Below are 71,763 nucleotides of genomic sequence, written 5' to 3'. Positions count from 1 at the left end.
TGATGAAACCTCCAGGAATACGTCCAACCGGAGTTGGCAACCCCTACCTTTCTTCTGTACTAAATTATCAATAGGAAAGCTCAGAGGGTGGGACAAAATGGTCATCCATCCCTGCCCTCACTCATTCACTGATGTAGACGTCAGGATAAAAGGAGCATGCTCAGAGCACACTGTGAAGGGCCTCAATATACCAAATTACATTTATATGTGACGCATATCACGGGGGATTTAATCAGGGCAGCTGTGGACTCTGATCAGGAAGTAGGAGAGAAGTTAGGGGAAGTGTTCACAAGTCACAGAGACGCCTTTGTCACCTGAAAGCTCAATTTCGCCATCACTGTCCTCGTCAGCCTCCCCAATCCCACGTAAACTCCAACTCATCCCGAACTCCATGGCCTGTATTCTATTCCAAACAAAGTCCCTCCTCACTCCTGTGGAATTCTCTACCACAGAAGGCTGTGGAGGCCAAGTCACTGAATATATTTAAGAAGGAGCTAGATAGATTTCTGGACATAAAAGGCATCAAGGGGTATGGAGGGAGAGCGGGAATATGGTATTGAGATGGAGGATCAGCCATGATCATATTGAATGGCGGAGCAGGCTCGAAGGGCCGAATGGCCTACTCCTGCTCCTATTTTCTATGTTTCTATGTTTCTCACCTATCATGGCTGTCCTTGCCACTATCCAGCGACTCCCCGTTCCCCTGTTTATCAACTTCCAAATCCTTGTAGAATCATAGAAAGGTTACAGCAGAGAAGGAGGCCGTTCGGCCCATCGAGTTCGTGCCGGCTCTCTGCAAGAGTAATCCAGCTAGTCCCACTCCCCCGCCTTATCCCCGTAGCCCTGCAAATTTTTCCTTTCAACTACTTACCCAGTTCCCTTTTGAAGGACATTGTCCGTGTCTTCAGATCCCACCACGCTCTCGGTCCACCTTACCTCTACAATCTTCTGCAATCCTGTGTCCCAGTTCCCACCCTCTGCTCTTCTGCCCATCCCTTCACTCTGCTCCACCATCAATGGCCGAGTCTTCAGCCATCGCATTCCTGCGTTCTGGAATTCTCTTTCTGAGCCCCTTTGCCTCGCTACCTCGCTATCTCCACCTTCAAAAGCTACCTCAAAACATATTAAGTGCCCTTTGTTACAATGGGGCAGTCTCTGTACACCCCAATCTGTTAGAACATTAAGGTACTTCTCAATAGGGTTGCCAACTCTGGTTGGACATATTCCAGGAGGTGTCATCACATGACCTCCTGCCTCCAACCGTCCCGGCCCCACACTCTCGCCATTGGTCACCGAAATGTCCAACCTCGCAGCATCCCACCTTCCCACGGCCAATTGGGAAGCGAATAGATTCATCATTACCTGATTGGATGATTCTTGACTGTCAGTCGAACAGCTTTTTTCTCCCATGTCCAATATTTTTATAACTAGTAAACAAAAGCGTTCAGAGGAAATTTTAAAAGAGCACCATTTTTTATTGCCCCTATGATTTCTCTCCCGGGTTTTTGCCTGTAGCAGTGTCCTGGAGATTAGTCTTTAGTTCCTGGAGACTCCAGGCCAGTCCTGGAGGGTTGGCAATCCAACTTCTCAATCTCGTGGGACAACTTGAAACAGAAGGGTAAGCTCAGCATTCCCAGTGCAGAGGTGCGCCTGAAGGGAGTGCGGGGCGGAGACTGAGTTACAATACCTTAGCGCTAATTCTTGGACTTATATTCCTTTTGAGCATGGCTCCCTAATGAATTTATCCTTTAACCAATGCTTTATTGTAAGACAGTCACTCTTAGAGTTACTGTGCACAGTTCTGTTCTCCATATTACAAAAAGGATATAGAGGCACTGGAGAAGGTGCAAAAAATATTTGCAAGGATGAGACCAGAACTGAGAGGTTATAACTATCAGGAAAGACTGTAAAAGAGAAGGCTGAGAGGTGACCTGATAGAGGTCTTTAAAATTATAGCTGGGTTTGATAACGGTAGCCATGGAGAAGATGTTTCCACTTGTGGGGGAGACCAAAACTAGGAGCCCTAAATGTAAGATAGTCACCAATAAATCCAATAAGGAATTCAGGAGAAAATTCTTTACCCAGAGAGTGACTAGAATGTGGAACTCACTACCACATGGAATAGCATAGATGCATTTAAGGGGAAACTAGATAAGTACATGAGGGGGAAAGGAATAGAAGGATATGCTGATAGGGTGAGATGAAGTAGGGTTGGAGGAGGCTTGTGTGGAGCATAAACACTGGCATAGACCAGTTGGGCCGAATGGCCTGTTTTTGTGCTGTAAATTCTATGTAATTCTATGTAGTCAGCATACACTCCAGTATTAAGGGAATAATAAGGGTACTTTACACTAGCATGATGCAGGATGAAGGGTGTTCAGTTCCTATGCGACAATAACTTGCAAGGTCCTGGTAGCTTTTAATGCCTAACCTCTTCAGACAGCCCTCACTGTCTGCAGAACCAACAATGAAGCACACTGATATAACATTACAGTCTGCGCCAACAACACAAGGCTGTGGAATTAACCCACTGAGTGCTGAGTGCCCCGAGAGGAACAGAGAAATGTCCAAGCTTCTCGCGGGCCATCCAACAAACACTGGGAGAGCTAGTTGGTCAATAGGTTTGAAGGAAGCCTTAAGCGTTTTCTGACACAAACCACGAGTGCTCAGCAGAATAATCCTTCTTAAAAATCTCCCTCCCCTCCCTCCCCTATCTCTCTTCCCTCCTCTCCTGAAGGCACTGACTCTTGCATGGGTAGAGTTTCATGGGTAGACGTTACCTCCAGTCATATAGATCTCGAGGATGAGTTCTCGGAAAGGACATAAAGAGAAGCTGTCAAATGGATAATGAGATAATGAGAGGGTCACCAGGGAAATAGTGAAATGGGGTTTTATCAAAGAGATAGTGAAGGGATAGTTATCGTGGTTTCCGACATAACAAAATAATTCATTGGCTGTGAAGCGCTTTGGGACACCCTGGGGATGTGAAAGGTGCTATATAAATGCAAGTTCTTTAATTATTTTGTATCTATTTTCTGTTTTTGTTTCAGATTTCCAACATTTGCAGTTCTTTTAATCCATCCGACACACAGTGGATACAATATTTATACTGTGCCAGTCTATTGAGATTACTTATGCTGGAAATGTGGAAAAACGCAGTCTCTAAGCGGCTAATGTGACAAAGCAAATAAACTGAAAACAATCTTTTTGGAATATAACCCCTCCATGCCGAAAAATCCTCCCCAATAAACCCCCTAAAAACACCTCCACTCTAAATATGATCCCCACCTCAAAAATACCCCCAACCAAATATGTCCCCACACTGAATATAACTACCAGCCTGCAAATAACCCTCACCTGCAATGTAATCTCCCTGATGTAACCTCCACCCTGTATATAACCCCCACCCTCAATATAACCCCCACCCTGAATGTAATTTCCACCCTGAATATACCCCCCTCCCCAATATGACCCTCACACCGAACATAACTCCGGCTCCCCATGTTCCCAATGCAACCCCCACCTTCAATGTAATCACACCCCACCATAACTCTCACCCCACTATAGCTGCCCCCTTTGACTATAACCCCTAGCTCAGTTGGTAGCACTCTCACCTCTGAGTTAGAAGGGCATGGGTTCATAGCCCCACTGCAGAGACATGAGCACATAGTCCAGGCTGACACTGAGGGAGTGCTACACTGTCGGAGGTGCTGTCTTTTGGGTGAGAGGAGGCTCCTGGCTGCCCTCTCAGGTGGGTCTTACAGATCTGATGGCTGTATTGACAGGAGAGTAGGGGGGGTTTTCCCTAGTGTCCTATCCAACAAACCTCCCTCAACCAATACCACTAAAAAACAGATTAACTGGTCTCTCCATCTCATCACTGTTTATGGGAGCTTGCTGTGCACAAAATGCTACTGCGTTTACCTATGTAACAACAGCCCCAGCGGGGAAAGATGAGGAGAATTTCTTTTTGCACAGCGAGTTGCTATGATCTGGAACGCACTGCCTGAAAGGGTGGTGGAAGCAGATTCAATAATAACTTTCAATAGGGAATGGGATAAATGCTTGAAAAGGGAAATACTTGCAGGGCAATGGGGAAAGAGCAAGGGTGTGGGACTAATTGGATAGCTCTTTCAAAGGGCCAGCACAGGCATGAAGGGCCGAATTGCCTCCTTCTGTGCTGTATGATCCCGTGAATGTATTTCATACTGTGAGATGTGGTGTAGAAACATGAGCCTTTTCTTTGTAAAGGTTCGAAGGCGGTGAAATCTCTGCAGTGACATTCTGAAAGAAATTGCCAGAAACTCTGAGAAATCGAAGTTACCTTAAAGGGGTGCTTCCCACTGAAAGGAGAGGCCTGGAGGTTCTCAATGAAGCTGAGGGCATCACGCCTTCCCATTATCGAGCAGCTTTGGTGTAACCAGGCACTGACCAAGGAAAGCTCCACGCTGCAGCAGAGTCCCAAAATGACACAGAGTTAATAACTGCAGCAACGTTATCAAGCTCTGTTGGGAGGACTTTGCTCTGCTGAGGTTGCCAGTTACTCTGGGCCTGTGTGTGTGTGAGGGAGGGGCTGGGCGAGGGCAGAGTTGACTGCAGTACAGTTGCCATCAGCAAACGGTCAAATCAGTACACTACTTACATAGAATTACAGCACAGAAACAGGCCATTCGGCCCAACTGGTCTATGCTGGTGTTTATGCTCCTCGCGAGCCTCCTCCCTCCCTACTTCATCTCACCCTATCAGCATTACCTTTTATTCCTTTCTCCCTCAGGTTCTAATCTAGCTTCCCTTACATGCATCGATGCTATTCACTATGGGAGCAAGTTCCACATTCTCATCACTCTCTGGGTAAAGAAGTTTCTCCTGAATTCCCAATTGGATTTATTAGTGACTATCTTATATTTATGGTCCCTAGTTTTGGATTCCCCCACATTTTCTCTACGTCTACTCTATCGAACCCCTTCATAATTTAAAGACCTCTATCAGGTTACCCCCTCAGCCTTCTCTTTGCTTCTGTTTGCAGTTTGCTCCCCTCCTAGGCTGAAGTGGCAGCTTCTTGCTGGGGAGCAGTTCCATGGTCGCGGGCTGTCCTCTGCTGGCTGGACTGGGCCATTCATCCGGGGTGTGTGTGTGAGTGTGTGTCTGTGTGAGTGTGTGTGTCTGTGTTTGTGCGTGTGTGTGATGTGTATGTGTGTCTATATCTGTGTGTGTGTCTGTGTGTGTGTGATGGTGTGTGTTGTCTGTGTGTGTGTGTGTTGTGTGTGTGTGATGGTGTGTGTTGTGTGTGTGTCTGTGTGTGTGTGTGTGTGATGGTGTGTATGTCTGTGTTGTGTGTGTGTGATGCTGTGTGTGTGTGTCTGTGTGTGTGTGTCTGTGTGTGTGTGTGTCTGTGTGTGTGTTGTGTGTGTGTGTGTTGTGTCTGTGTGTGTGTATCTGTGTGTGTGTGTGTCTGTGTGTGTGTTGTGTGTGTGTGTGTGTGTTGTGTCTGTGTGTGTGTATCTGTGTGTGTGTGTGTCTGTGTGTGTGTTGTGTGTGTGTGTGTGTATCTGTGTCTGTGTCTGTGTGTGTGTGTGTCTGTGTGTGTGTCTGTGTGTGTTGTGTCTGTGTGTGTGTGTGTGTGTGTGTCTGTGTGTGTGTCTGTGTGTGTGTCTGTGTGTGTGTATCTGTGTGTGTGTCTGTGTGTGTGTCTGTGTCTGTGTGTGTGTGTATCTGTGTGTGTGTGTGTGTGTGTTGTGTCTGTGTGTGTTGTGTCTGTCTGTGTGTGTGTGTGTGTGTGTGTGAGACGGTGTCAGCAGCTTGTTCAACCACAGGAGGCACCGTGTAGCTGTTCAGGAGTGGGGACCCTGGCTGAGTTTCTTTCTTCCTCTGAATGCTAGCGACACTCAGGCCAATAGTCGGCCCCCTGTCTGAAATCAGCTAACTCAACGCCGACCACGTTTTGAACCTGGGATATTCCAGGTTTGTGGTTTGTGAAGATATTCCCATCCTTGTTTTCAAATCCCTCCATGGCCCTCGCCCCCTCCCTATCTCTGTAACCTCCTCCAGCCCTACAACCCTCCGAGATCTCTGCACTCCCCCAGTTCTTGTCTCTTGCGCATCCTCGATTTTCATCGCTCCACCATTGGCGGCCGTGCCTTCAGCTGCCTGGGCCCTAAGCTCTGGAATTCCCTCCCTAAACCTCTCCACCTCTCTCTCCTCCTTTAAGACGTTCCTTAAAACCTAACTCTTTGACCAAGCTTTTGGTCACCTGTCCTAATGTCTCCTTATGTGGCTCGGTGTGAAATTTTGTTTGATAATTGCTCCTGTGAAGCACCTTGGGACGTTTTACTATATTAATGGCGCTATATAAATGCAATTCTTGTTGTTGTTGTAGTAGTAGTATATGCCCAGTGCACTGGCCCAGTGAGCTGTGTATTTACACATTTCGATCTGCAGTGACAGCCATTTATTCAGTGACCTTGCTCCACAAATCAACCTTTAACTCTCTAATTTGTTTAACTTGTGGAATTCTGATCACTTTAAAATCCGTTCATTAGTTAAATCCCAAAAATATCCAACCAGTTGGTGTCTTGTAATTATGCAAAAAGTTCTTTAACAGTGTTAGTAGGGGTCATAGAAACTCTTACAGTGCAGGGTGTGTTATAGAGAGTATCACACTACGGGGTACGTTAAGACAGTGTTATAGAGTGGGCTGTGTTATAGAGAGTGTTATAATGTGGGGTGTGTTATAGCGAGTTATAATGTGGGGTGTGTTATAGAGAGTTATAATGTGAGGTGTGTTATAGGGAGTTATAATGTGGGGTGTGTTATAGCGAGTTATAATGTGAGGTGTGTTATAGAGAGTTATAATGTGAGGTGTGTTATAGAGAGTTATAATGTGAGGTGTGTTATAGAGAGTTATAATGTGAGGTGTGTTATAGCGAGTTATAATGTGAGGTGTGTTATAGAGAGTTATAATGTGGGGTGTGTTATAGAGAGTTATAATGTGGGGTGTGTTATAGAGAGTTATAATGTGGGGTGTGTTATAGAGAGTTATAATGTGAGGTGTGTTATAGCGAGTTATAATGTGGGGTGTGTTATAGCGAGTTATAATGTGGTGTGTGTTATAGCGAGTTATAATGTGGGGTGTGTTATAGCGAGTTATAATGTGGGGTGTGTTATAGAGAGTTATAATGTGGGGTGTGTTATAGAGAGTTATAATGTGGGGTGTGTTATAGGGAGTTATAATGTGAGGTGTGTTATAGAGAGTTATAATGTGGGGTGTGTTATAGAGAGTTATAATGTGGGGTGTGTTATAGAGAGTTATAATGTGAGGTGTGCTATAGCGAGTTATAATGTGAGGTGTGTTATAGAGAGTTATAATGTGAGGTGTGTTATAGAGAGTTATAATGTGAGGTGTGTTGTGTTATGAGGAGTTATAATGTGGGGTGTGTTACAGGGAGTTATAATGTGGGGTGTGTTACAGGGAGTTATAATGTGGGGTGTGTTACAGGGAGTTATAATGTGGGGTGTGTTACAGGGAGTTATAATGTGGGGTGTCTTGTGTTATGAGGAGTTATAATGTGGGGTGTGTTATGAGGAGTTATAATGTGGGGTGTGTTACAGGGAGTTATAATGTGGGGTGTCTTGTGTTATGAGGGTGCCTACAGCGCCTTTCACGAACCTCAAGACATCCCAAAGCGCTTCACAGCCAACAAAGTACTTTTGAAGTGTAGTCGTTATTGTAATGTAGGAAACGCGGCAGTCAATTTGAGCATAGCAAGATCCCACAAACAGCAATGAAATAAATGATCAGATAAACTATTTTAGTGCTGTTGGTTGAGGGATAAATATTGGCCAGGACACTGGGGAGAACCCCCTTGCTCTTCTTCGAAATAGTGCCATGGGATCTTTTACGTCCACCTGAGAGGGCAGACGGGGCCTCGGTTTAACGTCTACATCTGAAAGACGGCACCTCAGCACTCCCTCAGCACTGGTATTAGGAGCGTCTGCCTAGATTTTGTGTTCAAGTCCCAGGAGTGGAGCTTGAACCCATGACCGAGAGGCGAGTGTGCTACCCACAGAGCCACGGTTGATGCAAGTAAATCATTTTACAGTCTTAAAGGTTTCCTTGTGGGCCAGGAGGAGTAGGATGGGAACAAATTGGAATGTCGTCAATGGGGCAGCTGCCTCTGGGGGGCACCGTCAGCTCCTTAAATTATTGATGTGGGGCCTGAGGCCCAATCTTGGGCGAGCCGCAGGCCTTTCTCTTGGGGCTGTTATGCGCCCCGAAAGCAGGCCGTAACCAATTTTTACCCCAGTACATCCTCCAACATACAATGAGCAACGTCAAGGTCAGAAATTGTTAGTTTGTTATTAATCACTGAAAGGCCAGGCACAGCTCTGTAGGATGCGTTATACAGTTTTATTTTTGTAATTGGGGTACAAGTTCTACACAGGCATGCTGCAGCATCAGTTGCAGTAGAGCTCTAGGTCACTGAGGGAGCACGAACGGTCACAACACTGCTCCACAATTCCCCTCTTCACCTTCATCTCCTTCATCTCCTCCACACTCCTGGCGAAGGGGATCTGCAGGCCATTGCTGAACTCTACTGGTTCATTGCTGAAGAAGCCTGTAAAATAGAGACACGTGTTAGAGGGTGATCGTTGACCTTTGATAACAACAACAAGAAGTTGCATTTATATACCATCTTTACAGTAATGAAACATCCCGAGGCGCTTCACAGGAGCGATTATCAAACAAAATTTGACACCGAGCCACATAAGGAGATATTAGGACAGGTGACCAAAAGCTTGGTCAAAGAGGTAGGTTTTAAAGAGCGTCTTAAAGGCAGAGAGAGAGGTAGTGAGGCGGAGAGGTTCAGGGAGGGAATTCCAGATTTTAGGGCAGCTGAAGGCACGGCCGCCAATGGTGGGGCGAAGGAAATCGGGGATGTGCAGGAGGCCAGAATTGGAGGAGCGCAGAGATCTCGGAGGGTTGTAGGGCTGGAGGAGGGTTACAGAGATAGGGAGGGGGCGAGGCCATGGAGGGATTTGAAAACAAGGATGAGAATTTTAAATTCGAGGCGTTGCCAGACCGGGAGCCAATGTAGGTCAGCGAGCACAGGGGGTGATGGGTGAACGGGACTTGGTGCGAGTTAGGATACGGGGCAGCTGAGTTTTGGATGAGCTCAAGCTTACAGAGGGTGGAAGAAGGGAGGACCGGCCAGGAGAACATTGGAATAGTTGAGTCTAGAGGCATGGCTGAGGTTAGACTCACGGAGTGCCTGCTGGAGATTTTGCCCTCTTTTCCCTGGCTTGAAGTAGAATCCTCTGTCCTCGCACACAAAGCGGAGAGATTCTAATAACTCAGTTCCACACAGGCGCCATGTGGTGTCCCCTTCCGTCCCCATTGCTTGGACCCATACGGCCAGAAGGAGAAGAGGCAAGACTTTGCTCCAGGGAGCCATTGCTAGGAGAAACTGTCAGTACCTGTTCAAACAGGAAAAGAAACTCTTTGTCAGTTGAGAACTAATCCTTTGCAAACAATAAATACAGTCGGTAAAATCTTTAAAGTAAAATGTTCATGCGCCAAATTCGTTGGAGTTTTACAAAACTTGTCTCAATTATATTTAAGCGTACACTGTTGATCTTTCACCTCTGAACCTGGGGTCAAATCCAACCCAGAATGAGGGTGGAAGATCTCTCTCTGGTGGAGGCTAGATTCATGCAAGTGAGTTAAAATCTACCCATTCTCCTCAGGGGACCAATTACACCCCAGAGAGTCAGGGATAACTAGGCCATCCCTCTGGTGCAGAACAGGCAGTGTTGTACGGTTCGACATCACCTGGGAGACCTGGGTTCCAATTCAGCCCATACTGACTGGATGAAGATCTCCTCTCTCTGAAAGCAGCGTGTTGGGTCCCCAAGTGAGATGTGTTGAGACGTCCCCTGTGTAGATGCCAGCGGACGCAAGCCCATAGCAACAAATAAACGGCAAACAGATTTAGCACGAGTTACACGGCAGACGGAAACCCTACCTGATCAGCGCACGGGCTGGCGGTGCCAAAATCTGTAACCCAGCACAGTGGAGTCTCCAGCCGGATTGACCGCGTGCGCAACTGTAGAGAGATGAAGGTACTTAGTGGATGCTTTTATACAGAGGACAAGGAGCACTGCCATTTGTCTAGAGGGAGGAAAAGCACAGTCACTGCCCTTATTAATTGAACAAGACACATTAACCATTTCATAGTTGACTGTTGCGATTTGAAAGGAAAAGCACGAAGCTGGAAAATTGTTTCACTTTTTAAGCACTGCTGTACGTTGGGTTTTCTGTGTTGTAGTTTCTGTGCCAGCCAATGTGATCTTCAGCTATAAAAAGAAGATCTTTTTTAGCTTTTAAAGACAAAGGTTTTGTTATTGTAATATTTGTAACATCTCATGCTCTAGTGGGAGGTCGAAAGTGATCCTTCCATTAGATCTATCATCAGAGGTTGAAATTTGTTTGAAATGTTATTGGGTGCAAACATATAAACATACAGTGGATCAGACTGCACACAGATGTTCAAATATGAAAGAAAAATAAAGAACTTGCATTTATATAGCGCCTTTCACAACCTCAAGACATCACAAAATGCTTTATAGCCAATGAAGTATTGTCACTGTTGTAATGTAGGAAACACAGAAGCCAATTTGCACACAGCAAGATCCCACAAACAGCAACGTGATGATGACCAGATAATCTGTTGTAGTGATGTTGGTTGAGGGATAAATATTGGTTAGGATACCAGTGAGATATGAGATCTTTTACGTCCACCTGAGAGGGCAGACGGGGCATTGGTTTAACCTCTCATCTGAAAGACAGCACCTCTGGCAGTGCAGCGCTCCCTCAGTATTGCACTGGGAGAGTCAGCCTGGATTATGTGCTCAAGTCTCTGGGGTGGGACTTGAAACCACAATTTTCTGACTCAGAGACAAGAGTGCTCCTCACTGAGCCACGGCTGAATATATATATTATGCAAGAGACAGGCGAGCAGGATTCATATGATCCAATCAGCAGGGGAGTAACATTTGAGTCTGAGAAGATCCTTAACAATTTCCCAACACACAAACATTCAAATAAACCCACTTTGAACTTTGGATCAACAAACACTGCCGGCTTCTTTGATTTAAAACGGAGCAAAGCAATTTAAAGATGGGAGATGTGTCCCAGCACAGTGAGTTAACCAAAACCTCAGTACAATTTCTCCAATGCATCAAAATATCACTTTAATCTCCAACAACTGTAAACCAACTCTAATTGGTGCACAATTATGGGCAGTTCTGTGTTGTGGATTGACATCCAATGGAAACCAGGTTCAGAATCATTATGATTAGGATCCATATTGGCATCAGAGAGAGGAGATCTTTATCTCTTGTGTCTCAGCATATTTCAATCCATACCGCAGAGGTGGAAAGATAGTGTCGAAGCAAGATTCCACTAAATAGTGAGGCACGTTATTCCCTCCGTCTGGGATGGACAAGAGCCCAAATCACTTGCATAAAACAGAGCCAGCCTTTGGAGCATTCCCACCTCTGAGTCAGAAAGTGCAGTGTTCAAACCCTCGCTCCAGACGGTCCCGGCAAGTGGAGACCGGAGCTCCAGACGGTCCAGGCGAGTGGAGATCGGAGCTCCAGACGGTCCTGGTGAGTGGAGACCGGAGCTCCAGACGGTCCTGGTGAGTGGAGACCGGAGCTCCAGACGGTCCTGGTGAGTGGAGACCGGAGCTCCAGACGGTCCTGGTGAGTGGAGACCGGAGCTCCAGACGGTCCTGGCGAGTGGAGACCGGAGCTCCAGACGGTCCTGGTGAGTGGAGACCGGAGCTCCAGACGGTCCTGGTGAGTGGGGACCGGAGCTCCAGACGGTCCTGGTGAGTGGAGACCGGAGCTCCGACTCTGAATTCTGGGTTGATGTCCAGTGGGATTCTTTCCTCTGGTGGGTGTGGGGGCCCATAAAACCCTCCCCCCGCCCCCCCCCCCCAGCCCCGGTATAGGACTAACCCCCCGCTATCAGCTGGTACAGAGATGGTTACAGCCATGGAAGGAGTGTTGTCAGACTGTTGATCAGCCTGCGAATCCTCCCACTACTTCACACTATTCTCCAAAATGGAAGAGTGTGAAGATATGAGTGTGGATAAAAGAACACATCAAGAAAGGCCTGCATTCATATAGTGTGACCTCAGGACGTCCCAAAGCACCTTACAGCCAATTTAGTCACTGTAGTGTTGTTGTAATGTAAGAAACACAGCAGCCAATTTGTGCACAGCAAGATCCCACAAACAGCAATGTGATAATGACCAGATCATCTGTTTTTAGTGATGTTGGTTGAGGGATAAATATTGGCCCAGGACACTGGGGAGAACTCCCCTGCTCTTCTTCAAAATAGTGCCATGGGATCTTTTACGTTCACCCGAGAGGGCAGACAGGGCTTCGGTTTAATGTCTCATCTGAAAGACGGCACCTCCAACAGTGCAGCACTCCCTCAGTACTGCACTGGGACTATGTGCTCAAGCCCCTGGAGTGGGATTCGAACCCACGACCTTTCGACTCAGAGGCGAGAAAGTTCGACCCACTGAGGCACAGCTGACACCTGAAGCGAAAGGGAGAGCAAGCACGTCGAGGGTTAACAGCAAGCCTGTGGCTGGAGGGAGGATTTTGCTGACTAATTGAGTTGTGACTGACAGGGCGAATGCTGAGGGCTGAATGGGACGGGCAGGTCCCGACTGGCCGAGAGAGGGTGCAGATCTCGTTGTCAAAATCAGGCTCTCATTCCAGGAAGATCTCAGCTGCGACCTGGCTGCGTGGCAGTAACGCGCAGTTAGAATCTCACTCGGGAATCCTGACTCTCTGCAAAGTTGGGGGGCGCATGGAACTCCCGGACATGACCCTGGCGTTGGTGGTGGCAGAGGGGGAGCCTGGCGCTGGTGGGCATGGGGACGCCCAGAGCGGCAGGAAGGGGAGGGAGAGATCGACCGCCCTCCCGCAGTATCGTCAGGGCCGAGGCGCCGGCGGGTCCCCGTCCCGGCCGGCCGGCTGCGGCAGCAACTTCCCCAACTCCACCGCCCGGCGCAACGAGAGGGAGCGCAACCGCGTCAAGCTGGTCAACCTGGGCTTCGCCAACCTGAAGCGGCACGTGCCCCAGCGCGGCCCCAGCAAGAGAATGAGCAAAGTGGACACCCTGCGGTCGGCGGTCGAGTACATCCGAGGGCTGGAGGTCCTGCTCCGGGAACAGGGCTCAGGGGGCTCCGACCGGTTCCCCAGCTCCGCCGCAGACCGAGGCTCCCTCTCCGACTCTCCCCCCTCCTCCTACTCCTCCGAGGACACTTCCTGCGATTCACTCTACTCCGAGCAGGAATTCACGGCGTACAAAGACTGGCTGGGGATAGAATGACAAGGTGAGGTCCCTCTCGATTAAAACTCCCTCCCACTACTAAAAAAAAGCAAAGGATTATTGAGATGCAGGTTTGAGACCCACCGATCTAGACGCCCCCCCCCCAAGGTTGAATAGGGTTGGGGAGAAGACAAGTTTAATCAGGAAGTTGTGGTTAGGTTTTAAAAGAAAGAACTTGCATTTATGCAGCACCTTTCACGACCTCAGGATGTCCTAAAGTGCTTCACAGCCGATGATGTACTTTTTGAAGTGTAGTCACTGTTGTAATGTAGGAAACGCGGCAGCCAATTTGCGCACAGCAAGATCCCACAAACAGCAATAAAGCAATCTGTTTTAGTGCTGTTGGTTGAGGGATAAATAGTGGCCAGGACACCGGGGAGAACTCCCCTGCTCTTCTTCAAAATAGCACCATGGGATCTTTTACGTCCACCTGAGAGGGCAGACGGGGCCTCGGTTTAAATCCCCATCCCAGAGGACAGCACCTCCGACAGTGCAGCACTCCCTCAGTACTGCACTGGGAGTATCAGCCTGGATTATGTGCTCAAGTCTCTGTAGTGGGACTTTGAACTCACGACCTTCATCAATCAGAGGCAAGCAGGCTACCAACAGCTGACACCTAAAACTACCTGTAAATTGTAGGAGGGAGGGAGGACTGAGAGAGGTGATGAGTCCCACAGCTCTGAGTTCCTATGAAAGTATGCGTTAGAGTCGGAGACACTCGGTGGGATTCATTTTTTAATTTTGACGCAGTAAGAATACAGATTGATGCTTAACATGGTGAATCAGATTTAAACGTAAGAGGCTGACTGCACCATCCCAGCGGGGAGCTGCTCTCGCAGGGGTCGTGGGTCGGAGAATCAGGGTTAGTGTGTTGTGACCCCTGGCACCAATCTCGACTTCTGTGCTGGAAGCGAATGATTGCATATCACACCCAAGGATAAAAGGCTCAGTAGAATAGGGTCGATAGAGAGAAACTAGCTCCTCCGGTGGGAGAGACCAGAACAAGGGGGCATAACCTTAGAATTAGAGCCTGGCTGTTCAGGGGTGATGTCAGGAAACACTTCTTCACACAAAGGGGAGTGGAAATCTGGAACTCTCTCCCCCCAAAAAGCTGTTGAGGCTGGGGGGTCAATTGAAAATTTCAAAACTGAGTTTGATATATTTTTGTTGGGTAAGGGTATTAAGGGTTACAGAACCAAGGCAGGTAAATGGAGTTAAGATACAGGTCAGCTGCGATCTAATTGAATGGCGGAACAGGCTCGAGGGGCTGAATGGCCTCCTCCTGTCTCTACGTTCCTAAAACACCACAGGACAGGTACACATTGTCAGCCCACTACAGATCGCACAAATGTGGGAATTGCTGCTCAATGTGTTCGCCTCTAATTCCTCTCTCTGCTATTTAAACAGAGGCACTCACTGGTTTATTCTAAGCATCTGTACCATAAATATCCTTCACAGTAACTCCCAAATTCGGGTCTGGTGTCAGGCAGTGGGTTGATGCATTTCTCAGAGCCTTGGATTTAAATTGAGCCCGATGTATTTCAAAGCAGTCTGATTTAGGCACCGTCGGTGATATTATCCACCTGTATGAACACTTAACCCACTTATACTCAGTTCCCCCCGTGTACTGTACTGTGGGTTAACGGCTGTGTTACAAAACACATGGAGGAACTTCTAATACCCAAATGTTAAGTATTTGCACAGATCAGAACCTGTATTTATATATGTGTGCTGTATCTCCTAGAGAGTGCAGGGAGATGAGTCATAAATACTGTGTAATTGGATAGAACTTAGTGAAGCTTTGACGAGGAAATCAACAGTTAGTGTGGGAAGGAAGTCCAAGATACAGTAAACTTTCATGGACTCTGGTTGGAATGGGACTGATGGGCTCCAGAACTTGTATTATGTTCTGTGACGCTGTCTGACTTTCTCATCTTTAGAGTTGCCTTCATAGGAACAAAGGAACAGGAGGCCATTCAGCCCCTCGAGCCTGTTCCGCCATTCGATTAAATCACGGCTGTCGATCTCAGTCTTGAAATTTTCAATTGACCCCCCATCTCAACAGCTTTTTGGGGGAGAGAGTTCCAGATTCCCACTCCCCTTTGTGTGAAGAAGTGTTCCATGAGATCACCCCTGAACGGCCTAGCTCTAATTTTAAGGTTCTGCCCCCTTGTTCTAGACTCTCCCACCAGAGGAAATAGTTTCTCTCTATCCACCCTATCAAATCCTTTAATCATCTTAAACACCTCAATTAGATCACCCCTATATCTTGTATTCTCGAGGGAATACAAGCCTTATCTCTGCAACCTGTCTTCATAATTTAACCCTTTTAGCCCCGGCATCATTCTGGTGAATCTGTGCTGCACCCCCTCTTGGGATGCGGTGCCCAGAAGTGAACGCAATATCTCCAGATGGGGTCTAACCAGAGTTTTATGCAACTGTAGCACAACTTCCACCGTTTGTATTCTAGTCAGGACAGGGTAGGGCTCGTGATTGTCCGCCAAGGTCGAATATCTGTTTACGCTACCTGGCCTCTCACGTCCTCTCAGGTGAGATACCAGAAAGTTGAGCACCCAAGAGAAAATTGAACAAAAGAACACGGAGACTATGCAATGAACATAAATGGCCAGCAAATTCGTGCACCGATGTGTTCAGGATATGGGTTTATTTTGATAATTCTCCACAACCCTTGACTCTTAACCTATCATCAGGTTTGAGCTCTGCTCTTTGTGAAGGAATTTGAATATAGTGACAGCACTATTCTGGAACCCATTCAAATCAGTAGTTTGGGATTCCAGGAACTGGTGTGTGGGTTTGAATTGGTGCCAATCTTGTACAAAAGATTCCATTCTGTGATTTCAAGGAACCTCCTGCACACTTCTGAAAACTATTTGTTCGCATGTAAACACTCTCAATTTTCACACTTGCACAACTATTCTTACAGCTGTTATAGTAACACAAGAAGGATATCGGAGAGGACGTAAATCCTGAAGTTGTTGAGAGCGAGATTAAATACCAACAACTTGCATTTATACTGCACCTTTAGCAGTAAAACGTCCCAAGGCGCTTCACAGGAGCGTTACCATAGAATCATAGAAAGTTATGGCACAGAAGGAGGCCATTCGGCCCATCATGTCCGTGCCTGCTGAAAAAGAGCTATCCTGCTTAATCCCACTTTCCAGCACTTGGTCCGTAGCCCTGTAGGTTACAGCACTTCAAGTGCACATCCAAGTACTTTTTAAATGAGTTGAGGGTTTCTGCCTCTACCACCCTTTCAGGCAGAGAGTTCCAGACCCCCACCACACTGGGTGAAAACATTTCTCTTCAGCTTCCACCTAATCCTTCTACCAATTACTTTAAATCTATGCCTCCTTGTCACTGACCCCTCTGCTAAGGGAAATAGGTCCTTCCTATCCTCTCTATCTAGTTCCGTCATAATTTTATATACCTCAATTAAATCTCCCCTCAGCCTCCTCTGTTCCAAAGAAAACAACCCCAGCATATGCCCAATCTTTTCTCATAACTAAAATTCTCCAGCCCTGGCAACATCCTCGTAAATCTCTTCTGTACCCTCTCTAGTACAATCACATCTTTCCTGTAATGTGGTGACCAGAACTGTACGCAGTACTCAAGCTGTGGCCTAACTAGTGTTTTATACAGTTCTAGCATAACCTCCCTGCTCTTTCTTCTATGCCTCGGCTAATAAAGGAAAGTATCCCATCAGAGCCTCTGCTATTTCCTCCCTGGCTTCTCTTAACAGCCTGGGATACATTTCATCCGGGCCTGGCGATTTATCTACTTTCAAAGATGCTAAACCCCTTAATACTTCCTCTCTCACTATGTTTATCCCATCCACTATTTCACACTCCTCCTCCTTAACTACAATCTCTACATCGTCCCTCTCTTTTGTGAAGACAGACACAAAGTATTCATTAAGAACCACACCCACATCTTCCACCTCCACACACAGGTTACCTTTTTGGTCTCTAATAGGCCCGACTCTTTCCTTAGTTATCCTCTTGCTCTTTATGTATTTATAAAACATTTTTGGGTTTTCCTTAATTTTACTTCCCAGTATTTTTTCATGCCCTCTCTTTGCTTTCCTAATTTCCTTTTTAATTTCACCCCTGCATTTTCTAGACTCCTCGAGGCTTTCTGCAGTATTGAGCTCTTGGTGTCTGACATAAGCTTCCCTTTTTTGCCTTATCTTACCCTGTATGCTCCATGTCACCCGGGAGCTCTAGATTTGGCAGTCCCACCCTTTTTCTTTGTGGGAACATGTTTACTCTGAACCCCTTGAATCTCCCCCTTGAACGCCTCCCACTGCTCTGACACTGATTTACCTTCAAGTAGCTGTTTCCAGTCCACTTTTGCTGAATCACTTCTCAGCTTAGTAAAATTGGCCTTTCCCCAATTGAGAACTTTTACTCCTGTTCTACCTGTGTCCTTTTCCATAACTATGCTAAATCTAACTGAATTATGATCACTGCCACCAAAATGCTCTCCCACCGATACTCCTTCCACCTGCCCAGCTTCATCCCCTAAAACTAAATCCAGAACTGCCCCCTCTCTTGTTGGGCTTGCTACGTACTGGCTAAAAAAGTTCTCTTGAATGCAATTTAAAAATTCTGCACAAATTCTACCTTTTGCACTGATTGTATCCCAGTTAATATTAGGGTAGTTGAAATCCCCTACTATTACTTCCCTATTGTTTTTGCACTTCTCAGAAATTTGCCTACATATTTTCTATTCTATCCCCCTCTGACTGTTTGGGAGTCTATAGTCCAAGGGTATTCAATATTTAGGAAGGACAGGCAAAAAGGAAAAGGAGGTGGGGTGGTGTTGTTAGTAAAGGATGAAATCAGAGCAATAGTGAGAAAGGATATTCACTCAGAAAATCAAAATGTAGAATCAGTCTGGGTGGAGTTAAGAAGCACCAAGGGGCAGAAAACACTGGTGGGAGTTGTCTATAGGCCTCCAAACAGTAGTGGTGATGTAGGGGATGGGATCAAACAGGAAATTAGAGATGCATGTAACAAGGGTGCGACAGTAATCATGGGTGATTTTAATCTGCATATAGACTGGCCAAACCAAATTAGCAATAATACTGCGGAGGATGAATTCCTGGAGCCTGTACGAGATGTTTTTTTTTAGACCAGTACATTGAGGAGCCAACCAGGGAACAGGCTATCCTAGATTGGGCATTGTACAATGAGAAGGGGTTAATTAATAATCTTGTTGTGCAGGGTCCTTTAGGGAAGAATGACCATAACATGATGGAATTCTTCATTATGATGGAAAGTGAAGTAGTCCAATCTGAAACTAGGGTCCTAAATCTAAACAAAGGAAACTAAGAAGGTATGAGGAGTGAGTTGGCTATGATAGATTGGGAAGCTTCATTAAAAGACATGACGGTGGATAGGCAATGGCTAACATTTAAGGAACGAATGCATGAATTGCAACAATTATACATTCCTTTCTGGCGCAAAAACACAAAAGGAAAAACGGCCCAACCATGGCTAACAAAAGAAATTAAGGGTAGTATTAGATCCAAAGATGAGTCATATAAAGTTGCCAGAAAAAGTAGCAAGCCTGAGGATTGGGAACAGTTTAGAATTCAGCAAAAAAGGACCAAGAGATTGATTAAGAGGGGAATAGAGTATGAAAGTAAACTTGCAAGGAACATAAAAGTGGACTGTAAAAGCTTCTACAAGTATATAAAAAGAAAAAGATTAGTGAAGACAAATGTAGGTCCCTTACAGTCAGAAACAGGAGAATTTATAATGGGGAACAAGGAAATGGCAGAGCAATTAAACAAATACTTTGGTTCTGTCTTCATGGAAGAGGACACAAATAACTTCCCAGAAAGGCTAGGGAACCAAGGGACTAGTGAGAAGGAGGAATTAAAGGAAATTAGTATTAGTAAAACAATAGTGCTGGAGAAATTAATGGGACTGAAAGCTGATAAATCCCCAGGGCCTGATAATCTGCATCCCAGAGTACTAAAGAGGTGGCCATGGAAATAGTGAATGCATTAGTTGTCATCTTCCAAAATTCTATAGATTATGGAACAGTTCCTGCTGATTGGAGGGTGGCAAATGTAACCCCACTATTTAAAAAAGGAGGGAGAGAGAAAACCGGGAACTACAGACCGGTTAGCCTAACATCAGTAGTAGGGAAAATGCTAGAGTCTATTATAAAGGATGTGATAACAGGACATTTAGAAAATATCAACGGGATTAGACAAAGTCAACATGGATTTATGAAAGGGAAATCATGTTTGACAAACCTACTGGAGTTTTTTGAGGATGTAACTGGTAGAATAGATAAGGGAGAACCAGTGGATGTGGTTTATTTGGATTTTCAGAAGGCCTTTGATAAAGTCCCACATAAGAGGAGTGTGCAAATTAAAGCCCATGGGGTTGGTGGTAATATACTGGCATGGATTGAAAATTGGTTAACAGACAGGAAACAGAGAGTAGGAAAAAAGGGTCTTTTTTGGGGTGGCAGGCAGTGACTAGTGGGGTACCGCAGGGATCAGTGTCTGGGCCCCAGCTATTCACAATATATATCAATGATTTGGATGAGGGAACCAAATGTAATATTTCCAAGTTTGCTGACGACACAAAACTAGATGGGATCGTGAGTTGTGAGGAGGATGCAAAGAGGCTTCAAGGTGATTTAGACAAGTTGAGTGAGTGGGCAAATACATGGCAGTTGCAGTATAATGTGGATAAATGTGAAGTTATCCACTTTGGAAGGAAAAACAGAAAGGCAGAGTATTATTTAAGTGGTGATAGATTGGGAAATGTTGATGTACAAAGGGACCTGGGTGTCCTTGTACACCAGTCACTGAAAGCAAACATGCAGGTGCAGCAAGCAGTTAGGAAGGCAAATGGTATGTTGGCCTTCATTGCAAGAGGATTTGAATACCTGAGCAAGGATGTCTTACTGCAGTTATACAGGGCCTTGGTAAGACCACACCTGGAATGTGCAGTTTTGGTCTCCTAACCTAAGAAAGGATATACTTGCCATAGAGGGAGTGCAGCGAAGGTTCACCAGACTGATTCCTGGGATGGCAGGACTGTCGTTTGAGGAGAGATTGGGTCGACTCGGCCTGTATTCACTCGAGTTTAGAAGAATGAGAGGGGATCTCATTGAAACATATAAAATTCTGACAGGGCTAGACAGACTGGATGCAGGGGCGGGTCCAGAACGAGGGGTCACAGTCTCAGGATACGGGCTAGGACATTTAGGACTGAGATGAGGAGAAATTTCTTCTATCAGTGAACCTGTGGAATTCTCTACCACAGAAGGCTGTGGAGGCCAAGTCACTGAATATATTTAAGAAGGAGCTAGATAGATTTCTAGACACAGAAGGCATCAAGGGGTATGGGGAGAGAGCGGGAATATGGCATTGAGATGGAGGATCAGCCATGATCATATTGAATGGCGGAGCAGGCTCGAAGGGCCGAATGGCCTACTCCTGCTCCTATTTTCTTTGTTTCTATGTTACACTCTCAGCAATGTGACTGCCCCTTTTTTGTTCTTTCGCTCAATCCATCTGGCCTCATTTGATGATCCATCTAACATATCATCCCTCCTCACAGCTGTAATTGTTTCTTTAACCAATATTGCTGTCCCCTCCTTTTCTATCCCCCTCTCTATCTCATCTGAAAACCCTGTAACCAGGAATGTTGAGCTGCCATTCCTGCCCCTGTTTAAGCCATGTTTTAGTAATAGCTGAGATATCGTACTTCCACGTGTCTATCTTAGCTCATCCACCTTATTCACTATACTCCTTGCATTGAGGTATATACCATTAAGCACTGCCAAACTCATTTGTTGCCTAGTTTCTAACCTTTGTTTCCACTGCCTTCCAAACTCACTTACTAATTTTCTGCCTTCCATTTCCCGCTGTGCTTCTCTCCCTTCTGAATCTACGTTCAGGTTCCCATCCCCCTGCCAAGCTAGTTTAAACCCTCCCCAACAGCACTAGCAAACCTCCCCGGGAGGAGATTGGTCCCGGCCCTGTTGAGGTGCAATCTGTCCGGCTTATACAGATCCCACCTCCCCCAGAACCGATCCCAGTGCCCCAGGAATCTAAAGCCCTCCCTCCTGCACCATCTCTCTAGCCAAGAATTCATCTGCACTATCCTTCTGTTTCTACACTCACTAGCACGTGGCACCGGGAGCAATCCGGAGATTACTACCATTGAAATCCTGCTCATTAATCTCTTTCCTAACTCCTTAAAAGCTCCCTGCAGGACCTCATCCCTCTTTCTACCTATGTCGTTGGTACCGATATGGACCATGACCTCTGGCTGTTCACCCTCCCCCTCCAGAATGTTGCGCAGAAGCTCAGTGACATCCTTGACCCCGGGAAGCAACATACCATTCTGGAATCATGTCTGCGGCCACAGAAATGCCAGTCTGCTCCCCTAACTATAGAATCCCCTATCACTATCGCTCTCTTGACCTTTCTCCTCCCCCCCAGCTGAGCTACCCATGGTGCTATGGTCTTGGCTCTGGCTGCACTCCCCAGGGGAACCCTCTCCCTCACCAGTATTCAGAACGGAATACCGGTTAGAGAGTGAGATGCCCTCAGGGAACTCCTGCGTTACCTGCCTGATCCTCCTTGTCTGTCTGGTTATCCTGTGACACTGAGCCAAAGAAGGAGATATTAGGGCAGATGAGAGGTAGGTTTTAAGGAGCGTCTTAAAGGAGGAGAGAGATGTAGAGAGGCTGAGAGGTTTAGGGAGGGAATTCCAGAGCTTAGGGCCGAGGCAGCTGAAGGCACGGCCGCCAATGGTCAAATGGCCAGCAGTTGACGTTTCAAGATATAAGTTTGTTTTAATTGCTGAGAGTCAAGGCATATAGTTCCCGACACCATCGAAAGTTGAAAGATGTAGAAATCAAGGCAAATCAGGCAAAGCTTGGGCTCAAGGATCCTTTGGATTGTCGGAAGAACAGAAGGGGTAAGGAGATCCTGGGAAAGATTGAGTTAGAGTAGGAGACTGAGTCTCCATTTGACAGAGTGGGGATGGAGGGAGGAGGAAGAGCGTGTCGGATGGGGGATTTGGAAGCTTAGAAGGAACAAGAGAGGAAAATGCAGAGGAGCGGTGACCAATACACTGCGGATAAAATAGAGAAAGGCAAGAAAGGTTGGGGTGGAAAGGGAATTTGGAGATTATGCCACTTGCTGGGGCTGTTGGTCTCGCCCAGGGCTGCAGATTGCAGGAAAGAAAGAGAGAAAAAAAGAGAGAAAGTCAGAGAAAGAAAGAAAGAACTTGCTTTGATATAGCACCTTTCATGACCTCAGGACATCCCAAAACGCTTTACAGCCACTGAAGTAAAGGCAGTCAGCACACTGCATGTGGCCTGTGCGTGGCTGCCCTCTGAGACCGCTTACACAGGCCTCCTCTTTTCTTCTTGGCCCCCTCTCCCCCCATCAACCTCTGAACTATCTGCCTCAGGTGGTCCCCCGCATCCAGCGTTCCTGCAGCGTAAATGGCGGGAATCACGGCGGAGGCTGACCATAGTAGCTTCCCACCTCTGCCGAACCATGGTGTGGGTGAGTGGGATGAGGGCGGTGCCCAGGCTACAATGTCTAGAGGAACATATGAGGAATGGAAGGTCGAGGGGAAACCCTTGGAGCTTAACCCAACAGGAGTCAGCATCTTTGGGATAAAAGGGGGAGAAGATTCAGGCATGGGAGGGAGTGGGATGGAGAAAAGAAACCAAACTAAATTATGCTTTTTTTATTTGCAGGAATTCGAATTATTTGGTCCAAAGGTTTCTCAAAGGGGAGTGGTTGCACTATTTTTTTCCTGTTTTTCTGTCTGCTGACAAAAAAAATCTCCTCTGCACGGACACTTGGGTTGAAAGGATGGGAGTTTAATATGTATCTCAAACTGTTTCTCTCTCGGAACTATGAACGTCATCATCAACCTGTACATTGCTGTGTCTTCCTCTCCAATGCGACTATATTTAAATGAATGTTATTTATGTTGTACATACTGATTAAGATAAGGTAGAGGTTCGAGTAACTGGTCAACATCCTCGTAAGCAGGAAGGGCCAAATCCCGGGTAATGAGGAGCGTCAAGTGCTGCCCAGAGGCTCAGTGGCAAATGGCGCTTTTTCGGGGTATCCCTGGGTCTTCCGCCGAGGTCACAAGCGGGAGAACCCCTGGGGAAATCCATCCCCCTCCTCGTTATATACAAGTGTCTTTGCAAACAGTCTGCCACACCCCCAACGTCACGTTACCTGCTTATCGCTTCCCCAAACCGTCAAGGATGTTTGTCTTAAAAACACCGCCTCCTCGTGGCCGGAAGATGTATGTGTCTGGAAGACCACCTCCTCAAGAGGCCTCTCGTCAAGAGGTCGCTCCATGATGTGATTTGCGCCATGTACAGGAAGCTGAAACTGACCGTCTCTCACGCCTTTGCACACAGACCACTTGTGCAAGAGACACCCGTTTACAAAGAAAGAATTCGCATTGATGTGGCACCTTCCAAAGCATTCCGCGTACGATGATTACGATGAGTAAACATGGCAGCCATTTTGTCCGGCGCATGGCTCCATAAACGGCAACGACCTGTTAATCAGTGTTTGGTGGCGTTGACTGGGGAGAGCTCTCTGCTTCTCTTCAAATAGCACCATGGGATCTTTACTATCCATCTGAAACACCAGAGCAGACAGACGGTGCCTGGGTTTAATACCTCATTCAAAGGAAAGGACCTCTGAGAGTGCAGCACTCCCTCTGTACCGCACGCAGTACGGGCTCCAATCCTGGAGTGGGGCTTGAATTTAAGAGCCAGGTTGGTGCCAAGGTAACATTCAAGTGACTAACTGTTGACAGAACTCTGCTGTGTGATCACCTTTCTGATTAGGAGGACCAGGGGGTTGGTTAGAGTCTGGAAACAACCTGATATCAGCCCAATGTGGTTGTCCAAGTAAAACGCACTAAGGTCAAGAAATCTGTTAATTGGATTGGAAATGGAACGATGAGAGAAAGACCCAGTTTTTGTCTACTGAAGTCATGCTTAACGCTCATCAAAGTGAAGATCTCAGTTGTAGGAAATGAAGCTAGACACAAGGTAGTTACAAGACAAAAAACTTGCCTGAACAGTTTAGTATCAAGTAATCCAAGGTCAGGTACAGCAGAGGTCACATTTAGTGCCAAGACTCCTTTTACATTGCGCCAATGGTGCTCCCCCAATGTCAAACACTCCTGGGCCAGGTAGAGCATTGGTTCAATACAGTGCAGCATTCCTCCATGTTATCCTAAAGTGTCATATCCAGCACCATATATGGGTACAGTAGTGTAGTGTTATGTTACTGGGATAATAATCCAGAGAACGTGAGTTCAAATCCTATCCTGACGGGTTTGAGAATTTTAATTGAGTTTTAAAAAAAAGTTGGTATCAGTAAAAGTGACCATGAAGCTGTTGGATTCTGACAAAAACCCAACTGGTTCGTTAATGCCCTTTAGGGGTGGCCTATTTGTGACTCCAGTCCCACATTGACTCTTAAGTGCCCTCTCCTGTATCCAGGGCAACTAGGGATGGGCAGTAAATTCCAGCCTTGCCAGCGTCACCCACATTCTGAGAATAAAAAAAAATCAGCGTCGAGCAGTCCCAGGTCTGTTCCAGCACAAGTATGATACAATGCAGAGCTCCCCCTATATGATCCTGACAGAGTTACTTCACTTCATACCCAAATGAGCATTCTGTCGCCTCCTACTACTCAGTCGTTGTCTATATTCAAGACTGAAATCGATGGCTATTTGGACACTAAGGAATATGACGATAAGAAATAGGAGCAGGAGTAGGCCAAACGGCCTCTCGAGGCTGCTCCACCGTTCAATCAGATCATGGCTGATCTTCAGCCTCAACTCCACTTTCCCGCCCAATCTCCATATCTCTTGATTCCCCTAGAGTCCAAAAATCTATCCATCTCAGCCTTGAATATACTCAACGACTCAGCATCCACAGCCCTCCGGGGTAGAGAATTCCAAAGATTCACAACCCTTTGCGTGAAGAAATTCCTCCTTATCTCAGTCTTGAATGGCCGATCCCTTATCCTGCGACAATGCCCCCTAGTTCTAGACTCTCTAGCCAGGAGGAACAACCTCTCAGCATCTACCCTCGTAATCTTTTATGTTTCAATGAGATGACCTCTCATTCTTCTAAACTCCAGAGAGTATAGGCCCATTCTACTCAATGGGCGGGAAAGTGGAGTTGAGGTACAAGATCAGCCACAATCTTATTGAGTGGCGGAGCAGGTTCGAGGGGCCTTATGGCCTACCCCTGCTTCTAGTTCTTATGTTCTTATGTTCTTATTTAACAGGTGCCTGCACTAGTTTTTACTGTTAACTGTGGCTCAGTGGGTTGCACTCTCATCTCTGAGTCAGAAGGTTGTGGGTTTAAGTCCCACTCCAGAGACTTGAGCACTATCTAGGTGGATACTCCAATAGAGTGCTGCCTTTTGGTTGAGATGTTAAACCGAGGTCATGTCTGCCCTCTCAGGTGGATGTAAAAAAAATGACGGTACAATTTGAAGAAGAGCAGGGGAGTTATTCCCCGGTGTCCTGGCCAATTTTTATCCCTCAACCAACATCAATAAAACAGATCTGGTCATTTATCTCATTGCTGTTTGTGGGATCTTACTGTGCGTATATTGGCTGCTGCATTTCCTGCATTACAACAGTGACAACACATCAAAAGTACTTCATTAACTGTAAAGCGCTTTGGGACGTCCTGAGGTTGTGAAAGGCGCTATATAAATGCAGGTCTTTCTTCTTTCTTGATACTGCAGATGGTTACTAGCCGAGGCTACGTGAGACTGAAAATCAATGATTGCACTTTGAATATCTTATTTACCTCTCAATTAGACAAGGTCTCTGTATGAATGGAGCCATCCAAACTGAGTGGGGGGCGAGGGGGCTGGACCAGTCACGCTGGGGTTTACTGTTGAAACCTGTCCTGCAGAAGTACGGATCAAAGCAAGGGGTGTTCACTAACATTCTGTTTTTGTCGAGGGGCTGAATTCCAGAATAGGGTGTTGAGTGAGAGCCACTCCCAGGACCGCTCCAACCTGCCGAATGGGAGAGGGTGGTGGGATGCAGGTCTGCACCTGAGGTTTTGCACACAGTCAGCTCTATAATTCAACTGTGTCAGCATGTGCAGGGGAGACCAGCACACAGGAAGTGAGAGGTGTGGGAGGTAGGTGCAAATAAATATGTGACTGAGATAGCGCCACGCAAACCAAAGGCCCGACTTGGAAGGAATTGCACTGAATCCGAGACTCGTTCGTAGCAGGGTATAGAAACATAGAAACATAGAAAGAGTAGGCCATTCGGCCCTTCGGGCCTGCTCCGCCATTCAAAATGATCATGGCTGATCGTCTAACTCAGTACCCTGTTCCCGCTTTTTCCCCATATCCCTTGATCCCTTTAGCATTAAGAAATATATCTATCTCCTTCTTGAATACATCTAATGACTTGGCCTCCACTGCCTTCTGTGGTAGAGAATTCCACAGGTTCACCACCCTCTGAGTGAAGAAATTTCTCCTCATCTCGGTTCTAAATGGCATACCCCGTATCCTGAGACTGTGACCCCTGGTTCTGGACTCCCCATCCATCAGGAACATCCTCCCTGCATCTAGTCTGTCTAGTCCTGTTAGAATTTTATATGTTTCGATGAGATCACCTCTCATTCTTCTAATCTCGAGTGAATATAGGCCTAGTCGACCCAATCTCTCCTCATACGTCAGTCCTGCCATCCCAAGAATCAATCTGGTAAACCTTCGCTGCACTCCCTCCATGGCAAGGACATCCTTCCTCAGATAAGGAGACCAAAACAGCACACAATACTCCAGATGTGGTCTCACCAAGGCCCTGTATAACTGCAGTAAGACATCCCTGCTCCTGTACTCAAATCCTCTTGCAATGTATGGTGGTGTAGTGGTTGTGTTACTAGTCTAGTAATTTGGTGGCCTAGGGCTAATAACCCATGAGATGCAAGAGTTCAACTCCTACTTGTGGCAGTTTGAGAATTTGAATTCTTCTTTGAAAAGAATCTGGAAATAAGAAGTATCTCCATGAAATTGTAAAAACCCAACTGGGTCACTAATGTCTTTTAGGGAAGGAAACCTGCCATCCTTACCTGGTCTTGGGCCTATTTGTGACTCCAGTCCCACACCCTAGTGGTTGACTCTAACTGCTTCTCTGAAGTGGCCTAGCAAATTACTCAGTTACCACCACCTTCTCAGGGCTATTAGGGATGGGCGATAAATGCCAGCCTTGCCAGTGACGCCCGCATCCCAAGAATGAATTACATAATCGGCCACCTCGTCCTTGTGGGCCACGAATGGAGGTGGAGCTTAGACCTGCCAAGGGACTTGTGTGATGGTTCACACTATCAGCTACCACTGGAATATAGGGCAAGGGCTGGGCCAGGCCCGTTTGAACGTGGATGCGTGGTTCTGTTATATGTGTTATTGAGACGTACCACACTGATGGCCATTCGATTGTCCTGCATTTCCAGCTCAGTGTACAATTAAACAGTAAAGGCATTTTATGCTTCTTGTGCGTTCAGTGTGCATGTGTGTAACTATTTGTGTGCACGCACTTGTGAGGGTGCATGGTGCGTGCTTGTGCATGTACAGTTTCTTTACTTTCCTTTTAATGAATTCTGTGCTCATCGGTGCGAATATCAGAGCTGAAGAATGGGAATTCCCCCTCAGTGGGCAGCACTCTCACCTCTGAGTCAGAAGGTTGTTGGTTCAAGTCCCATCCCAGAGACTTGAGCCCATAATCCAGGCCGACACTCCCAGTGTCAGTACCGAGGGAGCGCTGCGCTGTCGGAGGTGCCGTCTTTCAGATGAGACGTTAAACCGAGGCCCCGTCTGCCCTCTCAGGTGGATGTAAAGATCCCATGGTCACTATTTCGAAGAAAAGTAGGGGTGTTCTCCCCGGTGTCCTGGGCCAATATTTAACCCTTAAAGTACATCACTAAAAACAATGATGCTCATTTATCGCGTTGCTGTTTGTGGGACCTTGCTGTGCGCAAGTTGACTGCCTCGTTCCCTACATTACAACAGTGACTACACTTCAAAAGTACTTTATTGGCTGCAAAGTGCTTTGAGACGCCCTGAGGTTGTGAAAGGTGCTATAGAAATGCAAGTTCTTTCTTTTAATTTTGTTCTGTAAAAGGTTCAAACGGACAGAGCGGAAACAATATTTACCCAAGGCAATCTGTTAGTCATTCATTTGTGAACAGAGTGTGAGAACAGTGCAGTGCGCTAAATAAACCAGACATGCTGGATCCTCCCATGAGATAACAGGATCTCTGATGTCCTGAATAAAGCATTTATAGTTTCAATCCGGATGACACAGAGAAGGAAACAAGGCAAAGCAAGTGTGTGTGGGGAGGGCGGTGGGGGAGAAGGGGAGTGGGGGTGTTAAATGAGTTGACTCTAACAAGAGGTTTTCAAAAGGCACTATGTGGGGAAGGGGGATTTTAATTGGGAGTGGGTTTCAGGCAGACAGGGGCCAAGGTGAGTGACAACCAGCTCCAGCTCCTTGGCCACCAAACATATTGGGCACCCGCCATTGTGGCATCGAGCACAGTGTGTTCAATCTTCCATTCCACATAAGCGTCATCTTAATCCAAGTGCTGAGTGTGAATGGACCAAAATCTGCATCTCCCCCCACCACACCCTGCACATCACTGCATAGAATTCTAATGGATCTAAACCCCCTCCCATCCACACCCGGTTTATAGAGTCCCAATGGACCAAACCCCTTCCCAATGACTCCAGGTGTATAGACAACAACTTACATTTATATAGTGCCTTTGACACGGTAACAACATTACAAGACACTTCACAGGAGCATTATCAGACAAAATTTGATTCACTGAGACTAAATAGACTCTCAATGGACCAAATCCGCTCTCGTTCACTCCAGGTGTATAGAGTCCAAATAGAGCAACCTCGATTCCATTTGCTCCCATTGTATCCTCATCAAGGTGGGAGCCATCATCTTACGGCTGTGTGTGGGATCTTGCTGTGTGCAAATTGGCTGCTGCATTTGTGACTGTGCTTCAAGAGTAATCCCATGAAGCGTTTTCAGATGTTCTGAGGATATGAAAAGTTCCACATAAACGTAAGTTCTTTATTGTTTGGTTTTGGGTAATAAGACGCTGTCTTGTGCAATTTGATTTTGAGTCAGTTGAGTGATTTGACCGTTGTGGCAGATGTGTTACCTCCAGGCCGGTTTAGGCAGCCTGTAGAGACATTTCTAAACAGATCATTCCTCGGCAAACAGGTGCCACACCCGGTTAACGCCCTATGCCTCTCGGGAATGTTCAATACTGTTGGATAAACATTAGCGGGAGTATGTCAGCAAGAACCAGCTTTCAGCGCGACCCAAGGGGATCTTAATATCCAGATGAGCGTGATTCCTTTCTCAATTTTTAAGTGTTTCCCTTTTGCCCGGAGCCTGCAAGCCATTAAATGTAGTCTTTGGTGATGGGGCTGACAGCACAATGTCCCCTTGTTAACAGGGACATCTGACCCCCACCATTGGGCTTGGGATGTAACCTCCCAGAGATGTCATCAACCTCAGAACTGGCATAATAGACCAGTGGTGTTTTGACATAAGGAAACAAGGCCCCGATTTTAACTCCCCCCACCCCCCCCCACCCCACTGGCCTAGCGAAAACCGGGCGGAGGGTGGGGCGTAGTTCAAATGCGGCCAGAAACACCCCCCCGCCCCCCCCCCCCACAGTTCACCCCAACCCCCTCAACTGATAGCTAGGGACTGTTTCCATGGGTCCCCGGCTACAACCTCCTGCCGTCGAACCCTTGCTCCCGCCCGCCGGCCAGGTAATGAATCGGATGAGACTCCACTTTGGGGATCGCACAATCCACTCCCGCACCTCCCCCCTTCCAAATCATGGCCTGAGTTCCTCGAATCAGCAGGTGAACATATGGTCTTCCCCCTCTCTGGACCAGTACCACAGACTGGACGGTAACCTCAAGTTGCTTAGAATTTATCTCTACCTTTTTCTTTAATTCTTTTCTCAGGATGTGGGCTTTGATGCCAAGGCCGCCATTTATTGCCCATCCCTAGTTGCCCCTTGAGAAGGTGGTGATGGGCCTTCTTCTTGAACCGCCGCAGTCCGTGTGGTGACGGTTCTCCCACAGTGCTGTTAGGTCGGGAGTTCCAGGATTTTGACCCAGCGACAATGAAGGAACGGTGATATATTTCCAAGTCGGGATGGTGTGTGACTTGGAGGGGAACGTGCAGGTGGTGTTGTTCCCATGCACCTGCTGCCCTTGTCCTTCTAGGTGGTGGAGGTCGTGGATTTGAGAGGTGCTGTTGAAGAAGCCTTGGCGAGTTGCACTGTGCATCTCGTAGATGGTACACACTGCAGCCACAGTGCGCCGGTGGTGCAGGGATTGGGTGTTTAGGGTGGTGGATGGGGTGCCAATCAAGCGGGCTGCTTTGTCCTGGATGGTGTCGAGCTTCTTGAGTGTTGTTGGAGCTGCACTCATCCAGGCAAGTGGAGAGTATTCCATCACACTCCTGACTTGTGCCTTGTAGATGGTGGAAAGGCTTTATTCCTTCTGTTCTATTCCTTCAATTGCTCTTATTCCCAATCCACCTTTACTTCCTGGAAATGTACTCGTGTTCATGCAATTCGGAAGGAGATCCCACCCACCGTCCCCACCATCAGTACATCCCCACCATCCGTACATCCCCACCATCCCCACATCCCCACCATCCGTACATCCCCACCATCCCTACATCCCCACCATCCCTACATCCCCACCATCAGTACATCCCCACCATCCCTACATCCCCACCATCCCTACAGCCCCACCATCCCTACATCCCCACCATCCGTACATCCCCACCATCAGTACATCCCCACCATCCCTACATCCCCACCATCCCTACATCCCCACCATCCCTACATCCCCACCATCCCTACATCCCCACCATCCGTACATCCCCACCATCAGTACATCCCCACCATCAGTACATCCCCACCATCCCTACATCCCCACCATCCCCACATCCCCACCATCCCTACATCCCCACCATCCCTACATCCCCACCATCCCTACATTCCCACCATCCCTACATCCCCACCATCAGTACATCCCCACCATCCCTACATCCCCACCATCCCTACATCCCCACCATCCCTACATCCCCACCATCCGTACATCCCCACCATCAGTACATCCCCACCATCAGTACATCCCCACCATCCCTACATCCCCACCATCCCTACATCCCCACCATCCCTACATCCCCACCATCCCTACATCCCCACCATCCGTACATCCCCACCATCAGTACATCCCCACCATCAGTACATCCCCACCATCCCTACATCCCCACCATCCCTACATCCCCACCATCCCTACATCCCCACCATCCGTACATCCCCACCATCCCTACATCCCCACATCCCCACCATCCCTACATCCCCACCATCCCTACATCCCCACCATCCCTACATCCCCACCATCAGTACATCCCCACCATCCCTACATCCCCACCATCCCTACATCCCCACCATCCCTACATCCCCACCATCCGTACATCCCCACCATCAGTACATCCCCACCATCAGTACATCCCCACCATCCCTACATCCCCACCATCCCTACATCCCCACCATCCCTACATCCCCACCATCCCTACATCCCCACCATCAGTACATCCCCACCATCCCCACATCCCCACCATCCCTACATCCCCACCATCCCTACATCCCCACCATCCCTACATCCCCACCATCCGTACATCCCCACCATCAGTACATCCCCACCATCCCTACATCCCCACCATCAGTACATCCCCACCATCCCCACATCCCCACCATTCGTACATCCCCACCATCAGTACATCCCCACCATCCCTACATCCCCACCATCCCTACATCCCCACCATCCCTACATCCCCACCATTCGTACATCCCCACCATCAGTACATCCCCACCATCCCTACATCCCCACCATCAGTACATCCCCACCATCCCCACATCCCCACCATCCGTACATCCCCACCATTCGTACATCCCCACCATCAGTACATCCCCACCATCCCGACATCCCCACCATCCCCACATCCCCACCATCCCTACATCCCCACCATCCGTACATCCCCACCATCCCTACATCCCCACCATCCGTACATCCCCACCATCCCTACATCCCCACCATCCGTACATCCCCACCATCAGTACATCCCCACCATCCCTACATCCCCACCATCCGTACATCCCCACCATCCCTACATCCCCACCATCCGTACATCCCCACCATCAGTACATCCCCACCATCCCTACATCCCCACCATCCCCACATCCCCACCATCCCTACATCCCCACCATCCGTACATCCCCACCATCCCTACATCCCCACCATCCCTACATCCCCACCATCAGTACATCCCCACCATCAGTACATCCCCACCATCCCTACATCCCCACCATCCCTACATCCCCACCATCCCTACATCCCCACCATCCCTACATCCCCACCATCCCTACATCCCCACCATCAGTACATCCCCACCATCAGTACATCCCCACCATCCCTACATCCCCACCATCCCCACATCCCCACCATCCCTACATCCCCACCATCCCTACATCCCCACCATCCCTACATCCCCACCATCCCTACATCCCCACCATCAGTACATCCCCACCATCCCTACATCCCCACCATCCCTACATCCCCACCATCCCTACATCCCCACCATCAGTACATCCCCACCATCAGTACATCCCCACCATCCCTACATCCCCACCATCCCTACATCCCCACCATCCCTACATCCCCACCATCCCTACATCCCCACCATCCGTACATCCCCACCATCAGTACATCCCCACCATCAGTACATCCCCACCATCCCTACATCCCCACCATCCCTACATCCCCACCATCCCTACATCCCCACCATCCCTACATCCCCACCATCCCTACATCCCCACCATCCGTACATCCCCACCATCCGTACATCCCCACCATCCCTACATCCCCACATCCCCACCATCCCTACATCCCCACCATCCCTACATCCCCACCATCCCTACATCCCCACCATCAGTACATCCCCACCATCCCTACATCCCCACCATCCCTACATCCCCACCATCCCTACATCCCCACCATCCGTACATCCCCACCATCAGTACATCCCCACCATCAGTACATCCCCACCATCCCTATATCCCCACCATCCCTACATCCCCACCATCCCTACATCCCCACCATCCCTACATCCCCACCATCAGTACATCCCCACCATCCCCACATCCCCACCATCCCTACATCCCCACCATCCCTACATCCCCACCATCCCTACATCCCCACCATCCGTACATCCCCACCATCAGTACATCCCCACCATCCCTACATCCCCACCATCAGTACATCCCCACCATCCCCACATCCCCACCATTCGTACATCCCCACCATCAGTACATCCCCACCATCCCTACATCCCCACCATCCCCACATCCCCACCATCGGTATATCCCCACCATCCCTACATCCCCACCATCAGTACATCCCCACCATCCCCACATCCCCACCATCCGTACATCCCCACCATTCGTACATCCCCACCATCAGTACATCCCCACCATCCCTACATCCCCACCATCCCCACATCCCCACCATCCCTACATCCCCACCATCCGTACATCCCCACCATCCCTACATCCCCACCATCCCTACATCCCCACCATCCCTACATCCCCACCATCCGTACATCCCCACCATCAGTACATCCCCACCATCCCTACATCCCCACCATCCGTACATCCCCACCATCCCTACATCCCCACCATCCGTACATCCCCACCATCAGTACATCCCCACCATCCCTACATCCCCACCATCCCCACTTCCCCACCATCCCTACATCCCCACCATCCGTACATCCCCACCATCCCTACATCCCCACCATCAGTACATCCCCACCATCCCTACATCCCCACCATCAGTACATCCCCACCATCCCTACATCCCCACCATCCCCACATCCCCACCATCCCCACATCCCCACCATCCCTACATCCCCACCATCCATAAATCCATACTTTCTATAATCATGGAAGCTTCTATTAACCACCAAATTATCCATCACTTTGAAAGCAGTGGAGTAACCCGTGTTTAAGAATGTTGTTATAGAATACAGACCTAATAACACAGAGGGGGTCATTTTGACTTTGTGCGATAGTGTAAAACAAGTGATAGCGAATCGGCAACCTGTTTTTACATCTCTACCGATATCTATTTCCATTGACTTCATTACAATGGTACTTTACTTCACTGGGACGTCCTGCCGTCATTTACGCCATTTCTACGGTGCGTTTGCTGATTGTCCACCAGAATTATGGCAGGAGATTGGGGAAACAGGCCAGGTAGACTGACTACCAAAGTCAATGAGGATTCAGGGGCTTTGTTCTAGGGGCTAATGGGGACTATACCCCATCAAGAATCTGGACCTGTGGAAGAGCAGGAGAGGGAACCAGCTATAAAAGCACAGGCTCCTTGTGGCCATTATCTAAGGCCATCTCACTCATTCAGAATGGGATTCCTCTTCCCGGAATCCAGAACGCTCTGGGCTTTCCAGGCTCGGAATGTTATGAGTTGGCTCCCTGTAAATCAAGAGAAAGAAACCACGGAAACCAATTTCCTTGTTCCTCGTGATGTGGTGAAACCAAATGAGCAAGACCCAACTTGTTACATCGGAGTGATCATTCCATCTGTCAATCTCTCTTCCCACATCAGAGGGCGACTTAAATCATCAGGCAGGAATTGACTCCACCCATGCCAAGTATCAAGAGTTCCTTAAACCTCAGACACTGTCATTATCTTAAACATTTTAATGTCTTTTTAATGCCTACCGAATTTTCTTCCTGGTTTTCTTCATTCCAACTAGTCTGCCGCTGAGAAATTTTGATCAGGCCCTGGTCCCAGGCCAGTTTCGATTCGCGCTGTAACCTTCTGCCAATGAGGAACCAGTGCCTGCACACGCTTTCTATCAACTTTTTCTATTAAAAATTCCTATGTCAACATTTATAATTTTAAACTGTCACGCTGTAATTACAGCCTCTCGCCAGTGGTGATTCCTCAATTTTGCATCTTCTCGCTGCTCAGCCGAAGAGCCCCCTGAGCTCCAACCAACTCTACTTCTCTGCTTCCCAAATTGCCATCGGTTTTGCAAGTTAAGGAAACATAGGAAGATAGGGAGAGGAGCAGGCCATTCGAGACGGTTCCGCCGTTCAATTAGATCATGGCTGATCCGAACTGCAAATGATAATATAAAATCAACATGTTATATAAACATAAGGTTGGAACGTATGACTTTAAAATGGGGGGCTGAATTACATCTGCACACTCTGGCCCAATTGTTGCCCAACTTCTAACCCTGCTTCACCTGAAAGCTACACTTGGTCTTGATTCTCTATGTGCCACAAGAGAACAACTAGAACCTTTCATTTTGTTTTTCACTCAGATTCTCACTCAGATTCCGCTCTCCTGTAAGTGCTGACTCCACGGATACTGTCTGTACCCATTCCCTCCTTTCTTGATATGTAGGATAGTTGGACAGTGAGTTTCATTCCATCCTATGAGAGGGGACATCAGAACCTACGCTACTCCTGTTCTCACAAGTGAAATTTTGAAGGAGGAATCACTGGGTAATGATCAGGAGCAGGAATGTTGGCTGATAATCTACTTCTGAATCCTCCATCAACATGACACTCAGGAATGGGGGGGCTGGGCACCTTTCAAAGAGCCTTGGGCAGATCAGTCATGTTCTTACCTGCGGAGCTATGTACCTTCACTGAAGTGAAACTCTGATTTAGTTTGCACTTTATTACACAAGGTGTTCCTTCAATTTCTCATTCACATTCTCGTTTACATGGTCGGCAAGGGAAATGGGTGGAACAGAGGCTCAGTGCAATGACATTGAACCCATAGTGTCAACTGTGGCTCAGTAGCACTCTCGCCTCTGAGTCAGAAGGTCATGAGTTCAAGTCCTACTCCAGAGACTTGAGTGCAAAATCTAGGCTGACATTCCCAGTGCAGTACTGAAGCAGTGCTGCACAGTCGGAGGTGCCGTCTCTCGGATGAGATGTTAAACGGATGTCCCGTCTGCCCTCTCAGGCGGACGGAAAAGATCCTGTGCCACTATTTCGAAGAAGAGCAGGGGAGTTCTCCCTGGCGTCCTGGCCAATATTTATCACCTTAACCAACATCACTAAAAAACAGATGATCTGGCTATTTATCACATTGCTGTTTGTGGGATCTTGCTGTGCGCAAATTGGCTGCTGTGTTTCCTATATTACAACAGTGATAACACTTCAAAAGTACTTCATTGGCTGTAAAGCACTTTGGGATGTCCTGAGGTTGTGAAAGGTGCTATATAAATGCAAGTTTTTTCTTTCTTTATGCGGCCCACACTGATGGCCATTTGTAAAGGTCCTACCAACAAGAATGTGGGATGTGGGAAATGGAAATGCCACTTCAGAGCAGTAGTGGGACATTCTAAGTTTTGGGCAAATGTACACAGGTGGGACAATGTAGAGGGGGCTCCGCTGTGTAGTTTGCTGTTCTGTACCTGAGCAAGGACGCTGGCATTGGGAGCCTGGTCATTACCCCAGAACTAACGTCCGGCATCTAACAAACACCAAAAATTGATTAAAAATTAATTAACGTGTGTCAACGAGAACGTTTCCCATTTTGAAAAAATCGTTCTCGGGATATGGGCATTGATGGCATTTATTGCCCATCCCCTAGTTGCCCCTTGAGAAGGTGGTGGTGGGCCTTCTTCTTGAACCGCTGCAGTCCGTGTGGTGAAGGTTCTCCCTGGATTATGACCTAGCGACGATGAAGGAATGGTGATTTAGAAACATAGGAACAGGAGGAGGCCATTCAGCCCCTTGAGCTTGTTCCACCATTCAATGAGATCATGGCTGATCTATAACCTAATGGATACTGTTGATCAGTGCAGGACACTATAGGACAGTGTAGGACACTATTGGACAGTGCAAGACACTATTGGACAGTGCAGGGCACTATTGTACAGTGCAGGGCATTATTGTACAGTGCAGGGCACTATGGGACACTATTAGACAGTGAGGGACACAATTGGGCAATCAGCACAGGGCAATACAGCACACAGCTGAAAAATGCAAATGATTTTATTGTTCAATTTTTTTTGCATCAATAAAAATAAACCCTCTGTCACTTAATCAACAGCCATTGCCATAGAAACAATGTGTTTAAGAGGCAATTTCAGGTGCAGCAGGAAACAGGGAAAACGAGAAGTGCAGGTTCTCCCATGATTTGCCTCGGCAGATTGTGGGACTCTCCACTGCTCTGTAAATATTGCTCGGTTTTTGTTTCAGAGAAAAGAAACGGCAGAGAAGGGAAATTCTTCACTACATTAAAGCCAGTGCATGGGTTGAATGTGTGTTAATCTGCAGAGATTCGGTGAATTAGCATCAATAAAATGTTATCACATTACTGTCCAGGCTCCCAAAATTCCTCCCTGATTTAATGCATATTAGCCCAGAAATTCCTTTGGATGAGATTAATTGTAAAGCACTTTGGGACGTCGTAAAAGACGCTGGATAAATGCAAGTCTTTCTTCCTGTCACCTTGACCTCACCGAGGGGCAGAGTGCGAGAACAGTGTGCGAGGAGAGTGTGCGGGGGGAGAGTGTGCACGAGGAATGTGTGCATGAGGAAGGTGCGCGCGGGGAGAGTGTGCGAGAGGAGAGTGTGCGAGAGGAGAGTGTGCGAGAGGAGAGTGTGCGCGAGGAATGTGTGCATGAGGAAGGTGCGCGCGAGGAGAGTGTGCGAGAGGAGAGTGTGCGAGAGGAGAGTGTGCGAGAGGAGAGTGTGCGCGAGGAATGTGTGCATGAGGAAGGTGCGCGCGAGGAGAGTGTGCGAGAGGAGAGTGTGCGAGAGGAGAGTGTGCGAGAGGAGAGTGTGCGCGAGGAATGTGTGCATGAGGAAGGTGCGTGCGGGGAGAGTGTGCGAGAGGAGAGTGTGCGAGAGGAGAGTGTGCACGAGGAATGTGTGCATGAGGAAGGTGCGCGCGAGGAGAGTGTGCGAGAGGAGAGTGTGCACGAGGAATGTGTGCATGAGGAAGGTGTGCGCGAGGAGAGTGTGCGAGAGGAGAGTGTGCGAGAGGAGAGTGTGCACGAGGAATGTGCCACACCAGGAAAGACGTCGATGAATTGTACCAATCTCTGCAACCAGACTTTAACACAAGGTTACAACGGTGGGGCTCAGTGGGTCGCACTCTTACCTCTGAGTCAAAAGGCCAATGGGTTCAAGCCCCATTCCAGAGACTTGAGCACAAAATCCAGGCTGACTTGCCCAGTGTTAGTACTGAGGGAGTGCTGCACTGTCAGAGGTGCCGTCTTTTGGATGAGATGTTAAACCAAGGCCTCGTCTGCCCTCTCAGGTGGATGTGAAAGATTCCATGGCCACTATATTGAAGAAGAGCAGGGGAGTTCTCCCCGGTGTCCTGGGCCAATATTTATCCCTCAACCAACATCACTAAAAAAAAACAGATTATGTGGTCATCTATCTCACTGATGTCTGTGGGATCTCACTGTGTGCAAATTGGTGGCTGCGTTTCTCTACAAGAGTGACTACACCTTCAAAAGTACTTCATTGGCCATGAACGGCTTTGGGATGTCCCGAGGTTATGAAAGGCACTCTTTCTTCCGAGCAGGGACATCAGCCAGGACTTCTTCAGCCACCCACTCTATCTGTGACAGACCCAGGAGAGGTGGCCCATATCGTACCTCCTCTTCTAAGTGACTAAAACCCTCCAGTGTTTGTGTCTGTGCGGTTCGAGTGGTGATGACGACGCTGAGGGTAATGGTGAGGCTCATTGCTCCTGATGGTGCTAGCAACAAAAGAACGGGGCCATAGATGGATCGATGCACATGTTGGTGCTTCTACTGGGTAATCCAGAGGCCTGGACTAATCATCCAGAGAATGTGAATTAAAATCCCACCATGGGCAGTTTGTGAATTGGAATTGTTTTTAAAAATTTGGAAATAAAAAGCTGGGCATCATTAAAAAGTGACCATGAAGCTGTCAGATTGTCGTAAAAACCCAACTGGTTCATTAATGTCCCTTTAGGGAAAGAAATCTCCCCTCCTTACCTACTCTGGGCCTACATGTGACTCCAGTCCCACCCCAATGTGGTTGACTCTTAACTGCCCTCTGAAGTGACCGAGCAAGCCGTTCAGTTCTACACTGCAGTGGTTCAAGAAGGCAGCCCACCGCCACCTGCTCAGGACAACTAGGGATGAGCAATAAATGCCGGCCTTGCCAGCGACGCCCACATCTGGAGAATGAATTTTTTTAAAAAGCGGGTGGTATATTTCCCACTGCGGTGCAGTTACATTTTACATCAGCGGAAATACGTTTGTCCAGAAAAGGACAGGCAGTTACAATTATACAAAACAGGAGCATGGGTCTCCAGAGCGTGCGTGTCACCCATGACCTGTACTCGTCCCTGGCCAATCACCTCCATGCCAACATCTATGAAGTGGGGAGACGGGGGGGGGGGTGGGCGCAAGATGTTGGGGCATGAGACCCTCCGTCAGTCTGGGGCCTCTGTTGGCTGCCGCGGCTCAGTGAGTTGCATTCTTGCCTCTGAGTTAGAAGGTTGTGGGTCCAAGAATCCCACTCCAGAGACTTGAGCTTAAGAGGAACACATGAGGAAAGCTCTGGGGAGCAGCAAGGCAAGTAAAGGTTACTCACTATAGGACGAGCCTGCTCACAATGAGTGTGCAAATAAGTGAACACACAAAGGGTTACAAATGCAACTGTTTATTAAGTTCCACGGCAAGGAAGTAAATACATTTGACCAAACTTGTCATATTCTACACCCTCTGTATATCTACTGTATAAATTTAAAAAGAGTCTAATATCTGAATACTGAAACATTGCTACTGAGCATGTCTTGTGGACCTTTTAATGGTCAGTTTAGTTGCAAACTGTGGACACCAGGATATTGCAGTACAACAGTTACCAGTCAGTGGGCAGTCCATCTGTGAAATATGTACAGGAGAGGCTAGGGTTGACCAATAGTGCAGCGAATGAGGAGAAGCCTGTGGGAATAACAGCACGTTTTGGCAAGAAGGTTGGTACCCTCAGGTAACAGGATGGGGCCCAGCTGGGAAAGGCCCACTTGGGATGTCGAAGCAAAGATTGTGGGGCTGTGGACGGGAAGACCAAATGGAAGAGTGACGAGTGATAGGAGCTGGCAGAGGGGGAAGAGAATGATATTGAGATATCTTGGCTTCTTTGGGATATCAATTACATCCCCTAGACGTGTCAGCTGTGGCTCAGGGAGTCGCACTCTTGCCTTCTGAGTCAGAAGGTTGTGGGTTCAAGTCCTGCTCCAGGAAATTTAAGCACAAAATCCAGGCTGACACTCCCAGTGGAGTGTTGCAGGTGTTGGCTTTTGGATGAGACGTTAAACCAAGGCCCCGTCTGCCCTCTCAGGTGGAAGTGAAAGATCCCATGGTATTATTTCGAAGAAGAGCAGGGGAGTTCTCCCCGGTGTCCTGGGGCCAATATTTATCCCTCAACCAACATCACTAAAACAGATATCTGGTCATTATCACATTGCTGTTTGTGGGATCTTGCTGTGTGTAAATTGGGTGCCGCATTTCCCTTCATTACAACAGTGACTACACTTCAAAGAGTGCTTCATTGGCTGTAAAGCGCTTTGGGACGTCTTGAGGTTGTGAATAGGCGCTATAGAAATGCAAATTCTTTCTTTCTATTTCACTTGGGCGTCTCGTGATGTTTTTATCATCGTTTTCACCAGCGGCAAAACACACGTCAGAACTCGAGGCCACTGGCAGTGAAAATAAGCGAGAGGACACGTTAAAGTGAGAAGTGACGACTGCTTGAGGGTGAACTCAGATTGTAGGAGGGTGGGAGGGTCGAGGAAGGTGGGGAGAGAATGAGTCAGAGTAGGAGGTGGAGCAATGAGTCTTGGTTTGGACACAATGAGGATGCAGGGAGAAGGGAGGGCGAGTGTGCAAGATGTGAGGAGGGTCAAGGGAGGATAAAAATGGCCATGACGGTATCAACAACAACTTGCATTTATATAGCGCCTTTAACGTAGCGAAACGTCCCAAGGAGCTTCGCAGGAGCGTAAGTCAGACAAAAATTTGACACCGAGCCACATAAGGAGCTATTAGGTCAGATGACCAAAAGCTTGGTCAAAGAGGTAGGTTTTAAGGAGTGACTTAATGGAGAGAGAGACGGACAGGGGGAGGGGGTGAGACGGTAAATTGGCCTTCACCGGTAGAATGAAAACACACTCATAGCGAATCACGAGCACATTTTACACTGCGCACGATTTTCTCACGACTGGCGAAGGCCAATTTTACCCCCAAGGAGACTTGTCACCTGGAGAGAGGTTGGGAGTCTGTGGTGAGAGAAGGGTCTCCAATTGCAAGATAAGCTTCCCCTTGATTGCAAATTTTTGGGCTTGACCAATGACGACAACCCCGGAGAAGAGACCCAACCCAGACTTGAGATGTGAGGAGGGTCCAAAAAGCAGAGATTAGAGCAAGACCCAAAATCTAGAGGTTTATCCCTTGCTCAGCTCTCCCTTCCCTCTGCTAGAGGGACACTGTTAAGATTTATTTACTCTTGTAACATCTCAGGGGTTTTGTGTGTGCATTTATTTTCCCCCTTCAAGGACTATCTTCACATTACATTCATGCCTGTCGCACTGTCCCAAGCTCTAGCTGGGGCCCAATGGGAGATTATTTACAATTCTTCGTATGATTTCAGTCCAAGTCCAAGTCTGAGTCCGAGTGCAACGAGATCTGCTCCGCCATTTGCTGCACCGTCTCGTCCAACGGGGTGAGTTTCCCATCACAGACTACTCCCATTGGTTGGATGATTTGTTCCCTGTGAGGATATAGAAATAAACGTGCATTAGGAACACAGGAACAGGAGGAGGCCATTCAGCCCCTCGAGCCTGTTCCGCCATTCAATTAGACCAAGGCTGATCTGTATCTCAACTCCATTTACCCGCCTTGGTTCCGTATCTTTTAATCCCCTCACCCAACAAAAATTTATCAATCTCAGTTTTGAAATTTTCAATTGACCCCCGGCCTCAACAGCTTTTTGTTGGAGAGAGTTCCAGATTTCCACTCCCCTTTGTGTGATGAAGTGCTTCCTGACATCACCCCTGAACGGCCAAGCTCTAATTTTAAGGTCATCCCCCCTTGTTCTGGACTCTCCAGAGGAAATAGTTTCTCTCGATCTACTCTATCAAATCATTTAATCATCTTAAATAACTCAATTAGATCACCCCTTAATCTTCTATACTCAGGGAATACAAGCCCAGTCTATCCAACCTGTCCTCATAATTTAACCCTTTTAGCCCCGGTATCATTCTGGTGAATCTGCGCTGCACCCCCTCCAAGGCCAATATATCCTTCCTGAGGTGCGGTGCCCAGAACTGAACGCAGGACTCTATTCATTTACAGTTTAGGATAACTCATGCGAGACCGTAACACAAACAAGGAATATCAGCCATCGCATCTTCATAGCGACCCTACCGGAGGGCGGGGTCGGGGAAGGGAGGGCGGGGTCAGGGATCGGGAGGGAGGGGTCTGAAAAGGGAGGGCGGGGTCAGGGGAAGGGAGGGAGTGGTCTGGGAATGGAGGGTGAGGTCAGGGAAGAGAGGGCGGGGTCAGGGGAAGGGAGGGAGTGGTCTGGGAATGGAGGGTGAGGTCAGGGAAGAGAGGGCAGGGTCAGGGGAAGGGAGGGTGGGGTCAGGGAATGGGAGGGCGGGGTCTGGGAAGGGAGGGCGGGGTCTGGGAAGGGAGGGCGGGGTCTGGGGTCGGGGGCCGGGAGGGGTCAGGGGCCGCTCTACGTCTGATCACCGCCGTGCCTCAGTTTTCTCGCACAGGCACTGCCTCTCGAACGTACCTGGACAGCTTGTCGAACATGCTGACGAGTTTCATGGCCTCATGTTCCTTCTGTTCATCCGTCATCCCATCCATGGGGTTCGGGAGTTTCGCCTCCACTCGGCCCGTCACTGGGTTTATACTGGAGGGGGGGGTGTAGGGAGAAGAAGCTTAATGATCCGTATTAAACGCAAGAGAAACAGCGCGAATCTCCACCCCTCCCCCACACCTCCTGGTTATTATTTAAATATCCGGTCGCTCGTTGCTTGGAGTTTGCTTACTTGTGTTTCGCCTCTTTATATTCCTCCGTGTCCGAGTCCTCGTCCTCGGAATATTTTCCTTCTCCTTTTCCTCCTCCCAGGAGGCCTCGAGCCGCCAGGAGCCCAGCCGCATTCCCGTATCCCGTGTACTTTATAAAACGGGACACTGCGGGAGGAGAGGAAGCACATTAACAGGGGGAGGGGCAGCGAGAGGGGGAGGGGCAGCGAGAGGGGGAGGGGCAGCGAGAGGGGGAGGGGCAGCGAGAGGGGGAGGAGAGAGCGACAGAAAGAGAGAAATGGGGACAGGGAGCGAGAGAGAGAGAGAGACAGAAAAAGGATGAGAGAGGAACAGGGAGATTGAGAGCATATTGTCCATCACTCAGCATATCACCCATACCTCATCTGACCCCTCACTCCTCAGCCCCAGACCCCCAAAGCTAGTCTTAATGGTGTCTGTGCCCTGAAGCCACTACACGGTCTGTCCCTCTCGTCTGGCCCTAAGGCAGCCCCTCTCTCCCGTGGCACCTCACCCTGCCTCTTTCTTCCACCCCCTCTTTCTCCCCTCTAATCCCCCACATGGTCAACTTGTGAGCTCAGTCACACGTTAGAGGGAGGCGCGAGGCAGCAGCCGGACACTGTCGCTCGGAGAGAGGGGGAAGGTCAGCGGGTGAACCAGCCAGACTGCTCTCCGGCAACTCCTACTGGCTGGTGAAGGGGCAGCAGTGTTCGAGGCCTGGGCGCAGGTCACCCACCTACCCTCTTGGTCGGTGAGAGGGAACGGGACCTAGAAGATGAGGCCAGGTGGGAGGAGGGTCGAGTGGAGCATAAAGAACATACATTTATATAGGGCCTTTCACGCCATCCCAAAGCACTTTACAGCCAATGAAGTACAGACACTGTTGTAATGTAGGAAACACAACAGCTAATTTGTGCACAGCAAGATCCCACAAACAGCAATGTGATGCTGACCAAATAATGCGTTCTTAGTGATAACTATTGGACACCGGGGAGAACTCCCCTGCGGTTCTTCGAAATACTGGCCGTAGGATCGTTTATATCCACCCGAGGGGACAGGCAGGGCCTCGGTTTAACGTCTCATCTGTAAGACAGTGCAGCGCTCCCTCGGTACTGCATTAGGAACCCGAGCCTGGGTTATGTGCTCGAGTCTCTGGAGCAGGACTTGAACCCACGACCTCCTGTTCAAAAAGGCCAGAGTGCGACCCACTGTGCCACATAAACGCCGGCAGAGACCAGTTGGGCCGAACGGCCTGTTTCTGTGCTGTAAAAATTGATGGAATTCTATTCTACGTGAAGAGAAAATCTCCCACGCGAGGTGGGGGGGTGGGGTGGCCTGTGGCTTCGTCCCTCCATCCCGTCATCGCCACGGTTACTCACCGTTCTCCTTGCACAGCACGAAGAGGAACTCCGCAGCACAGTGCTTCACGTCGGTGTTGATGTGTGTCATCAGGCGCACCAGCTTGTTACGCAGAGCTTCCCCCACCTCAGGGCGGTTCTTCACATCCCGGAGCGGGGGCAGGACCTGCACGTGGGGAGGGGCCGGGAGAGGTGGGGGGTGCAAAGGAGATAAACGAAATCAGGCCACAGCCTCCACTAGCACAGCCTTAACCTCCTCCTTGCTCATCTAAAACTCTACTGCCCCGTATCCTAACTCGCACCAAATCCCGTTCACCCACCACCCCCCTGTGCTCGCTGACCTACATTGGCTCCCAGTCCGGCAACACCTCGATTTTAAAATTCTCGCCCAAAATCCCTCCATGGCCTTGCCCCCTCCCTATCTCTGTAACCTCCTCCAGCCCTACAACCCTCTGAGATCTCTGCGTTCCTCCAATTCTGGCCTCTTGCGCATCCCCGATTTTCATCGCTCCACCATTGGAGGCCGTGCCTTCAGCTGCCTCGGCCCTAAGCTCTGGAATTCCCTCCCTAAACCTCTCCGCCTCGAACTGACTTCAGGATGTGCCTTCCCCAAATGGAGTGCCTGAGCAACGATGAAAGAGGCAGGTCGGGTTCATCGTAGCTCTATCTTAACATCTAAACCGACCTCTGGACCCCAGAGAAACCCTGAGCAACAACTCGGGAGTTCAGCTTAATCAGAATGTAGGAACAGGAGGAGGCCATTCAGCCCCTTGAGCCTGGTCTGCTATTCAATTAGATCATGGCTGATTTAATTCAACCATTTACCCGCCTTTGCTCCATATCCCTCGATAACCTTATCGACAAAATTCGATCCATCTCAGTCTTGAAAGCTCCAAATGTCTCCCAGCATCAACAGCCTTTTTTGGGGGAGAGAAATTTAAATTTCCACTACCCATTGTGTGAAAAAATTCCTTCCTGATTTTGCTCCTAAATGGCCTGGCTCTAAATTTAAGATAATGCCCTCTTACATTACATATTAAAAATCCATTGAATTTACAGCACAGAAACAGGCCATTCGGCCCTACTGGTCTGTGCTGGCGTTTATGCTCCACACGAGCCTCCTCCCACCCCCCCCTTCATCCATCCCGATCAGCATATCCTTCTATTCCTTTCGCCCTCATGTGCTCGATGGAACGCAAGCCAAGTTGAGGCAAAGACATGGAATGAATCGAAAATGTCTGCGAGGTGCTCTTACCCTCGCTCGCAGGAATTTGCGGGTCTCCCGGTGGAATCTCGAGCTCTCCGTCAGAAGGTTGAGAACCGGAGTCAGTGTTTCCCTCAGCTTCAGGCCCTGAGGGGAGAAGTTACGTAACGCGTTACGCAGCAGAGGCAAAGGACCGAGGCCCGCCCGTTAGCGGCCGCGGGTCACAGGTCGTAGGTCGCCGGCAAGTGTGAGGAGGCAGCGTGCAAGGTCGTGTCCATCTAACTAAGCTCAGGTTCCGGAATTGCACCGTTGCCATCTGGATCTCTCGGTCAATGTCCCCACCTCTTCTTCTCCATCTCTCTTCCGTCTCTCCCGCCCCCTCCCACCTCACTCCATGAAAGGCCCTGGGGCATTTTCCCCGTCGAAGACTAGGTGTCATCTGCTCCCTTTTCCCTCAGGTTTAACCCAGGACACTGAGCGGGGGGGGGGCAGGGGGCCAAAGTGTTGCTTTCCTGAGGTTGAAGGGGAGGGCATCAGGCAGAAGGAAAGCAGGAACTTAACGGGCAGGAAAAGACCAGCTGGTCCATCAAGCCTGTGCCACACCTCACGGTGGCCAGATTCTTCCCAACCCCTCCCCTGGTTTTTCTAACCTTACCCTGGGTTTCTTTCTGCGGCGACCTTTGCTCTTTGACCTATTCCTGTCCCGAACCCTCGCCCTTACCCTGTCCAATCTCTTGTCCATGAAGTCCAGCAGAACCTCCACCGTGTCCATGTTCAGTCCCATGTACTCTGCCGATCCTGGTTCCACCTTCGGGGCGAGGAGCACATCCAAGCACATCAGGGGCAGGTTCACCAGGAGGTTAACGGTGTGGCTGAGGAGAGAGAGGGGAAGGGGGTTCAGTATAAAAATAATCAAGACCCAATTATACAAACAAATGCCCCTCACTGTCAAGACGGCTGATCATAATCTCCCATTACCACCAAGACCCCGTCTGCCCTCTCAGGTGGACGTAAGAGATCCCAGGGCCATTATTCCGAAGTAGAGCAGGGGAGTTCTCCCTGGTGTCCTGGGTTAATATTGATCCCTCAACCAACATCTCTAAAAAAACAGATTATCTGGTTATTGCTGTTTGTGGGATCTTGCTGTGCGCAAATTGGCTGCCGTGTTTCCTACATTACAACAGTGACTACACTTCAGAAAAGTTCTTCATTGGCTGTAAAGCGCTTTGGGACGTCCTGAGGTCGTGAAAGGCGCTATATAAATGCAAGCTCTTTCTTTCCAAGCCCCAGCCCTCAAACTCGCCTTCCGCTCCCAAGTCTAAGCTTTTAAGGGCAGTTGAAGCTCACCCAATCGCAGCCTGATCACCTTCAACACCAACCCTGGGCTAGGAGATTAAATAAAAACCAGCCAGGGTTCCTACACAGTGAACCCACCTGCTGCAACGTATGGAGGTCAGGCCAGGGCGGGAGCAGTCTCAAAGCTCGTCTGTGACGCCCACACAATCTAACAGCCCCTTCCACTCATAACCTGGGCTGCCCAAAGTGGCTGCCGCGTTTCCTACATTACAACAGTGACTGCACTTCTAAAAGCACTTCGTTGGCTGTAAAGCTCTTTGGGACGTCCAGAGGTCGTGAAAGGCGCTATATAAATGCAAGCTCTTTCTTTACGCTCACCTCGTGAAAAGTGGACACTTAGGCCAGGTACGGGAGGGGTGGTGTGAAACTAAACCGCACCCCACCCAAGAAAAGAGCGGAGAGGAGAGGGGAGGAGGGGAAAATACAAATTTATAAAAAGGTGTCTCCTCAAGCAAAACAAATAAGGATCAGAGTAAAATGAGAGCTTTTTTTTTGAGAGCGCGACCGTACGGAGCTGCGATTTCTTACCCGTGGAACTCCTGCGTCCGCTCCTTGCTATCAGTGTCAGTCAACAAACAGTGGCGCAAGATTGCCGCCAGGTGACGATAGAGAGCCGCGTCTTCCTGTAGGCACAAGGCGCGTCAGTTAGAAACGGGACAGGCCGAAGGTTTCCAGCTCCTCCCGGTGGCAGAGCGGATAAATGTCACGGACGCCGAGCGCTATTGGTGGCGTTAGCGCCGAAAGGTTCAACGCGTTTAAAGGACATTATTTTGCCCACTGCTTTAAGAGCAGGTCACCTGTTTATTTATCGCGTTGCTGTTTGTGGGATCTTGCTGTGCGCAAATTGGCTGCCGCGTTCCCTACATTACAACAGCAACTACACTTCAAAAAGTACCTCATTGGCTGTAAAGCGCTTTGGGACGTCCTGAGGCCGTGAAAGGCGCTATATAAATGCAAGTCCTATTTTTTTATCACTGGGCGACGAGTTGACAAACATCCCTCCCTCCCCACCCTGCTCGATGACCTTTGATCCCGCGTGCCCGCCCATAAATGAGACCCCAATTTCTTGCCTCGTCCACCTGTCGCCTGCTGGTGTCAAAGGTGAGGTTGAAGAGGATTTTTAGAACCTCCATTGCGCGTTCGGTCTCCTCGCGCTGGAGCGCCGGCCCGTGGCGGACCGTAGCCACCTCGTACACGTCCAGCCACCGCAGGCCGAGGGCTGCCTCCAGCGCGTCGGTCAGCAGGGCCGCCCCATGGAGCTCGCGGGCCAGCTGCCTCCGGACGTCGAGGCGCAGGGCCGTGAGGAGGAAGGTCAGCCGCAGCTCGAAGAACCGGGCGCCGCGCCCGGCCGTCCCGCCGCCGTCGTTGCAGAGCTTGAGGCGCTCGGCCAGGCCCTCGACCAAGCGGATCTCCCCCGCCACCTCCTGGGCGGCCGGGCTGTTGTAGACGGTGTTGCAGAGGCACTTCAATGCCTCAGAGGCCACGTCGACGTCCAGGACCTCCCTCGGCCCCCGCTCCTCTCGCTGCTCGATCCCCGCCAGTCTCGCCAGCGTCCGCATAGTCTCTCGCCTGGCGAACGGCGCCAGGGCGTGCTTGTCCCGGGAGAGGATGCGAATGGCCTCCAGGCTGGCCAGCTGGCAGGAGGGTTGAAGGTCGCGCTCCAAGAACTTGACAACTAACTCGCCAATTTTCTGAAAGAGAGAAAAAAAACCCCCAGAGGAGGAGGCTGGAGTTATTTTATTAGAAAGGGATATCAGGGGCACTGGAGGAGGTGCAGAAAAATTTTACTAGGGTGATACCAGAACAGAGAGGTTAAAACAATTAGGAGAGACTGAAAAGGCTGGGACTCTTTTCTCTAGAAAAGAGAAGGCTGAGGGGTGGCCTAATATAGGTCCTTTAAGATTATGAAGGGGGTTTGATAGGGTAGACGTAGAGAAGATGTTTCCACTTGTGGGGGAGACCAGAACCAGGGGTCATAAATATAAGATAGTCACTAATAAATCCAATAGGGAATTCAGGAGAAACTTCTTTACCCAGAGTGTGGTGAGAATGTGGAACTCTTTGCCACAAGGAGTAGTTGAGGCAAATAGCGTAGATGCATTTAAGGGAAAGCTAGATAAGTATATGGGAGAAAGGAATAGAAGGATATGCTGATAGGGTGAGATGAAGTAGGGTGAGAGGAGGCTCGTGTGGAGCATAAACACCGGTATTGACCAGTTGGGCCGAATGGCCTGTTTCTGTGCTGTACATTCTGTGTAATGCCGAGCGGCAGATTAGACCTGCCTCAACGTTCTAACCCACTCCTGATCACGTCACAACGAAAGGGTAAAGGTCAACTCTGAGATTAACTTAGACATTGCAAGCAAAAAGGTGCAGGTTTCACTGATAGGAGACTCAGTCTGATTACGGACCCCACTTTATGCTGTGTACTGTAACGTTCCTCATCTCCTTCAGTCTTCCTCCGACAATCTACAGGCTCTTAAAACCCAAGCCTGTTGGTTTTCCTTGTTTTCTCTCCTATTCCTTTCCATATGGTGGCGTCCTGCACAATGGTCCTTGGGCTAGGTTTCTCAACAAAGTGAACATGAAATCATTGCACTGTCGGAGGTGCCGTCTTTTGGATGAGACATTAAAATGAGGCCTCGTCTGCCCTCTCTTGTGGACCTAAAAGATCCCACGAAACTAGCAGAAGAAGAGCAGGGGAGTTCTCCCCAGTGTTCTGGCCAATATTTATCCCTCAACCAACATCATTAAAAAATTTGATTTGGTCATTATCTGATGTTTGTGGGATCTTGCTGTGCGCAAAATTGGCTGCCGTGTTTCCTACATTACAACAATGACTACATTCAAAAGTACTTCATTGGCTGTAAAATGCTTTGGGACGTCCTGAGGCTGTGAAAGGCGCTATATAAATGCAAATTCTTTCTTTTCATTTGGTATTTTCCAGAATTCCGTAGAATCCACTTTTTTCCAGGAAGCGGAATCTTTTGCTCAGGTTAAAGGTCGGAATGATTGGTCATTAATGATAATGGCCTTATGTCAGGTCTGTGGAGCAGATGAAGGAGATGAGCAGGAACTGGCCTGACTGCCGAGAGCAGGGTCAGTGCTAAACTGCTCCATATGATCGAGAAATCAGGACCTTGTTCCAAAAACTACATTGTTCTGAACTGTAACAGAGTGCCACGAGCTGAATCCAAATCAGATTTCCTTCACACTGCAACCAATTATGCCTACAAAAGTTCCAGGTTCCTCCATCTACAACCTGGAGAGAAAGACAGAGACAGAGACGGACAGAGAGAAAGTGGGCTGGAGGCAGAGACAGATGGCGAGAGAGTGAAAGTCAAAGACAAAAAGAAAGGGCTGGAGATAGAGGGTGAGAGACATAGATAGAGAGAAAGGGAGAGAAAGAAAAAAAAGAAACACCCAGAAAAAGAAGAAATGAGAAAGAGAGGGGGAGAGAGACACTGAAAGGGAGGGGGAGAGAGACACTGAAAGAGAGGGGGAGAGAGACACTGAAAGGGAGGGGGAGAGAGACACTGAAAGGGAGGGGGAGAGAGACACTGAAAGAGAGGTGGAGAGAGACACTGAAAGAGAGGGGGAGAGAGACACTGAAAGAGAGGTGGAGAGAGACACTGAAAGAGAGGTGAGAGTGAGACACTGAAAGAGAGGGGGAGAGAGAGACACTGAAAGAGAGGGGGAGAGAGAGACACTGAAAGAGAGGTGAGAGAGAGACACTGAAAGAGAGGGGGAGAGAGACACTGAAAGAGAGGTGAGAGAGAGACACTGAAAGAGAGGTGAGAGAGAGAAAGAGACATACTCAAAGTGAATGAGACACACAAGAGACAGAGAAAGAAGGAGTGAGAGACAGAGAGGGGAGAGTAAGAGGAGAGAGAGAGTGATTGAGATGCTCCGAAGTTATAGGCTATAGATTAATGGCCCAAGTCGTGGTATAAATCTTGAGGGGATCACCAGATTGCTTCCTCCCCCAGGAACTGTGCCTCTTTTCATGGTAATTCATACAGTGATCATAGCAGGTTACCATGGTAACCTCCATCTTTACTGCTTGTGGCTGGATTTCCTCTCAGTTGAGTTGCAGTAAGTGCTCTGAGAGTAGGGAATGCCTGCTATTCCATGCAGGTTAATGACTGAGCACGGTATAATGGTTGGCAGATCCATCGGTGACACCATCCAATGTGGGGCTATATCAGTGGGTTAGCACCTTGAGGGCTGAGAGCCAATCACAGAGGTACATTTTCAACTAGCCGACCGGGTGTGATACCAACATTGCCGATGAGCTGCCCGATTTTCTTTTCCAATTGATCAATGGAAATAAAATTTGGGCGTTTTCTATAGCACAAAAAAGGAGGCCATTCGGCCCATCGTGCCTGTGCCGGTATAACGAGATGCCAATCTGCAACACTGGTTTTACACCCATTGCCGGGAGCGGGGGGGGGGGGTGAGAGTTGAAAATGTACCCCATTGAGCTTCAGAAGGGGCAATCTAAACCGCACAATGACCCTGTCAAGGTGCCAATCGCAATGCCAGGCTCTAAGCCGGGGCCAACACAGCAGTTGGGAATCAGAAGGGCGAGTCATACCAGGTTGGCACCCAGCACTCTTTGGTCGTCAAATACAGAGGGCGTTGGCAGCAGACCGCGTGCCTGGTTACAGAGGTGTGAAGGCCAGACAGATCCGAAGACTGGGATAACTAACAATGGAGAAAGAATGACCTAAATCACAAATCTGAGCTTATCCCCTACGAAGGCAGCTCAGGGACGACGGGGCTGCCTCTTACCTCTCTCAGCTTTACTTCCGGGTCCTCGGATCGGTCGGAATCATAGTCGGAATCTGAGCTGCCAAAGTACTCCATATGTTTCACTTCCTTAAACTACGCACAGCAACAAGGTGTAAGCCGATGAACAGGTTGAAAAAGGGACAGGAAACAAAAACAAACAAGAGACAGACTCCGAGCTTTACATCTCGGCAGGAGGGTGGGGGGAAAAGGACGATAAAATTAAATAATAATTTAAACATAAAGAATAGCACTTGGAAATTTGTATTTCGCTGTACAGGTAAACGCTCGCGTACTTTAAATAACAGTGACGGATATATCTTTGCACGGGTGTGTGCCAGTCATCAGCCTGGTCAAGAACCCATGGGTAACAATGACTACCAAAGGCAGAGGGAAGTCCAACACTCTACAACTAGATTCTTCCTTCCTTCTAGTGGTGATCATCCTGGATCTACGTCCCCTGATACTGATTCGCCAATGATCTTTTACAGTTTACTCTCTCAAAACCCTTTCATAACCGTGAGAGCCTCTCTAGTTCTCCCCTTCAATCTTCTCCATTCCAGTGGAAATGGCTGACTGTGTCAAGCCCTTCTTCATAACTATAATCTCTCATTCATGGTTTCGTTTCCAGTGAATCTTCACTGTGCTGTTTCTGTGGCTCTAATACCTTTCCCTCAAGAGGTGCAAGCAGTACTCCAACTGTGGTCTAACCAATATCTACTACAAAGTCACCATCACCCTTTCACACAAAGGGGAGTAGAAATTTGGAACTCTCTTCCCCCAAAAGGCTGTAGATGCTGGGGGTCAATTGGAGCTCTCAAGGCTGAGATCGATAGATTTTTATTAGGTAAGGGATATGGAGCAAACGCGGGTAAATGGAGTTGAGGTACAGATCAGCCATGAATGGAGCAAACGCGGGTAAATGGAGTTGAGGTACAGATCAGCCATGAATGGCTTGAGGGGCTGAATGGCCTGCTCCAGTTCCAATGTTCCTACTTCCTCGGTTTTATGGTAAAAACGGCAGCGGTTCAAGATGAAGGCCCACCTCCACCTGCTCGAGGGCAACTTGGGGATGGGCAATAAATACCAGCCTTGCCAGCGATGCCCACATCCTGAGAATGCACTTTTTAAAAAAAAACTAAGCATTTCCACAGCCTTTTTACCTGCTGCCCCACCTTTAAACATCTAGACCCCTCGATCTCTCTGTTAAGAATCATACTATTTAGGACACAGTCCTGTTCATTGTTCTTTTTCACCCAGATATATTACTTCGCATTTCTCTCTATTGAACTGTATCTGCCACCTAACTGCCCACTCCAATAACCCCTCTACATCCTCCTGCGGACTTCCTCACAGTTTGCCATGCCCTTTAATTTGGCATCATCAGAAAAACCTTTGATCTCTCTCCTCTTGTACCCATGTCCATCTCTTTTGTAAATGAAAAGCAGATTCCCTGAAGTATACCACAACCCATACTCTGCTTATCCGAAAACATCCTTGTACTTTTACACAATCTTAGCTGTGGCTCAGTGGGTAACTCGCCTCTGAGTCAGAAGGTCATGGGTTCAAGTCCCACTCCAGAGACTTGAGCACATAATCCAAGCCGACACTCCCAGTGCAGTACTGAGGGAGTGCCATCTTTCAGATGAGATGTTAAACCAAGGCCCCGTCTGCCCTCTCAGATGGACGTAAAAGATCCCATGGCACTATTTCGAAGAAGAGCAGGGGAGTTTTCCCCGGTGTCCTGGGCGACATTTATTCCTCAACCAACATCACTAAAAATAGATTAGCTGGTTATTATCATATTGCTGTTTGTGGGATCTTGCTGTGCGCAAATTGACCATTGCGTTTCCTACATTACAACAGTGACTGTACTTCAAAAGTACTTCACTGGCTGTAAAGTGCTTTTGGGACATCCTGAGGTTGTGAAAAGGCAAGTTCACTCTGTAGTGAGAACCGTGGCCTGTTTCCCCTCTCCCTAACCGAGGGGGGCCCAGAGCCTATCACCACGTTCTAGAGACTCCCTTGGCTGAGGTCAGCTGACTCCGGACCTTCTGAAGCCAAAACCGTTCAGGAGCAAGGAGCAAGACCCGTGTGAGAAACCCCGACTCAGCTTATGAGCCAATGTGCGTCAGTCAGTCCGACTTAGTGACCTTAATCCCTTTGGAAAGCTTCATCACTTAGGAGTTTTACAGCCTCAGTATCAATGATAAGAAAAACCCAGCACCTCAGACAGAGGGCAGGGGTCACTGGCTAGCCATCAGGAGCGGAGCCCCACCCAGCACTATTAACTGTAGTGTCCTCCCTCCATCACCGTGCCTGCAGTGTGCACCATCCACAGGATGCACTGCAGCAACTCCCCAAGGCTCATTCAACAGCACCTCCCAAACCCACAACCTCCACCACCTAGCAGGACAAGGGCAGCAGGCACATGGGAACCCCACCACCTGCACGTTCCCCTCCAAGTCACACACCGTCCCGACTTGGACATATATCGGCCGTTCCTTCATCGTCGCTGGGTCAAAATCCTGGAACTCCCGACTTAACAGCACTGTGGGAGAACCGTCACCACACGGACTGCAGCGGATCAAGAAGAAGGCCCACCACCACCTTCTCCAGGGGCAACTAGGGATGGGCAATAAATGCCGGCCTTGCCAGCGAGAAGAAAAAAATTGTAAAGTGGAGGCAACCTGGATTAATTTAGTTGAATTCCTCTCCAAGGAATTGACCCAGTATATTGAACAAAGGGAATTCACTGGATGCAAAGTATTTGGACTTTCTACAAACACCGTCTCTCCCCTACAGACACCGTCTCACCTGTACAGACATAGTTTCACCCCTAGACACCCTGTCTCTCCCCTACAGACACCCCATTGAATCACTAGGAGAGACGGGGTGTCTGTAGGGGAGAGACAGGGTGTCTCGGGGTGAAACTATGTCTGTACGGGTGAGACGGTGTCTGTAGGGGAAAGATGGTGTTGGTAGAAAGTCCAATTGAGTGACCCACATGGTTGTCAGTAATTCCCAGACTGATGAGGGCTGGGGTTAGTTCTCAAAAATATTCTACAATCATATCAGCAAAAAGAGAATTGCTAAATCTTGAATTTGGACCTTCCACACTATTTATCGTCTTTCAAATCAGGAATACTGGAAGCAAATATCAAAGGAGGTACCAGCAAGATGATGACCATCAGCGGCCCAAGAAAACCCAACCGAAGAGAAAAACATAAAAGGCCAATTTTCCGCCGGTGGACGGCCATTACAGCAGAGTCACGTTAGTACAGTGCAGCAAGCAAGCGGGATATATGGGATGGACAGAGCGGGGAAGACTGCTCTAGATCACTGGCTGGGAGCCAGTCACGATGCTGAGGGAGGGAGTTGTACAATTCTACGGCTTGCAATTGTCTAGTCGCAAAAACCGGCAACTAAGAAGTGAAGGGATTTCTTTACCTCTTCCAGTTTTTGGAGCTGCCGAGATAACGTGGGGAGGAAGTAAACATGCAAAAATTAAACAAGTTAAAAGACATCTCGTTGACTCATTGTAAGATTTTAGTTTCCTACAGTTTTCCCATCCACAGGTTGCTGGGTGATCTTCAGCTGCCCAGGCCCTAAGCTCTGGAATTCCCTCCATAAACCTCTCCGCCTCTCTCTCCTCCTTTAAGACGATCCTTAACTCTTTGACTAAGCTTTTGGTCACTTGTCCTAATATCTCCTTATGTGGCTCGGTGTCAAATTTTGTTTGATAATCGTTCCTGTGAAGCGCCTTGGGATGTTTTACCATGTTAAAGGCGCTATATAAATGCAAGTTGTTGGTATTGTTGATCCTCATGAACCAGATACAGGTATTGAAGGCTCCCGTCTGAATCACGAATGTACGACTGGATAGTTAGACAGATGGCTACTTCTTTAAAATGGCTGACTGTATTTTGTCCAGTTTTACTCTCCTCTCTCAGCCACCTGCCCAACCATTGATCACAACATTCACAACACAAGAACCAAAGGATATAGGAATGAGAAATGTAGCTCACTGCAGGACTAACACACATCACCCATAGGGTTGCCAACTCTGGTTGGGCATATTCCTGGAGGTGTCATCACATGACCTCCCGTCTCCAACCACCCGCCCCCACGCTCCTGCCATTGGTCGCCCGACACGCCCATCCTCGTAAAGCCCCCGTCTTCCCATGGTCAATCAGAAAGCGAACAGACTTTTCATTAACCGATTGGATGATTCTTGACTGTCAGTCAAACAGCCTTTTCTCCCCCCATGTCCAATATTTTTAGAACTCAAGAGTTCAAAGAACATTTTTTAAAAAGCACAATTGTTCTAATGCACCTATGATTTTTCTCCTGGGTTTTTGTCCCCGGCAGTGTCCTGGAGATTAGTCTTTAATTCCTGGAGACTCCAGGGCAATCCTGGAGGGTTGGCAACCCTCATGTAGTAGAGGCAAAGATTCAATTCCCCCAAAACAACTCCACTGGAGGGAACGTGGGCCTTAGCCGCCAAATTCAAAGCAACACTGGGGAAGGCCCAGGGCCTTGGGCTGCAGTCAATGCTTGGCCTGTGAAGGCCCAGGGCCTTGGGCTGCAGTCAATGCTTGGCCTGTGAAAGCCCAGGGCCTTGGGCTGCAGTCAATGCTTGGCCTGTGAAGGCCCAGGGCCTTGGGCTGCAGTCAATGCTTGGCCTGTGAAGGCCCAGGGAGACTGGGGAGAAAATATAGCACTTCATAAAAAATAATTAAAGAATGTGGGAATGAGAAAAGACCCTTCAGCTCATCCAGCTTGGTGTGTTGTTTAGGCCTTCTGAGATCACTCATGTCTCTCTCCTGCCCTGACACCAAGCCCGTAAACTTTATACTATCTTTGAACCAGTAATAACTTCTTTACCCAGAGAATGGATAGAATGTGGAACTCGCTGCCACATGGAGTAGTCAAGATGAACAGCATAGATGCATTTAAGGGGAAGCTAGATAAGTACATGAGAGAAAGGAATAGAAGGATATGCTGATAGGGTTAGATGGACTAGGATGGAAGGAGGCTCGTGTGGAGCATAAACACTGGCACAGACCAGTTGGGCCGAATGGCCTGTTTCTGTGCTGTAAATTCTATGTAATTCTATGAACTAGCAAGGCCTTAAATTGTTACCAGTATATAATTCTGTTAGCTCCCTCCCTTTTTATTGCGGTCTTAGTTTTGAGTTTTAGTGTGCTTGTACTGTATTATCCAACTGTGTAAGCATGTATTTGTATTTTAAGCAATTAAGAGAATTCCCAACTCGCCCACAGTCCCAGAAAAGCTCTATGGCTGAGTTCTTGGCCATGACGTGGAGCTAGGCTTTAAGACCTTTAGATGTCAGCCTTGGCTCAGTGGATCACGGTCACCTCTGAATCAGAAGGTTGAGGGCTCAAACCCAGAGACTTGAGCACATAATGCTGGTCTGTCACTCCCAGTGCCAGTACTGAGGGAGTGCTGCACTGTCGGAGATGCCGTCTTTCGGATCAGACATTAAGCCTGCCTGTCTTGTGTAACTAATACGCTGCCCTACCCTGTTGGGCTGCCAACCCTGATGAATTGTCCCACTTCACTCACCTTCCTCCTCTCTCGTTCCTCTGCGTTGAAAAAGAAGCACTGGGCATACTGGGGGAAAAACACAGAGAAAAACATTATTTGCACCAAAGAGGCCAAGAATATGGAGAAACGCTCCTCATTTCCAAAAAAAATGATGTTTTAATTTTATGATAGGATAACTTTTCTAAGCCTGTGTTCCTTAGACAGGGTTAACTAAACAAAGAACTTGCATTTATATAGCACCTTTCACAACCTCACGACACCCCAAAGCACTTTACAGTCAATGAAGTACTTTTGAAGTGTAGTCACTGTTGTAATGTAGGAAACACAGCAGCCAATTTGCGCACAGCAAGATCCCACAAACAGCAATGAGATAACAACCAGATAACCTGTTTTGGTGATAATTGCTGGTTAGGACTCCCCTGCTTTTCCTTCAAATAGGGCCATAGAATCTTTTACATCTATCTGAGAGGGTAGATAGGGCCTCATTTTAACATCTCATCTAAGAGACAGCACTTCCAACAATACAGCACTCCCTCAGTATTGGCATTGGGAGTATCAACCTAGATTATATGCTCAAGTCTCTGGAGTGGGACTTGAACCCACAACCTTCTTAGTTCTGAGGTAGGAGTGCTACCCACTAAGCCACAGCTGACACGCACATACTGAGTGTTGATAGATCACAATGATCTTTTACGGTCCTACATTCCTGACTCTTCCCCCCCTCTGTGGTATCACTTCTTTTGTATAATGAGGGAATCCTGCTCAGTCCATTAGCCCAGGTGATTAGGCTTGTTTTCATTGCTACGAATTGTAATCTGTTTATCATTAAGCTGATGGTGTTAGTTTAGACAGTGGGTAGTCTGAAGGATGTCAGTAACATCATCCACATGAGTCCTGTCATCCAGCAACAGACGCCAGCCCAGACGGAGGCACAGATACAAGGGAACAGCATAGTTCAGTCTGGACGTGTGGACCCAGGCTCAGCCCAGACAGGTTCCCACCTGAACCCCCGCCCCAGTCCAGACGGGCACACAGTTACATGGTTGGAGCACAGAACAGCCAAGATGGACTGATGCTGGAATCCCAGCAGGCAGTAATCCATGTCTAGACTGCAGTCCAGACAAGCCAACAGCTGGACTCCAGCCCCAACACATTTACAGATGCTAGCTGGAGTCCAGCCCAGGGAGACACATATCCACATGGAATTCTGCTCTAATGATGATATGAATAAGGAGGATTTTCTCACAAAACAGGGTTTGGAAAAAGTGGGAATTGCTTTTAAAATGATGGGTTTTTAGAGCAAAGTGGATTGATGCATGTTTAGAAGAGAAAAAAAGCACTTTATATGAAAGCTGGTTCATCCACTAATGCTGTTTCCCCCAAAGACTGTAAATGACGAGCAATTCATTAATCTGTCTCAGCATTCACTAAAATACCTCACACCCATTGTGTTAAAAAGTCTCTGATCCATTTCAGAGGGTGAAAAACCACAGAGATAGAAAGACAGGAAGTCAGTCAGATGTTTTAAGACAGAGGGCTGCAAAGGGAAGTTTTCACCAGGCTGAGAAGCAGTATGCAGAAATGTAGTTAGGAGTTATTTTCCCGAAATCAAGTAAGACGACCCACTGATGTGGGGAAGTGGGGTGTTACAGTGTGGGGTATGTGGAGCAGGGTGTTACGGGGAGGGGTGTGTGCAGTGAGGTGTTAGTGAGGGGTGTGTGTAGCGGGGTCTTACAGCGGGTGTGTGTAACGCAGTGTTTGTTTTATGGGGTAGGAACAATTTTAAAAGTTGCCTGATGCCCAGTTTAGTGCAGATTCACTACAGAAGTCCTGAATAACGCCCATGCATTTCTGAACACAGGAGGCTGGGTTGTAGTATCCACAGACCCTCTTTTATGTTGTTGGGTTGGTTTTTATAGAATCATAGAATCATAGAAGTTTACAACATGGAAACAGGCCCTTCGGCCCAACATGTCCATGTCGCCCAGTTTATACCACTAAGCTAGTCCCAATTGCCTGCACTTGGCCCATATCCCTCTATACCCATCTTACCCATGTAACTGTCCAAATGCTTTTTAAAAGACAAAATTGTACCCGCCTCTACTACTGCCTCTGGCAGCTCGTTCCAGACACTCACCACCCTTTGAGTGAAAAAATTGCCCCTCTGGACCCTTTTGTATCTCTCCCCTCTCACCTTAAATCTATGACCCCTCGTTATAGACTCCACTACCTTTGGGAAAAGATTTTGACTATCTACCTTATCTATGCCCCTCATTATTTTATAGACTTCTATAAGATCACCCCTAAACCTCCTACTCTCCAGGGAAAAAAGTCTCAGTCTATCCAACCTCTCCCTATAAGTCAAACCATCAAGTCCCGGTAGCATCCTAGTAAATATTTTCTGCACTCTTTCTAGTTTAATAATATCCTTTCGATAATAGGGTGACCAGAACTGTACACAGTATTCCAAGTGTGGCCTAACTAATGTCTTGTACAACTTCAACAAGACATCCCAACTCCTGTGTTCAATGTTCTGACCAATGAAACCAAGCATGCTGAATGCCTTCTTCACCACCCTATCCACCTGTGACTCCACTTTCAAGGAGCTATGAACCTGTACTCCTAGATCTCTTTGTTCTATAACTCTCCCCAACGCCCTACCATTAACGGAGTAGGTCCTGGCCCGATTCGATCTACCAAAATGCATCACCTCACATTTATCTAAATTAAACTCCATCTGCCATTCATCGGCCCACTGGCCCAATTTATCAAGATCCCGTTGCAATCCTAGATAACCTTCTTCACTGTCCACAATGCCACCAATCTTGGTGTCATCTGCAAACTTACTAACCATGCCTCCTAAATTCTCATCCAAATCATTAATATAAATAACAAATAACAGCGGACCCAGCACCGATCCCTGAGGCACACCGCTGGTCACAGGCCTCCAGTTTGAAAAACAACCCTCTACAACCACCCTCTGTCTTCTGCCATCAATCCAATTTTGTATCCAATTGGCTACCTCACCTTGGATCCCGTGAGATCTAACCTTATGTAACAACCTACCATGCGGTACCTTGTCAAAGGCTTTGCTAAAGTCCATGTAGACCACGTCTACTGCACAGCCCTCATCTATCTTCTTGGTTACCCCTTCAAAAAACTCAATCAAATTTGTGAGACATGATTTTCCTCTCACAAAACCATGCTGACTGTTCCTAATCAGTCATAGAGTCATAGAGTCATAGAGTTATACAGCACGGATAGAGGCCCTTCGGCCCATCGTGTCCGCGCCGGCCATCAAGCCCCGTCTACTCTAATCCCATATTCCAGCATTTGGTCCGTAGCCTTGTATGCTATGGCATTTCAAGTGCTCATCCAAATGCTTCTTGAATGTTGTGAGGGTTCCTGCCTCCACAACCCTTTCAGGCAGTGAGTTCCAGACTCCAACCACCCTCTGGGTGAAAAAGTTCTTTCTCAAATCCCCTCTAAACCTCCCGCCTTTTACCTTGAATCTATGTCCCCTTGTTATAGAACCCTCAACGAAGGGAAAAAGCTCCTTAGTATCCATCCTATCTGTGCCCCTCATAATTTTGTGCACAGTCCCTGCCTCTCCAAATGCCCGTAGATCCTGTCTCTCAGAATACCCCTCTAACAACTTACCCACTACAGATGTCAGGCTCACTGGTCTGTAGTTCCCAGGCTTTTCCCTGCCGCCCTTCTTAAACAAAGGCACAACATTTGCTACCCTCCAATCTTCAGGCACCTCACCTGTAGCTGTCGATGATTCAAATATCTCTGCTAGGGGACCCGCAATTTCTTCCCTAACCTCCCATAACGTCCTGGGATACATTTCATCAGGTCCCGGAGATTTATCTACCTTGATGCGCATTAAGACTTCCAGCACCTCCCTCTCTGTAATATGTACACTCCTCAAGACATCACCATTTATTTCCCCAAGTTCCCTAACATCCATGCCTGTCTCAACCGTAAATACCGATGCGAAATATTCATTTAGGATCTCACCCATCTCTTGTGGTTCCGCACATAGATGACCTTGTTGATCCTTCAGAGGCCCTACTTTCTCCCTAGTTACTCTTTTGCCCTTTATGTATTTGTAGAAGCTCTTTGGATTCACCTTTGCCTTATCTGCCAAAGCAATCTCATGTCCCCTTTTTGCCCTCCTGATTTCTCTCTTAACTCTACTCCGGCAATCACTATACTCTTCAAGGGATCCACTTGATCCCTTATTTTGCAGCATTGCAAAAGCCGCGTTACTGGCAGTGGTGAGCAATGCAGCGCTCGCAATGCTCAATGCAACTGTGTGAATTCTGCAGGAAAAGCTGCATGATTCCTCTTGAAGCAGCACTGCAGACTGCTACATCCCTTGCAACACTAGTATCTGCCAACCTCTGATTTTCGCCTTCACCGAATCGTGTTTACACCTTTATGTGGACAGATATCAATATTTTACACTCGCTCCCAAAGAGCTCAGGGTGTGCATGAAGAGCCCAGTGCTAGTTTGTGTGTTACAACAGCGGGAGAGGCGAATGCAGGTGATCCCTGCGTGCCTTCATCCCCAGGTGGTAATGCAGTGTCATATTAAAGAAAGAACTGCATTTATATAGCACCTTTCATGACCTCAGGATGTCCCAAATGAAGTACTTGTTTTGATGTGTAGTTGCTGTTGTAATGTAGAGAAACGAGACAACCAATTTGCTCACAGCAAGATCCCACACATAGCAATGTTATAACGACCAGATCATCTGTTTTTTAAAAAGTGATGTTGGTTGAGCGATAAATACTGGCCCAGGACACCAGGGGAACTGGGTTGCCGAGAGGCCAACTAGGGAACTCAACGCTGCCATCTGAGAGGATCTCACGAGGGCACAGTTTCTCACCAGGCAGCGATGGAGTCTGGAGAAGGTGCGGACCGGGCGAGGGTTTTCACGGGCGGAGGCATGAAACGAGCTCGGGGGGGGGCACGCCAGTGGGAGAGGTGTGGCGAGGAGAAATTGGAGCAGGACGGGTGAATTTTCCTCTTCCGTCCCATCCGGAAAATCAGCATTCCCCAGGCACGACAAAGAGGTGCAGTGGGGCTGTGGGACGAGTCCTGCCATCTCTCCAGCCTCCTTGTGCCAAGCTAGGAGATCCTGGAGCGCCCCTGGTTGGAGATAGTGAGGCTGGACCTGGAGTAGATGAAGACCCAGTGATGGAGACATTCTTGGCCTCCAGTTTCCTCATCCCACAGCGATGGAGCCTTGGGGATCACGTGTAAAGTTTAAATCCCTGCTCCCATTAACGTGCAGGTGTCCCAAGTGGCTGATAGTGACAGCCCGCGGTGCTCTGATTTAAGATTTATCCATCAGGGACAGCCCTGTCCAAAACTCCAGGCCCCTGAGATCCAAACAGGGACAAACCAGCGAGTAAGAAATACGAGAGCAAATTGGACCCAGTTGCCTGGGCTTCAAGGGACAGTTTGAAGGGACTGGGGAGGGAGGGGCTGCGTGTGGTTCACGGACACTCACTGGGACACTCAGAGCTCGTATTACTACCAGTGAGGCAGTGATTTCCTGGGTCACCATTTCCATTTCGCTAGAAATACCAAACTAAGGAAGTGTCACGAACATACTTACAAAGTCGCTATATGTTGCAACAATAAACAACAACAATTACTTGCATTTATATAGCGCCTTTAACATAGTAAAAGTGTTAACGTAGTAAAATGTCCCAAGGCGCTTCACAGGAGGGTAATCAGACAAAATTTGACACCGAGCCACATAAGGAGATATTAGGACAGGTGACCAAAACCTTGGTCGAAGAGGTAGGTTTTAAGGAGCGTCTTAAAGGAGGAGAGAGAGGCGGAGAGGTTTAGGGAGGGAATTCCAGAGCTCAGGGCCAAGGCAGATGAAGGCACGGCCGCCAATGGTGGAGCGATGAAAATCGGGGATGGACAAGAGGCCAGAATTGGAGGAGCGCAGAGATCTCGGAGGGTTGTGGGGCTGGAGGAGGTTACAGAGATAGGGAGGGGGGCGAGGCCACGGAGGGATTTGAAAACAAGGATGACAATTTTGAAATCGAGGCGTTGCCGGTTTGGGAGCCAATGTCGGACAGCGAGCACAGGAGGGTGATGGGTGAACGGGACTTGGTGCGAGTTAGGATACGGGCAGCAGAGTTTTGAATGAGCTCAAGTGGAACTCTCACCCCATATAAAGTCACTGTTATCCATTGGTACTGTTATCGATACTGTATCACTCGCTGATCTCCTCTGGCATTGCATGGGGTAAGGCTCCCATCCACTTTAATTTGATCAGGGAAGTTTCAGGCTGCCATTCAGTAGAACCCAGCATTTTGTAAGCATGAGGTCCATGCATGTTACTGCTTTGATCTCCATCCTCCCCAATCTCACTTTATGAACCTGTTCTGTCTGTCATCTGTTTGCAGGTCCAACCCTGCCATAGGGAGTTACCACCCTCAGCAAAATTTTAATTCTCGTACAAAAACAAAACCGTATTAAAACAAAACTGGACCGGGGAATCAATTTGGAAGATTGCTGTGAAATGAAATATTTTAATTTTTTTTTCTGGGTGGGATAAATGACTCCTTAATCTTAAATACAATTAAGCTTGTTAAAACCCACCTTTGAACCCAATACAAAAATATTCAGAGTTTGCATTTATTTATCCATCATGAGGTTAGAGATAACCCGTTAGAGCCGATTAGGATCTCAGGCCAGATTTACATTTTACAATATGAAAAAAAAAGCAGTTTGCGGATTTATTTGAATGGGGGGGAGGGAATTAATAAAAAAATACATTTTGTACAAAGCAAAAAAAAGATAAGAACGGCGCAACTCTCAGTTTCACTCCCTAATGAATGTAGATTTTATGTTATATGTAAACCAGTGATCCAAAAATAGCCGCTTGCGTTGCATTGCCAGATGTGCCCTCCTGGAGAACAAGCAAATAGGTCGCATTTTGCTAATTCACTTAGATTTGGAAATCGAATGGCAGTTGCATGTTGCAAATATCTGCTGTGTGTTGAGGAGGGGGGGTTCCTTTTTTTCTGTTGTGCGTGCAACTAACTGCAACATTGCATTGGGTCAAAATTGGCCCATTTTAATGCTGAGGGTGTGTTGCTAAAAAAAAAAGATTGCGTGGAGCAAGTCAGGAGACAGAGGCTCCTTGTTTTCTGGTGAGAGAGGAGGTGGGGAGGGAGGAGAGCAAGGATTTAAGCAAAAAAAAAAGAACCAGTCTGCAAAATGCTCTCTCTCTCTCTCTGAGACAGGCGCCTCACCTCTTTGTTGAATTCTAGCAGAGCTCTCTGCACGATTTCCTGGTCGCCGGTTTGCAGGATGTCCATCAGCTCGTCCAGTCCCATGGCTGCTTTCTGCAGACACTGGGATCCTCGCTTGCTCTCACTTCAGACCCCGCTTCCCGAGCCTTGGATTTGGGAGGTTTAGATGTGAGTTAAGTGATGTTAAATCCTCCTCCTGCAGATTCTCTCTCTCTGACATGCAGTGACATCAGAGCAAGGGGAGGAGAAGGACCATCTTATCTGTGAGAGCAGAGACTCTCCCTCCACCACAGCGCTGCTCTGTGGCATTGAATAGTCTTTAACCCTTCGAGGCCCACTGTGAACATTCGGTTTTGAGATTTATCTGGGAACATTTCCAAAATAATTCTTCATTCTGTGCTTGGCCCAGTAACTTGGTGTTATTAATTCGGATTTTCTGTCTTGTAATTTTTTTGTTAGAACTTATATAAATTCCCTCCACACACACACACACATACACAAACACACACACACCAACACACACAAACACACACACACACCCACACACACATATACCCACACACACATATACACATACATACACACACCCACACACACCAACACACACCTACACAAACCAACACACACATACACCCACACACATACATATACATATACACATACATACATACACACACCCACACACACCAACATACACATACACACTTAAATGTGATGTGGAGATGCCGGTGATGGACTGGGGTGGACAAATGTAAGGAATCTTACAACACCAGGTTATAGTCCAACAATTTTATTTTAAAATCACAAGCTTTCGGAGATTATCTCCTTCATCAGGTGAGTGAGTGGGTGAAAGGTTCTCAAATCGCATATCTTATATTAGGCTGGGACACCATCACACCAATCAAAGGTGTCATTGGTGTTCAGACAGGTTAGCCACAGAAACAGTTCTGTGGCTAACCTGTCTGAACACCAACGACAACTCTAGAACCTTTCACTCACTCACTCACCTGATGAAGGAGATAATCTCCAAAAGCTTGTGATTTTAAAATAAAATTGTTGGACTATAACCTGGTGTTGTAAGATTCCTTACACTTAAATGTGCACATACATACATGCACACATACATACACATACATATACACCCACACATACATGTACACATATATACATACACATACACACACCCACATACACACACCCACACACATGCATACACACATACATGTACACATATATACATACACATATAGACATACACACACAAATGCAACAACAACTTGCATTTATATAGCACCTTTAACATAGCAAACCATCCCAAGGCACTTCACAGGAGTGATTATCAAACAAAATTTGATACCGAGCCACATAAGGAGATATTTGGACAACAGGTAGGTCTTAAGAAATGTCTTAAAGGAGGCGAGAGAGGCGGAGAGGTTTAGGGAGTGAATTCCAGAGCTCAGGGCCCAGGCAGCTGAAGGCACGGCCGCCAATGGTGGAGCGATGAAAATCGGGGATGCGCAAGAGGCCAGAATTGGAGGAGCGCAGAGATCTCAGAGGGTTGTAGGGCTGGAGGAGGTTACAGAGATAGGGAGGGGGCGAGGCCATGGAGGGATTTGAAAATAAGGATGAGAATTTTAAAAATCGAGGCGTTGCCAGACCGGGAGCCAATGTAGGTCAGCGAGCACAGGGGGTGATGGGTGAACGGGACTTGGTGCGAGTTAGGGTACGGGCAGCAGAGTTTTGGATGGGCTCAACTTTATGGAGAGTGGAAGATGGGAGGCCGACCAGGAGAGCATTGGAATAGTCAAGTCTAGAGGTAACAAAGGCATGGATGAAGAAGGTTACACACACACATACATACACACACACATACATACACACATACATATACACACACATACATTCACACATGCACACAAACATACATACACATAAACACATACATGCACACATACATGCATACATATACATACATACATATACATATAAACACACACATCAATACAAACACATATACATACATACACATACACATACACACACACATGCTCGTATATACAAAGCCCCACATGTGCATGATTTGTGACAAAACCTGACTCACAAATGCTGATGGAGCTGGGGGAAACGTGCCAGTCTGGATTCACTGAGATAGAACCAGGGATGAGAGACTTGAAAAAACTAGGCTGATATTCTGTGATGCTGAGAAGTTCCAGGGGATCTAATGGAAATGTTTAAATCAGGAAAGGTTTTGTGAGAGTAAATAGTGAAAGGTTGTTTCCATTGTTTGATGAATCAACAACAAGGAAGCCGAGGCTTCGGATTAGTACAAGAAGAAGAGATTTTTCATGCAATGTGTAATAAGAATATGCAATTGATTATCACAAGTGGGTATTAGAAACAAGACAATCTCATCATTTAAGGGGGAATAGAGACTACAGGGTTAGAGCAGAGAAATGGGATTACAGCCGCCCATCTGCCATCCCAGGTGGATGTAAAAGTTCCCTCGACCACTATTGAAAGAAAAGCAGGGAAGTTCTCATAGAATCTTAGAATAGAAAGAGGTCATTTGGCCCATTGCGCCTGTGTGGCAAAAATAATTCTATCCAAAATTGGACAGTTAAAGTTTATGGAGGTGCCGGGGAGTGAACCCAGGGAACTCAAAGATGCAAACCAGGTGGCCTATCACTGAGCTACATCCCCATTTACTGCCACTATCCTGGGCCAATGTTTATCCCTCAACCCACATCACTAAAACAGATTATCTGGTCACTATCACATTGCTGTGTGTGGGATCTTGCTGTGCGCAAATTGGCTGCCCCGTTTCCTACATTACAACAGTGACTCGACTTCAAAAAGTACTTCATTGGCTGTGAAGCACTTTAGGATGTCCTGAGATTGTGAAAAGCGCTATATAAATGCAGGTCTTCCCTTTCTCTTACAGTTAGCCCTAGCACATGTACATTGGACTCATTGGCCCCCTCCTGAGCTGTAATTTCAATGATTCTGTGCGCACACAAAACAGACATACATACACACAGCCACACACACACTACCATACATGCATTACTGTATGCAATTATCATATATGCACTCCCATATGCACACTCCTATATGCACACTCCCATATACACTCTCCCACACCCATATACACACTCCCATTCACACACTCCCACACACACTCCCATACACACATTCCCATATGCACACTCCCATATACACTCTCCCACACCCATATACACACTCCCATATACACACTCCCATACACACATTCCCATATGCACACTCCCATATACACATTCCCATATACACACTCCCACACACACTCCCATACACACATTCCCATATGCACACTCCCATATACACACTCCCATACACACATTCCCATATGCACACTCCCATATACACATTCCCATATGCACACTCCCATATACACACTCCCACACACACACCCATATACACATGCTCCCGCATACACTCCCACACATACTCCCATGTACACACTCCTGTACACACTCTCCCATACACACACTCCCACACACACGCTTCCATATACACACTCCCATATACACAACCCACACACACTCCCATATACACACTCCCATATACACACACACCCCTACATGCTGTGGAGCACTGTATCACAGTGACAAGTTCTGCCAGCCCTCTCTCTTGTGTGTGTCGGTGCTCTGTAAAAGGCAATAGAATGAAACGCTGCTTGGTATCACACTTGATTTTATTCAGCTGTCGCGAAAAAACCGCCAAATTTGCGCAGACTCCCACAATCCTTTAGCACACAATACAGAAAAACACACAATAAATAAATAAATACACAGACTGGCACTCAACGCGAGTCGACAACAGCCCAGTCATGGTGGGAATGTTGTATGAGACAAGGCAAGAACCATGTTACACTTTCTATGTAATTCTGTGTAAAAGACATGACAGAAAATACACCTGCGCACCACCAGGTGGCACTATCAAGGACACTGCCATGGCAATTAAAGGGGCATCATTTAAAGGGGCAGCTCACAGTTTATCGGTTGTCGACGAGCCCATTGAATTCACATTGGGGTTGGGGGGGTTGGGGGAGGTGGAGCTTTTTTCTGTGCTTGAATTGTAAATGTATCTTTAAGGAAAGGTTTACAAATTCACCGCACTTGAAGCACATCAAGAAGACTTAGATGTTCTGGAGGAGAGCAACAATTAACAGGGCGGGAGGGAGAAGGAGCAATCTGCCATGTCCACCAGGTGCGCCATCTTGGCTTGGCACCTGGGAGGGAGCAGTATGCCCCTCTACCCCGTATGCCCAGCTGGGAGCTTGCTTTCCCAGGACGAGGCAGCTCCCAAGGCTGGTCGGTACACCTGTCGGAATGAAAGAAGCTCAGTGGTCACTGTTCTCACCTCCAGCAACATTTCCAGGTCATAACTACTCGCTGCGTGAAAATAAAAATCTCCTCATCTCCCCTCTGGTTCGTTTGCCAATTACCTTAAATCTGTGTCCTCTGGTTACCGACCCTCCTGCCACTGGAAACAGTCTCTCCTTATTTACTCTAATCAAAACCCTTTCTGTCACACTTCATTTTCATGCAGGCTTTGGGAGGCTACTTGAACCAATGGTGCTGCCCTGGACACTCCACCCCCTCCCACTTCAAGATGGCGTGGCACTGCCTCAATGCTGGGGCGCGGTACACAGATGTCAGCAGCGGCCGTCCTTGACTTGTGAGCCGAGATAGTGAGCATCGGGAGGCTATTTGACCGCGGAGGGCATCGCAGCTGAGCCCAATTCCGCCCTCATCTGCACATGCACGTTTTCCAGCAAGGTGCCCGGATAAGCTGTCATTTGCGCCCCCCCCTCCCTGGTTCATTGGCACGGAGCGCATTAAGTGGGTACTGAACCCAGATGAGTAGGGTTTATGGGGAACGGGTCCAGGGCTATTGGGGGAGTTGTGTGGGGGGGTTGAGAGGGGCTCAAGTAATTGAATTTAATTCAGAATTGTTTGGCGCCCATTTCCCTCGCCCCCTAAAATTAAGCGCATGGGGGAGGGGGGATGTAAAATGTTTTAGAGTGTTCCTGTGAATTGCCCCTTGAGTTTAGGCAGAGTTTAGAAAGGAGGAGACTGAAGGCTTCCAGGAGTTTAATCAAAAGGTCCCATGGTTTTCTTCCCTCAAGGCACGAGTCATTCACAGAATAAGGCAGGGTTCATCTACACCAGGAGGTACGGTACATTGGTCCGAATCCTGCCCACCAGCAGGTCACTCCAGTTCCATATTTTGCAAGAGGGTCATGGATGTGTTGCAAAGGCTCCAGACCTTATTGGGGGAGAGGGGGGCGAGGGATAGAACGTGGGGTTTCAGTTAGAGGTTGTTGCTCACTGGGATGAGTTTCATCGAATTACATAGAATGTAAAGCACAGAAAGAGGCCATTCGGCCCATCAGATCCATGCCGGTGTTTATGCTCCACATGAGCCTCCTCAGTCTTGTCAGTCTCTTCCACAGGATTGGTGATCAGCTCTCCTGTGCCTTTGGAAAAACAAGAAGAAATTATCAAGGCCTGTCAGTAGGAACTTTAGGAACAGGAGGAGGCCATTCAGCCCTTCCAGCCTGCTCCGCCATTCAATCAGATCATGGCTGATCTGTATCTCAACTCCATTTTCCTGCCTTTGCTCCATGTCTCTCGATACCCTCACCCAACAAAAATCCATCGAGCTCAGTCTTGAAACCTCCAATTGACCCCCAGCACCCACAGCTTTTTGGGGGAGAGAGTTCCAGATTTCCACTCCCCTCTGTGTGAAAAAGTGCTTCCCGATTTCGCTCCTGAACGGCCTGGCTCTAATTTTAATCCCCTTGTTTTGGATTCCCCCATCAAAGGAAATAGCTACTCCGTATCTACCCTATCAAGTGGAGAATTCCACAGCTGAGACGTCCCACCTCCCCATCTCTCCCGTCCATTTGCACATATAAGCCCAAATAAGCATTCGACAGTGCAGCCTACCTTGACCCTGTCCTTAGTTTCTCAGCAGGAGCTGGATATTAATCAGGAGCGGGAACCTTGGCTGATTTTTTTTCACCCCTCCCTATCCCAGGGCTTTAAGGCCAATTGTAGCCTCCTTTTATTGCCACCCAGGCTCAGATTAGGTAACTCATGCCAGGACACCGGGGGGAGAACTCCCCTGCCCGTCTTTGAAATAGTGGCCGCGGGATCTTTTACGTCCATCTGAGAGGGCAGACGGGGCCTCGGTTTAACGTCTCATCCGAAAGACGGCACCTCCGACAGTGCAGCACCTCCCTCAGTACTGGCACCGGGAGTGCCGGCCTGGATTATGTGCTCAAGTCTCTGGAGTGGGACTTTAACCCACCACCTTTAGGTTTACGACAGGCAACAAACCTTTATTATAACGAATAAAAGAAATGCGGGATTTACCTGATTATTGTAAGTCCAGCGTGCTCAGGAAGGCTTGTAATTGCAAGTTCACGACTAA

General features: G+C 48.1%; 3 protein-coding genes and 1 pseudogene across 4 annotated transcripts in view; 1 reads left to right on the top strand and 3 right to left on the bottom strand.

The window, feature by feature from the left end:
• Positions 1–6,010, bottom strand: part of LOC137305407 (uncharacterized) — a 10,687-nt gene extending 4,677 nt beyond the window's left edge. The window contains exons 1-3 of the mRNA XM_067974237.1: positions 5,925–6,010; positions 2,781–2,833; positions 1,363–1,427 (exon numbers count right to left, since the gene is read on the bottom strand). Coding sequence (XP_067830338.1) covers positions 1,363–1,427; positions 2,781–2,833; positions 5,925–6,010 — 204 coding nt within the window. The remainder of the gene's footprint in view (positions 1–1,362; positions 1,428–2,780; positions 2,834–5,924) is intronic.
• Positions 6,011–8,441: 2,431 nt separating this feature from the next.
• Positions 8,442–9,452, bottom strand: LOC137305329 (insulin pseudogene; annotated as a pseudogene).
• A 3,381-nt stretch (positions 9,453–12,833) lies between these two features.
• LOC137305406 (achaete-scute homolog 1-like) lies at positions 12,834–13,411 on the top strand. Its single transcript, XM_067974236.1, has one exon. The coding sequence runs from the start codon at positions 12,887–12,889 to the stop codon at positions 13,409–13,411; it is 525 nt and encodes a 174-aa protein (XP_067830337.1). The 5' UTR covers positions 12,834–12,886.
• Positions 13,412–40,305: 26,894 nt separating this feature from the next.
• On the bottom strand, positions 40,306–65,490 carry LOC137305506 (synembryn-A-like). 2 transcript variants are annotated; one of them, XM_067974358.1, is made up of 10 exons: positions 65,284–65,490; positions 58,009–58,056; positions 48,699–49,319; positions 48,157–48,251; positions 46,994–47,144; positions 46,324–46,419; positions 45,090–45,234; positions 43,716–43,860; positions 43,457–43,576; positions 40,306–42,427 (listed from the first exon to the last, which is right to left on the bottom strand). In XM_067974358.1, the coding sequence occupies exons 1-10, from the start codon at positions 65,365–65,367 to the stop codon at positions 42,304–42,306; spliced, it is 1,629 nt and encodes a 542-aa protein (XP_067830459.1). In that variant the 5' UTR covers positions 65,368–65,490; the 3' UTR covers positions 40,306–42,303. The 2 variants fall into 2 exon arrangements, with proteins under 2 accessions (XP_067830459.1, XP_067830460.1); XM_067974359.1 differs by lacking the exon at positions 58,009–58,056.
• Between the last annotated feature and the right edge of the window lie 6,273 nt (positions 65,491–71,763).

The sequence above is a fragment of the Heptranchias perlo genome, chromosome 40 (assembly GCF_035084215.1).
Source record: "Heptranchias perlo isolate sHepPer1 chromosome 40, sHepPer1.hap1, whole genome shotgun sequence".
NCBI lineage: Eukaryota > Metazoa > Chordata > Chondrichthyes > Hexanchiformes > Hexanchidae > Heptranchias > Heptranchias perlo.
This window is presented reverse-complemented; position numbering and strand designations above follow the sequence as displayed.

What these genes read in the sequence shown, in the direction of transcription:
- LOC137305506 (XM_067974358.1), bottom strand. Translation starts at nt 65,367, where the DNA reads ATGGGACTGGACGAGCTGATGGACATCCTGCAAACCGGCGACCAGGAA. An exon ending in GCAAATTCCTGCGAGCGAGG is followed by an intron (nt 45,235 to 46,323) that starts GTAAGAGCACCT and finishes CCCCACGTGCAG; the next exon opens with GTCCTGCCCCCGCTCCGGGA. An exon ending in ATGTTCGACAAGCTGTCCAG is followed by an intron (nt 42,428 to 43,456) that starts GTACGTTCGAGA and finishes ATATCCTCACAG; the next exon opens with GGAACAAATCATCCAACCAA.
- LOC137305406 (XM_067974236.1), top strand. Translation starts at nt 12,887, where the DNA reads ATGGAACTCCCGGACATGACCCTGGCGTTGGTGGTGGCAGAGGGGGAG.